The sequence below is a fragment of the Bos taurus genome, chromosome 9, assembly GCF_002263795.3.
Source record: "Bos taurus isolate L1 Dominette 01449 registration number 42190680 breed Hereford chromosome 9, ARS-UCD2.0, whole genome shotgun sequence".
Classification (NCBI taxonomy): domain Eukaryota; kingdom Metazoa; phylum Chordata; class Mammalia; order Artiodactyla; family Bovidae; genus Bos; species Bos taurus.
The window spans coordinates 69,878,740-69,950,828 of NC_037336.1; the positions used below are offsets into that span (position 1 = coordinate 69,878,740).

Genomic DNA, 72,089 nt, shown 5'->3' on the forward strand with positions numbered 1-72,089 from the left:
ATGCACTATACATTATCTTTCAGGAGCTCATTATCTGAAATATTAAAAGGAAGGCTTTTCCCCCTGCAATATAGTGATGACTGTTTTTTGTAGACAATTTGGAAAGTCTAAAATATTACGAAGATGGAAAAAATAACCCCCAGATAACCCCTTTTAATGTCTTGGTAGCATTCTTTTAAAAAAATTGCCTAAATCCATTTACTTATTTTTAAATTTTTCAATTGAGATATCATGTACATATAAAAAATGTATGTGAAGTTTTCTTATGCTTCCACCTCCAAAATGACCACTATTCTGAAATCCATCACTGTTGATTAGTTTTGCCTATTATTCAATGTCATTGTAAGTAGAAACATGCAGTGTATGTGATTTGTATGTATTGGCCTCTTTCATTTAGTATAATATCAGCAGTTCTTTTTTATTGATATATACTAGTCTATTGCATGAATATTCTATATTCTACCCATTCTCGTGTTTGGATCGTTTTCAGCTTTAGGGATGGATAAAACTGCTTTCAGAATTTTGCATGCATGTATTGCTCATTCTTTTGATCTATACCTAGGAGTAAAAGTTTTCTATGTAAAATGTTTAGGTTTAGCAGATTCTACCAGACAGTTTTTTAATGTCATTATGCTTATCTAAGTTACACTATTAACAGTGCTGACAAAGATTGTATTAGAATTTGTTAACCTAATGCAAGTGTTAATTTATTTTACCTTCTTGAGACATAAATTCTAATTGATAGATGATATTTCATATTTCTTACTAATTTTTATTTGTCTTTTAAATATCAAAGGAGATCAAACCACTCAATCCAAAGGAAATCAACCCAAATAGTCATTGGAAGGACTGATGCTGAAGCTGAAGCTCCAATACTTTGTCCCCCTGATGCAGAGCTGACTCACTGGAAAAGACCCTGATGCTGGGAAAGATTGAGGGCAGGAAGAGAAGGGGGTGACAGAGAATGAGATGGTTGGATGGCATCACCAACTCAATGGACATGAGTTTGAGTAAACTCTGGGAGCTAGTGAAGGACAGAGAAGTCTGGCATGCTGCAGTCCTTGGGGTCACAAAGAGTCGGACACAAAAAGTCTAGCAACTGAACAACAACAATGTAGAAGAGAGTCTCTATGTCTATTGCTTTGTATCCTGTATTTAGATTTGGAATCTGACAGTATTTTAAGAAAATATTTTATGTTTACCTTATTTTTAGTCTTAGCAACAGTCTATATATAATCAGTATGATTCATGAGATAAAATATAGCTATTGTAAATTTATAGAAGAAAAATCTTCCATGAATTTATTTATGGAATTGGAAAATGAGGTAAGAATATACATTGAATTTACATGAAAACATGAATTCTGTAGAGTCTCTATGTGTGTTGCACATGCTCCTAAGCACTTGGAAAATTAAGGAATAGTGACTTGAATGGCTTAGTTATCTGTTTTTTTTTTTTTTTTTTTAACAGAAGTATACTTGATTTACTATAATATATTAATTCCTGTTGTACAGCAAAGTGATTGAGTTATATATATACATACATTCTTTTTTATATTCTTTTCCATTATGGTTTATCATAGGATATTTAGTCATCCATTTATATATTGTGAGCTGTTTATCTAAATTTGAAATTATGAAAAACTTGAACACTTTGGCATATCCTTTGCTACTTTTTTTTTTTTATTGAGGAGTTAAAAGATTTGTTTTTAAACTCTTTTTCTGATTATAAAATATTGCATGTTCATTTCTGGAAATTTGGAAAATTACAGAAAATTATTTTAAAAGAATATGAAATTGTTTTAAATTGATTATCATATGATGAATACTATGAAGAGATTAATTTCTTTTAAAAGTCATCTATGGATTATGTCTCGGAGAAGGCAATGGATTATGTCTGGGGTTGGTACAGATTGGACCAATCTCTTCTGAGGCACTGTTGGTTATGGAGAACAAGGATATGACACAGAAGTCATCATGGAAACATTCAGTTCAGTTCAGTCACTCAGTAGTGTACAACTCTTTGCGACCCCATGAACTGCAGCACGCCAGGCCTCCCTGTCCATCACCAACTCCCAGAGTCCACCCAAATCCATGTCCAATGAATTGGTGATGCCATCCAACCATCTTATCCTCTGTCGTCCCCTTCTCCTCCTGCCCTCAATCTTTCCCAGCATCAGGGTCTTTTCAAATGAGTCAGCTCTTTGCATCAGGTGGCCAAAGTATTGGAGTTTCAGCTTCAACATCAGTCCTTCCAGTGAACACCCAGGACTGATCTCCGTTAGGATAGACTGGTTGGATCTCCTTGCAGTCCAAGGGACTCTCAAGAGTCTTCTCCAACACCATAGTTCAAAAGCATCAATTCTTAGGCACTCGGCTTTCTTTATACTCCAAATCTCACATCCATACATGACTACTGGAAAAATCATAGCCTTAACTAGACAGACCTTTGTTGACAAAGTAATGTCTCTGCTTTTTAATATGCTGTCTAGGTTGGTCATAACTTTCCTTCCAAGGAGTAAGCGTCTTTTAATTTCATGGCTGCAATACCCATCTGCAGTGATTTTGGAACCCAGAAAAATAAAGTCAGCCACTGTTTCCACTGTTTCCCCATCTATTTCCCATGAAGTGATGGGACCGGATGCCATGATCTTAGTTTTCTGAATGTTGAGCTTTAAGCCAAGCTTTTCAGTCTCCTCTTTCACTTTCATCAAGAGGCTCTTTAGATCTTCTTCACTTTCTGCCATAACAGTGCTGTCATCTGCGTATCTGAGGTTATTGATATTTCTCCTGGCAATCTTGATTCCAGCTTGTGTTTCCCCCAGCCCATCGTTTCTCATGATGTACTCTGCATAGAAGTTAAATAAGCAGGGTGACAATATACACCCTTGATGTACTCCTTTTCCTATTTGGAACCAGTCTGTTCCATGTCCAGTTCTAACTGTTGCTTCCTGACCTGCATACAGGTTTCTCAAGAGGCAGGTCAGGTGGTCTGGTATTCTCATCTCTTTCAGAATTTTCCACAGTTTATTGTGATCCACACAGTCAAAGGCTTTGGAAAATATTATGTTTAGTGTATAATGAATAGATTCCTTATGATCATCAGATGACCAATTGGGTTTTTTTTCTTTAATTGTCATAATGAGGTAATGAATTTAAGTATAGATGATAGGCTTAATACACAGTGATTTTTATTGTCCTAAGAAGCTCAAATTGCCTCATCTTTAGTAGGAGTCTCTTCAGTTTGTGTCTTGAATCCTTTCAATACGTTCTTAATCGTCCTTGTGAACTTCATTATTATCTAATATATAAAGGTATTCCCTGCATAATTGTTTTTAACTTACACATTTCTTGCTCCAGTCCTGGAATCAGCTGTTCTCCAAGAAGCTCTGGTTGTTTTAGTGGAAAGTAACATTACAAGGGTACAATTTGGGCCTAGGGATGCTCATTGTTTTTGAGTTCTCATTGTAGTTTATCCAGTGAGCAGATGTAGCAAAATGTATATGTATATATACATATATATATAATTGTGTGTGCTTTTTAAAAATGATTTTATGTATTCATTTATTTTTGGCTATGCCAGGTCTTCGCTGTTGCATGGGCTTTTCTCTAGTTGTGGTGAGGGGGGATCCTTTCTAGTTGCAGTGCACAGACTTCTTATTGCAGTGGTTTCTCTTGTGAAACATGGGCTCTAGGGTATATGTGCTTCAGTAGTTGTGGCATGTAGGCTCATAGTTGTGGCTCCTGGACTTCAGAGCACAGGCTCAATTACTGTGGTACACAGTGGGCTTAGCTGCTCTGCAGCATGTGGCATCTTCCTGGATCCGGGATCGAACCCATGTCTCCTGCATTGGCAGGCAGATTCTTTATCACTGAGCCACCAGGGAAGCCTTGTGTGTATGTTTTAAAAGATAAAATGCATCATAAGTTTATGCTGATATTTCTAATCCAAATTCAGGACTACAGAATCTAACTTAACCACTTAAAAAAAATTTAATTGAAGGATAATTGCTTTACATTATTGAATTGGTTTCTACCAAGCATCAACATGAAACAGCCATAGGAACTTAACCAGTTTTATATTAAATCTGTATTTTCTGACTTTCTCACTAAGAATCCCAGTATTCACCACTGCTAAGGATAGTATTAGAATGTCTATAGATAGCATATTCAAAAGCAGAGACAGTACTTTGCCAACAAAGGTTCATCTAGTCAAGGCTATGGTTTTTCCTGTGTTCATGTATGGATGTGAGAGTTGGACTGTGAAGAAGGCTGAGCACCGAAGAATTGATGCTTTTGAACTGTGGTGTTGGAGAAGACTCTTGAGAGTCCCTTGGACTGCAGGGAGATCCAACCAGTCCATTCTGAAGGAGATCAGCCCTGGGATTTCTTTGGAAGGAATGATGCTAAAGCTGAAACTCCAGTACTTTGGCCACCTCATGCGAAGAGTTGACTCATTGGAAAAGACTCTGATGCTGGGAGGGATTGGGGGCAGGAGGAGAAGGGGACGTCAGAGGATGAGATGGCTGAATGGCATCACTGACTCGATGGATGTGAGTCTGAGTGAACTCCGGGAGTTGATGATGGACAGGGAGGCTTGGCGTGCTGCGATTCATGGGGTCGCAAAGAGTCGGATACGACTCAGCGACTGAACTGAACTGATAGTGGTTAATTTTCTTTAACCTGCATTATACACTCCATAGTCTCAGAATAGCAATACCATCGCCACTTCAACCAATGAGAGCGTGCATGTGTGCATGCATGCGTGTGTGCTCAGTTGCTTCAGTTGTTTCGGACTCTGCGATGCTATGGACTGTAGCCTGCCAGTCTTCTCTGTCTAGGGGATTATCCAGACAAGAACACTAGAGTGGGTTACTGTGCCCTCCTCTAGAGAATCTTCCTGACTCAGGGATTGAACCTGAGTGTCTTATGTTTCCTACATTGGCAGGTGGGTTCTTTACCACTAGTGGGGAAGACCCTACCACCAAAAAAGTAGTTGTGTGTGTGTGTGTGTGTGTGTGTGTGTGTGTGTGTGTGTGTGTATGTGTTGGTGAGTGTGTGTCATATGCTACTTTTATTCTCTCCCCAAACCTTTATGGTTACACTCTACACTGTCAGAGTATATGGCTGCTGTATACTGTACTTCCTCCTCTTTCATCTTTATTTAGTCTTTCTTCTAAAGATAAGCTATATTTAATGGCCACCACCAGTCCTTAATGTTATCATTTCTCAGACATTTTTGCTTTTTGAGCTTCTTGTCTAGTAGGCTCTTTAGAAAAGGTTCATAAGAATAATATGTCCTGAGATATTATATGGTTTTAATGATTTGTCTGTGTCCTTTCTTCTTCAGAAGAAAGAAGAACTGTAGTGTTGGTGGCTCAGAGGTTAAAGCGTCTGCCCACAATGCGGGAGACCTGGGTTCAGATCCCTGGGTCAGGAAGATCCCCTGGAGAAGGAAATGGCAATCCACTCCAGTACTCTTGCCTGGAGAATCCCATGGATGAAGGAGCCTGGTGGGCTACAGTCCATGGGGTCGCAAAGAGTAGGACACGACTGAGGGACTTCACTTTCACTTTCTTCTTCAGTATCAGTTTTGAAGGATAAAAATTCTTTGGCTCACATTTTCTTTCCTTCAGTACCTTAAATAAGTTATTGTAATTTTTCTGATATGAAGTGTTGCAGTCATTATCAGAATGATGAATTACTTTTCTTTTACTTACAAGGTTCATGTTCTTTTTGCCTAGATGTTCTAACAATTTTTTCTTTTTCTTTATATTCCATCAATTTTACTAGAATATGTCTCAATGTTGGGTAATTTTATTAGTATCTTCCTGTATCACTTTCAAATCACTTTTTATTTCAGTTTTCTTTATTTATAGTTTTTGGGTTTTTTCTTCATCAGGAATTCCTACTATCCATATGTTGGACCTTCCTTGCCTATCTATAATATTTATCACTTCTGAAACTTTTAAATTTTTTATTTAAAAAAATTTTCCTCCTTCTCATCAACTTCTCTTCTTAAGGAATTATCTGTTGTGTTTGTTCACCCTTGTGTCCCATATAGTTTTCTAACATTTCTTTACTTTCTAATTTCTTCTTGAAATTATTTCCAAGTTTTACAAATCATTTATATTGCTATTTAATGTCATTAGTCATTTCCTTTTAATTATTTATGTCTAGTGTTATTTTCTTAATGTTCTGTTGAAACAGTAGATTATAGTTTTGGCATGTTTTCTGGACATGTATTTCTGGCAATCTCCTTTTATCTGTAGAAATGCTATTCTATCCCCTATTATTATTTTTTCATATAATATCTTCATACAGATTTGGCTGTGATGATTTTGGTTTTCTATTTTTTATGCAAAATTATTTTTCCTGAACTTTATTTAGGAAGACAGCTTGGTTTAAATAGCTTTTCTAACTACACAGAGTTCTCTCTTTTATTGTTTTCCTGTGTTAAAAATATGGCCATCTGCTTCTTGAGCTTTTGAACTTGTTTTCTTCTGCTTTTTATCCGGACCCTTCTTTCAGAATGTTTTTGTTGTTTCTGACTTAATTTTGATTTTACTCCTAAGAATGTGGAGTCCTCCCTTGGGAGCCAGGCTTGGTTTGTAACTTTTATTGGAGTGGGCAAAACAAAACTCTTACCAGTTTCACAAGGTATCCTCAGATTGATCTATATTTCACTGCTGGCTGTTTTGAAGCTCTCCTCTTCTCAGATGCATCAAACACCCTGTTGTACTCCTTTGCTTTTTCTCACATTTTATTCTGACATAATAAAAGTCATGTAGTTGATGATTTCCCCCAACACATATCTTAGGGTACAAAGGATGTTTTGCCAACTAATTTTGTTATATGTCTCATGGTGTTTTGATTTCGCAATCTAATTTCTGTTTTTATGTGGAAATTTGGAAAATCTTAAAATCTATGCTTCCATTATTACTTCTGTCTTCCCAGAATTCTCAAATTCCTTTTAAAACAGTCAGGTTCATTTACCATGGCCCTTCATCTTTGCAGCTAGGAGTCAACTGACAGAAAGGAAATGTAAACCAAACAATGCGCTCTGTGTTTGTGTTGCGTGTGTGTGTGTTTGCATGTGGATTTATTTGGGGAAGTGGGGCACAGCTACTGGCGGGGTTGCTATATACGTATGTGGGTGTATTCTAAAAGTCCAATGTTTTGGCCAGAAATACTTTTCACATTTTGAACACGGGAAGTTTTCCCTTTGGTTTGTGGCATGGGCTCTGTTTGTAGAACTAGCCTTTTTTTTTTTTGGATGTATTTTTGTCTCTTGGAATGACACAGGCACTACAGCATTGCTAATTACCTTGTGATGGCTTAGTCTGTCTGCAACTATTTTTTTCCCTAGAATCCACAGCTATTCTTATCTAGAAAAAATGGGCTTCCAGTTGTCCCTGGAGTATTCCTTTTGTTTGCCACTTATGTTAGTTGATTTTTCAGTGGAGACCTGGAGAGATCCAATGATCACTTCCATGTAGGTCTTCTTGAACAATTTCATTTTGTCAAACTACTATTGATCTTGAGATCTGATATAGTGAAAACTTGGGGAAATGGGAGTTGGTTTTAAGGCAAATTTCTATAATACAAATGAATGGAAGGTTGGCTTATCGTTCTTTTCGTACTTATGCCATCATCTATTTGTGATTGGTTATCATGGTAGCTGAAAGCAGAATTATGCAAAATAATAAAAACATAATTTTTACAGATTTAATAGTAAGATACTGAAGCTCAGAAATAGATCTACAGTAAAGCATACAAATTCAAAAAAATAGTTAAAAATCTTCTATGTCTAAGGCACATGTAGGCTAGTTTATGATGATGGGTTGGAAATTAAATGCCTACAACAGCAGAGATATATTAAATATAAACAGAACCGAGGATAATAAAACAGAGATTGGTAAAAACATATAATCTGAAGAGAACTGAAGTATTTATAAAGTACTGTGAAGATAATGGAGAAGGCAATGGCACTCCACTCCAGTACTCTTACCTGGAAAAATCCCATGGACGGAGGAGCCTGGTAGGCTGCAGTCCACAGGGTCGCTAAGAGCCGGACAGGACTGAGCAGCTTTACTTTCACTTTTCTCTTTCATGTATTGGAGAAGGAAATGGCAACCCACTCCGGTGTTCTTGCCTGGAGAATCCCAGGGACGGGGGAGCCTGGTGGGCTGCCGTCTATGGGGTCGCAGAGTCGGACACGACTGAAGCACCTTAGCAGCAGCAGCAGCAGTGAAAATAATGAAAAATGCCTGTGTGCTCAACAGTGTGTATGCCTGTAAATTTGTGACACCTGATTCATTGTGAAATATGTTTATGTAAAAATCCTATTGAAGGGATCAACCAATTGATAAGAATAGATGAGAAAAAGATATTTAGAAAATTATAAGTGCATAGTTTTAAGACAAAAACTTCCCATTTAATAAATGAAAAACCAAGCCCTTTATAGAAAAAATATATACTTTATTTTCAACTAGAAAGGTGCAAACATGTAACTTTTGGTCACACTCTCAACAAATAAACTGTCCAAAAAACAGTCATAGTCAAAGTAGAGACAAATGCTTCCAGGTGGAAAAACCAATCAGCTATACAGAGCTACTCATTTTTAATAAAGGTCATTTGTTCGTTAAAAGTGAGGCTACCACGTTTCCAACCTACAGATCAGACTTTGAAGGACATCACTGCCTCACCTTCAGCAAACAACCTGTTTGGATGGACTGTTGCTCCAACTGCACAGAAATTCTATTTGAATATCCATTTCATGCTTTGAATTATCAGACAAGCTTTCCGTCCTACCTATGGTGTTCAGAATTGAGGCTAACACTTGAAATATCAAAGCATTAAAAACATAAACAAAAAGGCACAAACAACTTTAAATTAACTTAGATAACTGTACAAATATATATATATACACACAATATTTACAGTATCAATAAAAAAAAATCTGGCTTGTTACAGGCAAATTAGCTTGCCACAAGCTGTCCAGTCTAATAGACAGAATTCTGATTCCTGAACAATGTCCTTGAATCAGAATGTCATAGCTGAATCTGCTGTTCTGACTTAGAGACGAACTTGACTCAGCCTCATGATGGCTGGAGAACGCACATCCGAGCTGTTGCTGGAGCTATAGGCAGATCAGTGAGCATGCTAAAGTTTTCCTTTTCAGTGACACTCCAAATAGCAGTCACATCACTACCCCTAAAGATGACAAGGCTTTCTACTGGCCTCCTCCCACTGCTCCTAGCATACATGCTGGTGCTGTGCACTAATACAGTCCTATGATCAAGTCTCAATTTCTTCAAACCAGTGTCTGGGGTTGACGGACTATTCGTTTGAATATCACATGGCACAGTATTTTGAATTTGGTGGGAATTTTTCTTTTCCCCAGTTAGAAGCACAGATTTAAATAACTTGTGCCACTGAAATCACGTGTACACAAAAATGAGATGTGAATCGATTCAAGTGACAGCCTAAAATGTTCACGTGTCTCACTGTCTCTGGCTTTAGGCCATGTCTCCATACATCTTCCTGTAGTACAGTGACTCGAAGATGTCATTGTCTCCGGGGCAGTTGTAATGGCAGGCACAGGTCTTGATGAACATCATGCTCTTCTTCATGACCTCCCCATCAGGACACTTGAACTCCACGGGAAGGGTGGTGGTTCTGTGGGGGGTGCAGCACCGCCCGTCTGTGCACACTCCGCAGAATTTAGCTCGGTATGTCTTCATGCTGGTGCAGCCAGAAAGCTCAAACTTGATAGGCTTGGAGATTTTGGGGGTCCGGATGCACTTTTTGCCTTTCTGAGGAAGACAAGAGAGGAGAGAAAAATCAATGACTCTGCAAGGGGTGTGGCTTTCTTCAACTTCTGTGTGTTCTAGTCTCTGGGGCATTTAACTTCTGTTTATATTTTGAGGAGGGAAAGTTTGAGTCTCATTTGTCAGTTTTCCAAAAATAGACATGGCCTCTTTGGGGGTGTCTTGAATGAAACAGGGCTGTGGAAGATTTTCTAGTGGAAAACTGGTGGTTTCTATTAGGGAAAGTCTCATCCCAGTAAAACAGCTCAATGATATTTTTGGAGATAACAGGCCTCTGTAACACGGGTGATAAGAGACCTAGCTGTAGGCCAGTCCACTCTTGTTCCATGACCAGGAGTCAATAGAAACAGAACACCATACCTTAATGTTCTCCTCCAGGTCAGCTTCGCAAGGCCTGACCATGCAGAGGCGGCTCTGCTTCTCCAGCCTGCAGAATGCGTTGTCATTGGTAACCCGGGTGGAGATGCCCATTCCGCAGGTCTTGGAACAGGCACTCCACTCTGTGGTCTGGACCAGGCAGTTGGCTCGGATCATGGTTGGGTCTGGGCCAAACGTGTCTTCCGGCCGGTAAGCTACGAGAGCAGAGCACACAAACACAAGGTAAGACGCCAGGCTAAGTCACTTCCCCCTGCCCTCGGCCAAGTCAGGACTCGGCCCCTGGGGGAGAATCACGAGGCTGACTTGGAGGCTCAGCTCACCTGCGAGCGCAGGGCCGACCACGGTGTGCTCCTTGGGCTCATCACACACCCATTCCTCGCAGCATTTCCCGGGCAGTTTGACCCTCCGAGGGAAGGGGCAGTCGGGGCTGGGCAGGCGGACGTCCACGCTGCATAGGGGCACGCAGCCCACCGACCCGTCCAGACACGTGCACTGGTATTTGCAGCTGCTCTGGAAAGACTCTCCGCTCTGGTACACAGTTCCTCCGAAAACGCAGGGGGCACCATCTTTAGCTGAAGGAGAGGAAGGGAAAAGGGGGGGTGGATGCAGGAGGGGTCAAGCATCATTCTGGAGCCTCCAACAGGAAGCGCATCGGGGATGGGAGCCAGGAGCTGGGCTCCAGGGGTAAGGCTGCAAACAGCCGAAGGGGAGGAAGGGACCCAATTCGAGCGGCGTTATTTTCCGGTAGCGGGAAGGTGGGTGTGAGGGACGAGGTCATCGACTGTCCTCCCCCCGCCCCCCCAACCCGGGACCCCAGTGTTGGCGGGGGGGGGCTCGGGGCTCGGGGCTCGGGGAGGTGGGGAGGGGGCGGGGGCTGCAGGTCTTACCGGTGCACACGCCGATCTTGCGGTTGGCCGGGGAGCCGAAGTCGCAGAAGAGGCCCTTGTGCGGATCGCAGGGGTCGCGCTCGGTACACAATTCGCTCAGCTGCTTGGCGCACACGCGGCAGCAGCCGCAGCCGTCCAGCACCAAGCTGACGCCGGCGGGGCAGCGCGGCGCCGGGCCGGCAGGGCACTGGCACGGGGCGCTGCAGTCCTGGCTGGAGGCGGGCTGCGGAGGGAGGCGGCGGTCAGCCGACGCACGCCCCTCGGCGCCGCCTGGCCGCCTTCCCGCCCTTCGCGTCCCTCCCCCCGGCGCCGGCCGCCGCGGGGTCTCCGGTGCTTACCCGGCTGCAGAGGGCGAGCAGGAGCACGAAGGCGCAGCGGACCGGGCCCAGGCCGGTGGCTGACATGGTCGGGGCGCTGTGTCCGGCGGGCGGCGGGCGGCGAGAGGCGGCTGGCCGGGCGGGCGGCGCAGGTTTGGGCCGGAGGCGTGGGCCGGGGCGCGCCGGGCTGCTGTCTCGGGAGCTGTCGGCCGGGGCGGCTGCCGTCGGACTGGAGGAGGTGGGTCGCCGGCGGTGGGAGTCGCACTGGCTGCCTCCTCTCAGCGGGGAAGAGTTGTTGTGTGAGGCCGGGGCGGGCGGCCCGAGGCTTTTATACGCTCCGGGCGGCCCCGGTTCGCCAATGAGCTGAATGGAGTCCTACACAAACAGGGACATTCCTCGCATTCCTCCCCACCTTCCTGCCTCATCAACTCACACCGGATTGATTCTGACCCCTTGACACTCAGCATTCCTCCCGTCTGAAAAAGCTGGCACACTCCAGCTCACCAAAAAAAAAAAAAAAAGGCTCAGTATTTCCAGCCACCAAATAGGATTTTTCCCTCCTTGCCTCTTCGCACCACTCCTGATTTATATCATTTAAAAACACATCGGCAGTGATTTTATTATTTTTATACCACTTTTTAAAAAAATACCACTCATTTCTGTTTAAATCCTTTGTAGGAGATAGCTGAGAAAAGGCTAATAGCAGGGATTTCTGAAAAATTCGAAAGGGTTTCCTTTTTATTTTTTGGTAATGATTTTTAGTTTTAGAGACTGTCTGCCTTTGAAAGTCTTCAGAGGGCACAAGAGGGGTTCATTGTATTTAACTGCTTGAAATCCACAAGAAGCAGACGCATACCTGCAAATCTCTGAATTCCATATGCTGGGGATGTAGGAAATTGGTCATTTGTCGCATGAAATAACGTGGGTGCCCATGGCCAGAGTAGAAAGAGAATAAAGCCAGGGGTCTGAGTAAGGATGCAGTTCTACGGAAGAGATTTCCACACTCTTTCTTCGTGTTCTCTTAATATGTAGCAGTTTTAGTGTTGGGTGCATAGAGAGGGAAAAGGGATGATTGGGCATCAACATTTCCAGGAAAAATCGGTCTGTTGTTATGTCAGGACAACTGATTCTGTGCTGGGTAGGTAGAAGCCCTGGGTGTTGGGATGTAAAAAGGGATGGGAAGACAGGAAAACCTTACAGGAGGAGACTAGCATGAAGCTTGGGGTTTACTTAGGGAGTTTTAAACACAGTCATGGGTTTTTGAAAAATGAGTGATTTTTCTTATACTAAAACCTATAATCTTTGAATGTGAATTGGACTTGGTTTGTCTGGCAGTATTAAAAAAAAATCCAATTATATAACAAGAACACTGTATACCATTGTATTTGGTTGTAAACTGAGTGTCAGTAAATAATATATTTTAGTGACTCTCCACACACCTATGAATAGTGATTGTTACTTCTTATTACCCTAGGAGCCTGAAGCCTAATAGAGTTAGATTAGATCAAGGCAGGAACAGGTTTTATTCCCTGCGCTCCTGTGCAGATGTCAAATATGGCCAACAAAATCTAAACATATGTCCCTTTCCTAATATTGCTATCTAGCTTCACTAAGGAGTCAGGTAATTAACTGTGCTTCCTTTTAGAATCTATAGTTTAGTTGCTTGTTTGTTAATAACTCCAGTTTCCATTTTATGGAAAGAGAATGATTCCAGGGCTATGCCATTTTTTCCTATTGTAATGTCACATTGTTTGATGCTGGTGTTACCCATGAGCAGATTCGTTTTAGCCATTGATTATTTTGTGTATAGGTTGAAGATTAACCTGTCTATTTAGGATGCAAAAGCAAGCTTTCAGGACATTATAGATTATAATTTGAAAATAGCCTGTTTAAACAGGCCACATTTTTTTCAAGTTTCATTTTATTCTGTTGAAAAAGAGCCAAGAAAAAAATAACTAACTTCAGCACAAACCGCATCATCTGTGCACAATTACCTTGTTAAGCAATCCACATGTTGTACAGTGTAGTTGCATGTCAACAATGTGAATGGCCAGCCAGCGATGGGGGCCTCTGAAGCTGAGGAAGAATTTTCATCATTGTTATTTAATGTTCTTTCCAAGCATTCCTCAAAGAGAAGAGGCCTTAAAATTTCCTATTTAAAGAAGGAACATTCCAAGTTATGTTAATAGCCACATGTGTATTAAAGGTAACTTGGTCCCCAATTTTTTCTTCCCCTGTGGATGATTTTAAAAGTCTAAAATATGTGGGAAGCCACAGTGAAATCTTTCAAGACCTAAACCTCCAATTATATCTACCACTAATGGCTGGAAAGGTGTGGTAGATGGGGAAGGGTAGGGATGAGAAGCTGGGACCTCACCCAAGGTGGCCTGCGGCCTAGGTCATGAGCTCTCGTGGCTTGCAGGGTGAGAGAGCTGGGAAAACCAGTTGGGGATTTTTGAATCCTCTAGAGGTCCTAAGAGCCACCACCACCACCAGCTTCATGTCCAGCAGAGTGGAGACTCATTCATGGAGGGGCTAAATTGCTAGACTGGGTTCCAGTTGGGTGACCTGGGTTGTATTCTTGGAACTGCCATTCATAAATTTTAGGGAAGTCACAAGTAGGAGTCATATTCTTAAGTTTTCACTTATAAAGTGGTGGTAATAATAAGAATATTTTATTTCATAGGGTTTAAGTATAATTAGATTATAGTTTTCAGAGAATTAGTGCTTTATTTATCTTCCTTGATTTCCTGTTTTGCCACAAGCACATAACAAGTATATTCCTGTTCTGCTGTGCTGTTAAAAAAATATCAGGTCATATTATAAAAAGAATTTGGTTTTACTGTAAAATTCACGTGGTCTTTTGAAGTCTCAAAAATCCATGCTATGCTATGCTAAGTCACTTCAGTTGTGTCCGACTCTGTGCGACCCCATAGACGGCAGCCCACCAGGCTCCCCCATCCCTGGGATTCTCCAGGCAAGAACACTGGAGTGGGCTGCCATTTCCTTCTCCAATGCATGAAAGTGAAAAGTCAAAGTGAAGTCATAGTTAGCTCCAATTGGATAGTTTTAATATTGGCTGAGAGAAGACAGCATATTGAAATATACAGAACATGGAATCTCAGAATAGAAAAACATGCTCTGCATGTAAGGTTAGATTGGGGCTTTATGATCAAAACTCTTTTGAAAGATTTAAAACAAAAGATTATGAAGAGAGTGACTTAAGAGGGAGAGAGAAAGAGTGAATACACCCAAGACATTCACAGACTCAAAAGTATGTTTATATTGTGATACAGATCATCTGGTGTCAGGAAATTCAAAGGGAAAGGCTGACACTCTGTCCTTCACTTATGCCGTGGAATCTGAATTCTTGTACTATTATAAATGACTCAGCAAATGTTTGTGTGTGCCTGGGCGGTAAAGTGGAAATAGTGGCTTCTTACAACTTCTTCCAGCTCTGACTTATCCCAGGGCTTTTGACTGACAGCAGGTCAGAAATGGAAGAAAAAAGTTCTTTGAATTTGTGTGCAGAATGGTTAAGATGCACTAATTTTGTCTTGTAAGCAAGTGTTTATCTGGCCAGTGCTTTTTAGAGAGCATTTTTTTTCCCCTGGTAAAATGAGGAATTCACTGAGATGGCCACTGAGTCCTATTTACAGAGCTATATAAGGTATGCGTGTGTCTACTCAGGCATCCTTTGTACAGGTCGTTTGGTTAAGGCTTGTAAGATGTTCAGCTGCGGATGTACTACATTCCTTCTTTTATGTTCTTTGTTGTTGTTTTTTTCCCCCCCTAAAAAAAAGATAAGTTACTTGATCAGGTATCAGACATAGAGAAAACCTGGCAGGAATACAGGAAAGTGGCCAGACTTGGAGTGTTTGTGTACTTAAAGAAGGAATCTTGCACACTTCAACTTTCAGTCATAGACATTTTCTTATAAGAGCAAGCGGGAGTCTGTGCCAGCCCTCAAAGCGGAAATCAAAGCTCCCAGGGAATGTGACTCAGAGCCAAGACCCGTACGCAATGCATACACTGAGCTGTCAGATTTATAGGTAGTCTGGCCGTATAAGGACATCTGGACAGGGAGCGATTTGTCGTGGGTTGGGAGGGGCTTATGATTTTTCTGACATGCCTCAAATCCAATCAAGTAAATGAATTCCAGCAAAAAAAAACAAAAAAGAAAAGAAAAGAAAAAAAGGTGTGCCAGAGGCTTTTGGAAAAATAGTAATAAATATTATCCTAAAATCTTCCGGGACCCTGGCGTGGCTTACATTTCCTTGTATTTGCTTAAGATGAAGGTTAAAGAGAGGGCGTACTCCCTGGGAGTTCAGAGGTGGAAAAGAAGCACGGATGTTTACTATTGAAATGACATTCATTTCCTTCATGCTTTCCTCTCCTTATAATTAGTTCTCTGATTTTCTGAGGCTATTTTCTGATGCAAAGGTATTTGTCAGAAGGTAGTCAAGACCGTTCCATGTGGTCTGTGCTTTATGTTTGCTTGTTCATTTACTTGCTGGTAAATGAAGTTGAGGGTTAGAGGAGTGAGGGAAGTAAAGAATTTTTTTTTTTAAATATGCTGTTTCCTTCAGTTTGCTATTTGTCTCACTTATTCTGTTCTTTGAATGAGAATCCTGTGTAGCTTCTAGTCTGCTTGCATTAGTCTGAGATGGTGCTGGAGATTACAGATGCTTCTACATGGAGATGTGTCTCTCTAACACTTTTCCTGATAGGTTAGCAACACAAGTGTATTGCCATAGCAACCTGGAGTATTTACAACCCTTAGGTAGAGTCTCCTAGATACTTAATGGTGATAAGTGAGTAGGAATGAAAAGAATGGGGGTAACCATTTTTTCAAATGTGTGATTGGGGAAAGGAAATCAATAGGTTTAAGAGGAAGATAGAATTTAGATGAGATCATTTATTTCAGAGAATGGGAGTAAGTGAAAGGATAAATATTTTGAGAAGACTAATGTAGAATATACTTGAACGTGTTCTTAGAGATTTTGCTGGGGAGCGGGAAGGTGGGGGCAGATGAAGCCAGAGCCATCAGCTCATGCTTTGAAATGTCCTCCCACCTCCTATCAATAAGCCTGAGGCCCCTTCTCAAAATTTCAGGGCTCCCTGGAATACTTTTTGAAAATCATTAGGTAGGACTTAGAGAACTGGCTAGGCTTCCCAGGTGGTTCAGTGGTAAAGAATCTGCCTTCTAAGCAGGAGACTCAAGTTGGATCTCTGCGTTAGGAAGATCCCCTGGAGCAGGAAATGGGAACTCACTTCAGTATTCTTGCCTAGGAAAGCCCAGAGACAGAGGAACCTGGCAGGCTGCAGTCCATGCATGGGGTCACAAAAAGACAGACACTACTGAGCGACTAAACAACAACAACAACAACAGAAGAACTGGCTGGGAGCCTGGAGATGTGACTTCCACATCTGCTATTTACCTTCCGTGGGGGCTCAGAGATGGCCCTGATCTCTGAGTACTCAGTTTCTCACCTGCTTGTAGTATTTTTAGCCTAAGGAGACCATGTTTATGAAAGTACTTTTATAAAATGTCTGGCAGCTTTAAATGTACCCATCTCTTCTATCTTTCAGTGGTTCTTGCTCTTCTTAGGACTAAGTCCAGCTGAGCCTTGATTTTTAAAAATTCCATCACAGTTTGACTTAACACCATTTATCTTTGCAGGGATTTCTGAGTATTAAAGCTGTGTGAAAGCTTAGAGAAAGTCAAATCTGGCTTCTTCATTTTTTAGCCTAGGTGCTCAGAATTGGTAGAGACATTTAACAAATGAAATTTCATGTAAGAATATCGAATGTAAATATTCAGGAGACAACTAAAATTTTATTATTTCCTGTATCCATGATGTTTTCTTTAGGTTATTTATTTCTCAGAAAGCCAAGATGATATTTTATGCTTAACATCATGCCACATACATTTTACACTCTACATATATTTGGGCTGACTTTCTTCTTTCATTTGGTTTATAATGCAAACTGTGCTACCATGAGAATGACAAGCAGATTTTCAAATTAAATGGGAACTGGTAGCCAGTACATTCTAGACTATTGAAAACTAAGTTGTTCAAATTTTCCAAAGAGTTTCTAAATATTCCCCTATGTGTGAGTTTTTTAAAAACTGTGCATATGGGAATTGTATATTAAAACCTAGACAGATGGATAAGACTTTTTGAAAAGGTATCAGAGCTGCTAGGTCAGAGCTTACACCATTAAGGAAGAAAAGCCACTCTATTAAAACTCTTGACACCATCAGATTTGAAGTAAATGTGAACTAATGCATTGTTTAATTTGACATTAGAATGCACAATGGCAATTTTGTCTGATCAATTTAACAGGAATGCTTCTTAGTGCTCTGTCCGTGTGCCTGAAATGGATACCCTCTATGGCTATATTGCCTTGTGTTTATGTAGAAATTTTAAATTTACAAAAGCCCTTTTACCTAAACAATCTCGCTTCAACTTCATAACAACCCTGTGAGGGATATTGTTCCCATTTTGTAGGTGAGGAAATCAAGGTCCAAGAAGATTGAGTAACTATATAAGCTTGGACAGAGGTGGAGCAGGACATGTGAATTTAAATTCAATTTTAAAGGGAATACCCTACCTCTTCTTGCAAACTCCACTGCTTCTTTTCTTCACTTTTTATATACACTGATCTCTGAACAGTGCATGTTCTTAAAATAGTTATTTCAGAGCTTCTTAAAACTCTTGAAGCACACACCCTAGAAGGCATATAAAACACTGTGGGATAATTAGCAGAGTTAGCATTATGTTGCTGAGATAAGCATGAAGTAGAAAGATAACGTTTACTGATCTGTGTTAGGAGAGACTCTTGGGCTTAGACAAAGATTTTTTTCCCGGACAATTAAGATTTTTGTGATTTTGCTGTGTAGGCAGATGTGTTGCTTCTTATCCACTAACAAACTAATGTAGCTAAAAAAGGAAACATGAATCAAGATGATGGGTATGCTTTGGGAGGCTTAATATCAGGGTGTGTACTACTGTGACATCAGCTTCAGCCCACACTGAAAATGTTCAGTCTCTAACTCAATGCTGTCTTGTTTAGGCTGGGACTAGGACCAACCACAGGCATCAAAAAAATATCTTCTTGAATAGTTGCATCATTCCCTGATAAGCTACCCATGTGAATAGATGCTATGACAGAGTCTCAGGCCATGAACACTAAAGTGGTGTCTACTATAGACCGATTTTTCACAATTATTACTTAATAGGTATGTCTCAGCATGTTATTAACATAATGCTTATTTTATGAACTTCATCTTCAGTGAAAGTGCACTTTCCTCATATTGAATCCAGTGTGCATTTCAGGCTTACAACTTTCCCCTTCTTTCTCTAAGGAATGATATGATTTGAATCCTTTTGAGTTTCATGTTGTCAATGGAATGAGATCCGTGTCATCACCACACATGGCAGAGATTAAGAGTGTTGTTGTCTGGGAGTGGCAGGTTTGTAATGCGGGGATTTTCTTATTGACCCATGTGTGTGTATGAAAGCTAACAACTGCAGGATAAAGTTTCATGTAACCATAGACTTAACTTGCTCATGTCTGGAAATATTTTACCATTAAGCCGTTTCTCACGTATAGATGATGAAAGCTGATTTTGTCCAAATGAATCTTTGGTGGTATCTTCGTCATTTCCCACTGCTCTCTGTTGATTCTTCTTGCTCATCTGTTTTACCCAGCTGTTTCCAAATGTGGTGGATTCCTGAGACTCCCACTGCTGCTTTCAACACTGTAGGTAGGAAGGCAAACTTCCAGCCTATCTTCACATAGATAGACTGTGAACCAATTTTACTTTGCAGTGAGGTGAGGCACTGCTGGGCACTGTGCTGGGTGCTGTGGCGGGTGCTGTTGTAGTAGAACTGAGCACAAAACCCTCCCTCTGCACAGGCCTCTCCTCGCCAGTCCAGCAGATTTTACCAGACCAGCTCATGGAGGAGCTGCCAGCCAGCGGCTGCCACGGCATGGTGGTACCTCTTATGCTTCTCTGGTGTTCTCTTCCTGCTCACGGAAGCCTGGTCTTAATCTAAAGGGGGCTCAGGAACTCCAAATTCCTGTATTGCTCATGCATCACATACAACTTTCCAGGAAGGAAAAATGACCTCTTATTGAGTAGAAGTGGAGAAGGCGATGGCACCCCACTCCAGTACTTTTGCCTGGAAAATCCCATGGATGGAGCAGCCTGGTAGGCTGCAGTCCATGGGGTCGCGAAGAGTTGGACACGACTGAGCAGCTTCACTTTCATGCATTGGAGAAGGAGATGGCCACCCACTCCAGTGTTCTTGCCTGGAAAATCCCAGGGACAGGGGAGCCTGGTGGGCTGCTGTCTATGGGGTCGCACAGAGTCAGACACGACTGAAGTGACTTAGCAGCAGCAGCACTGAGTAGAACTGGCAATCTGTAGACTTCTGCCTACAACAACTGCCAAGGACTAGGGGTTTCTCAGACTCTGTGAGGGCAGGTAACCAAGTCCGTTGAGAGTGCATCAGCTGGTGGCCTTTTAGAAAAGCACTGCTGAAGGTCACTTGCTTAGGCTCCTTCTTTTTAATGGCAAGGATGGAGGTAGGGAAATTTTACTGTTCTGTTATTTTAGGCAGCCCAGTATTCAGACAAGCTTAGGAAACCAAAGGGAAAAAACAAAGAAACCAGTAGCATGTTTTAAAAACACTTTGGTGCTTACATTTTAAGATCTCAAGAATAAAGCCTACAAAGTAAACTTGATTTGTATTTAATTAAAGATGATTTTCAACAGTTCTTTTTTTGAAAGTTAAAAATGTAGTTTACTGAAAGATACACATCTTTACAGCCTTCCCAGGTGGTGCTAGTGGTAAAGAAACGGCCTGTCAATGCAGGAGACTTAAAAGATGTGGTTTTGATCCTGGGTTGGGAAGATCCCCTGGAGGAGGGCATGGCAACCCACTCCAGTATTCTTGCCTGGAGAATCCCATGGATAGAGGAGCCTGGCGGGCCACAGTCCACAGGGTCACAGGGAAAGACTCAGACATGATTGAAGCGACTTAGCATGCATGCATGTGTCTTTACAAAGAGTAATGGCAAACAGTCCAATTTAGAAGTTTAAATAAATGTAGATGATTTTAATACTAACAATATATATATAAAGCTGAAGTCACTGCCTTTGAATAATTTTTGATATTCTAGTATGAAATTTTATTACTTTAAGTAGGTTAATTCTATAGTTTAAAACAGTTCCTAAAATTAGCCACCACTGTGGATTTAACTAGGCTGACTTTTTGTTATCTTGATTTCAAGTGTTCTGTTGATAGAAGTAATACAGAAGTGATGTGAATATAGAATTTGCTGGACTTAGTATTTCTTTTTTTGACTGCTTCAGGAGATATCTTTTTTTTCCTTTTTATTTATTATTTCATTAATCAGCTGTTTTATTAAGTGTGTGACATCATGCAAACTAACCTATCTGAGCCTCAGTTGGCACCTCTTGGAGATATACTGCTGCTAAGTTGCTTCAGTCGTGTCCGACTCTGTGCGACCCCATAGACGGCAGCCCACCAGGTTCCCCCTTCCCTGGGATTCTCCAGGCAAGGACACTGGAGTGGGTTGCCATCTCCTCCTCCAATGCATGAAAGTGAAAAGTGAAAGTGAAGTCGCTCAGTCATGTCTGACTCAGCAACCCCATGGACTGCAGCCTACCAGGCTCCTCTGTCCATGGGATTTTCCAGGCAGGAGTACTGAAGTGGGGTGCCATTGCCTTCTCCATGGAGATATACTAGTACCTACTTTATAAGATTGTTGGGACAGTTTGAGGGAATGAAATCTCCAAATCTTGTAAAGTGCCAAGGACAGTGCTTATCACAGTATAAGCACTCAATGAATGCTCGTTAAAGGAAAATAAAACTTTCCTTTTAGCTCATATCTAAATATTTTCAGATCTAAATTTCTACATTAGCACATTGACCAAGTATTAGCCCCTTAGCCCAGTAGGTTTCGGGGTCATACGATCTGCATATTGCATGGAAAGAAAAGAATGTGCTGTTTCTGCTGACAGCCCTCTTCCAGCAAAACACATACCATTGTTATGTCACTTGTGAATAATTTATGACTTGTGATTCTGTCCTTAGGATCCCATTTTTTTTTTTTCTTTTTTGCCATCAAAGTGTCACAGGGGTGGGTGGGGGAAGTATAAGTTCTTGAAAGAAGCAAAGAATACAATTAAGGAATTTGATACCAGTTATTATTGAATGTGCATATCGACAACATCTAAGCACATTATATTAATATCCATGAGAAAGTAAAAGTGTTTATGCTAAAATAATAAACTAGGCTGCTATTCCATCTTGGATTTAGTTGCAAAACTAATGCCTGGAAAATGTCTCTGTGGGACAGGAGATGTGTGTGTGTGTGTGTGTGTGTGTGTGTGTGTGTGTGTGTGTATATCCACATGGGTGATATTGACATTGTAGGAGAGGGAAGAAAATTTAAGTTTCTAGTTTTTGCTGTTGAAATCATGAAATGAAAGAGAGGAAAAGAGAGAAAGAAATACTAATATATATATAAGATGAGGATGAGAATGGCTTGGCAACAATAATATGACACAGCCTCACATCATGAATGATACTGAGTCCCCTCTGTACATATGGGAAAATTTAACTTTATGGAATTCAATTGCTAGAAAAGACAATTTCAAAATAGAACTGTGCAAGTGGAAAATGAAATATCCCTTCGGATGATGCAGTTGCACTTAATGGCCATAAAAGGGGTGACCTAATTTTATCATGCTAATAGTAAAAGTTGTGGTATTTCATCTGCCTCTTGGGAGAAAGTGAGGCACAATGAAAGTATTAGGGAAGCTGAATAGAGAAACCTAAAGATTGAGTAGATTGGTGATGATACCATGTGACTCTTCCCTGTTGGAAGGTAGTCATCTCGGCAGGTGGTTGGTCAGCCTTCTTTCTCTCTCTCTGCTTCCCCCCAGAGCCTGCCTTCAGGATCCTGATATTCACAGATAAGAACACCTTTCCCATACTGCCTCCCTTTCCCTCGTCTCCAAAATGGTGCAATGTTCTCAACAAACCCTGTCCTAAAGATGCTTATTCTTATGAAATATCTTCCTATGTGTCTTTACAAACAGCACACTCACAGATTTTCTGACTTGTTGGGGGCTTTGTACCTGGCTCCTGCTTCTTCCACCGAGCCCTAAGTCCTGTAAACATCATGGGTTTACTCCAATATCTGCTGGAAGACACTTGCAAGTTCTTGTTGCCTGTTTCTTTGAAGCCAGCGAAACAAAACAACCCACGCTTTGTCCTGCACATCCTTCTATAGAGTGTGTTTTTTTACTCTGAAGCCCCTAAAACACACGTATACGTATGGCACACAATGACAAACACACACACACACTGTTTTTACTGTCTCTAAATATTTACCATACAACCCATTGTAATAAGGTTTCTGATTTTAGCACAGGGATTTGCCACCTATTCTTTGCCAAATCTAGTGGATTCTTTTCAGTCCTTATATATAACTTGATTTCTCTTGGGTTTTGTAGTTGAGTCTCATCCTCTCTCCATCTCTTCGACCATTTCTTTTAGTCTCCCTCTGAAGTCTCATTTCGCCCTACCACAGATGCCCTGTAGTCTTTTGTCCGTGGTCCTCTTCTTACTTACATGTTCTTCCACTGCCTCATGTAGATGGTTCCCTGCTCTCTGGATCTTGACCAGAAACATTCTTGCTGTGCACAAGACATTAATCTGAATGTCCTACACAGACCTTAAAGTACTCAACTGCTGCTGCTGCTAAGTCGCTTCAGTCGTGTCCGACTCTGTGTAACCCCATAGACGGCAGCCCACCAGGCTCCCCTGTCCCTGGGATTCTCCAGGCAAGAATACTGGAGTGGGTTGCCAAAGCCATCCCCAAATCTACTCCCTTTAATTTTCCCAGTTTTAGTGATGGGAACCAACGTCACTCCATATTGAAGCCTGTACGCTGTTTGATATTCCTTTTTCTCTTTCACATCCTATGTCTAGTCAGCCCCAAAGCTCTATGGACTCTACCTTCTTATGATATTTTCCCAGTATACCATGCCATTAGCATCTTTTGTCTGAATCCGTATTAGTGTTTTTGTTATTAACTATTTTTGACCTACCTTATTTGCCCTTTCCAATTTGCCCCTTCCAATGCTGCCAGAAGTACTGCAGAGTATTCACTTTCCTGCTTAAAACTTTCACATGGTTTTCATTGCCTTTGAAATAAATTCCTTTGTCTGGTTCCTATCTTTGCCATTCTTATTTCTCAATACCCACCACCCCTGCCCTGTTTTTCATTTCATGTTTTGTTCCAGTAACTTAGTTTCATTATGCTAATCATGGCCGTATTACATACTCGTCTTGCTTATCCAGCACCTGGAGGAGCTGTAAAGTGTGTTTACACCAAACACAAACTTTCAACTATATTAGGAGCTTGTTATTCTTGATCTAGTACATATACATTCACACATACACATGCATTTAGTGAAACAAAAAACTTATAGAAACAATATTTATTGTTACCATATATGATACTTTTGATACTTTAAAATCAGTTTTCTATTTCGTTTTTTAAAAATGTTGATTTTGGCCTCAGTGATACTATGATTTATAAGAAATATATAATGGTCTTTCAGTTGGTCTTTGTGCCATTTCTGGCTCACAGCTTTCAGAACACTTGAAATTTCCTAAGTATTGGGAATGATAAAGGTGTCTTTTGTTATATGAATGAGGTAACCTTTGGAAACACTTAAGGATTGCCATTGGCACCAACCTTGAGATTAGAGGGTTGAGACCTCCTTTCCCCCTCTTCCCATCCCCACCATATGAGACCTCTGGGGAGCTGCAAGAGGTTCAATCAATCGCCAATGGCTGATGATTTAATCAGCCATGCCTATGTGATGAAGCCTCCATAAAAGTACAAAAGGACAGGGTTCAGGAAGTTTCTGGGTTGGTGACCACCTGGCAGTTTAGGAGCCTGGTGTGGCTGGAGGAGGCATGGATCTCAACACCCTTTCCACCTACCTTGCCATATGCATCTCTTCCATCTGGCTGTTAAGTAAAATGTTTTTTTGAGTTCTGTGAGCTGTTCAAGTAAAGTAATAGAAAGCAGGGAGGGGGTTGTGGAAACCTTTAATTTATAACCAGTGAGTCAGAAGCATTGGTAAGAGCCTGGGCTTGCAACTGACCTCTGAAGTGGAGGACAGTCTTATGAGACTGAGCCCTTTAATTGTGCAATCTGAATTGTTTGTTAATGTGGAGAAACCCACACACACACACACACGCACACACACACACTGAAACTGGATCTAAGAACCCTTTCAATCTCTAAGCTTATTTTACTGTCTAATGGAAACCACACATTAGAAATAAGATACGTGGATATAACTTTGCAATCCCAGGTTATCAGGATAGGCTATTTGAGTAAGCATTGGAAGAAAGGGGAAGATCATGAGGATGTGAAGTTTGGGGATGCCATAGACATTTTAGGATCATCAAAAGAGCACCTGTAGATGCAGGGAGATGAATGTGTGGAGTCCTAGCAAAATACAGACCAGAGATGCAAAGAAAACCTGAATTCTTGGTACTAAATCAATTTTGTCAGTTTCATGAGCCAGTATGTCTAGCTCTCCTTTTTTTAAATGGGTTCCATTTAAGTTCAGTTCAGTTCAGTCTATCATGTCCGACTCCTGCCACCTCATGGACTGCAGCACTACCAGGCTTCCCTATCCTTCCCTATCCCCATCTTCCAGAGTTTGCTCAAATTCATGTCCAGTGAGCCAGTGATACCATCCAACCATCTCATCCTCTGTCGTTCTCTTCTCCTCCCGCCTTCAATCTTTCCTAGCATCAGGGTCTTTTCCAATGAGTTGGCTCTTTGGCCAGAGTATTTGAGTTTCAACTTCATTAGGGCTTCCCTGGTGGCTCAGAGGTTTAAGTGTCTGCCTCCAATGCGGGAGACCCGGGTTCGATCCCTGGGTCAGGAAGATCCCCTGGAGAAGGAAATGGCAACCCACTCCAGTATTCTTGCCTGGAAAATCCCATGGACGGAGGAGCCTGGTAGGCTACAGTCTACGGGGTCGCAAAGAGTCGGACACGACTGAGCGACTTCACTTTCACTTTCAGTATCAGTCCTTGTAATGAATATTCAGGATTGACTGGTTTGATTTCCTTGCAGTCCAAGGGACTCTCAAGAGTCTTCTCCAACACCACACTTCAAAAGCATCAATTCTTCAGCACTCAGATTTCTTCATAGGCCAACTCTCATATCCATACATGACTACTGGAAAAACCATAGCCTTGTCTCGACGGACCTTTGTTGGCACAGTAATGTCTCTGCTTTTTAATATGCTGTGTAGGTTTGTCATAGCTTTTCTTCCAAGGAGCAAGTTGCTTTTAATTTCATGGGTGCAGTAGCCATCTGCAGTCATTTTGGAGCCCAAGAAAATGAAGTCTGTCATGGTTTCCATTGTTTCCCCATCTATTTGCCATGAAGTGATGGGACCAGATGCCATAATCTTAGTTTTTTGAATGTTGAGTTTTAAGCTGGCTTTTTCACTCTCCTCTTTCCCTTTCATTAAGAGGCTTGTTAGTTCCTCTGCTTTCTGCCATAAGGGTGGTGTCATCTGCGTATCTGAGGCTATTAATATTTCTCCTGTCAGTCTTGATTCCAGCTTGTGCTTCATCCAGCCTAGCATTTCACATTTATGTAGTCTGCATGTAAGTTGAATAAACAGGCTGACAATATATAACCTTAACGTACTCCTTCCCCAATTTGGAACCAGTCTGTTGTTCCATGTCCGGCTCTAACTGTTGCTTCTTGACCTGCATATAGATTTCTCAGGAGGCAGGTAAGATGGTCTGTATTTCCATCTCTTTAAGAGTTTTCCACAGTTTGTTGTGATCCACACAGTCAAAGGCTTTGGCTTAAGTGAAAATAACGCCCAGTTGTGGATGTGACTGGTGATGGAAGTAAAGTCTGATGCTATAAAGAGCAGTATTGCATAGGAACCTGGAATGTTAGGTCCATGAATCAAAGTAAATTGGAAGCAGTCAAACAGGAGATGGCAAGAATGAACATTGACATTTTGGGAATCAGTGAAGTAGAATGGACCGGAATGGGAAAATTTAATTCAGATGACCATTATATATGCTATTGTGGGCAAGAATCCCTTAGAAGAAATGCAGTACCCTCAGAGTCAACAAAAGAGCCTGAAATACAGTACTTGGGTACAGTCTCAAAAATGACAGAATTATCTCTGTTTGTTTCCAAGGTAAACCACTCAGTATCGCAGTAATCCAAGTCTATGCCCCAACCACTAATGCCGTAGAAGCTGAAGTTGAATGGTTGTATGAAGACCTACAAGACCTAGAACTAGCCCCTCCAAAAGATGTCTTTTTCATCATAGGGGACTGGAATGCAAAAGTCGGAAGTCAAGAGATACCTGGAGTGACATACAAGTTTGGCCTTGGAGTACAAAATTAACCAGGGCAAAGGCTAACAGAGTTTTGCCAAGAGAATGCACTGGGTTCCAGGTATCATACTCCAAAATGTCCTGGCTGAAACAAACTTTGCCAGTGTGAGAGAGATAATAGTTTTACTTTTGCATTTATATTTTCTAAAGTAATTACTGATAATCTTTTCCAATTTGATCATAGTATTAGGATATAACAATGCTTCCCAGGCAACCCCTTTTTAAAATAACATAATGGGATACATAGAAAATGATAGTATGAAATGGTGGTTTGGGGCAAAGGCTTTCTAAAAGTTCTAAAATTTTGGAACGGTAAAGGTATAGAAATTACTTTGGTTTAAAGATATCAAAGATCATAGGGAAGCTTACTGGAAACTTGCTACTTTTTTTTTAAAAAGTGTTGAGGTAATTTAAAGTATTTCTTGGAAGTTGATTTCTGAGTATTTGTGAATAACCTCTCACATAGCATCAAGTACAAACAAATCTACCATTCAATGAATTCCTTATATAAAGTTTGAGAACTGGTTTGAGCTTTAAAATATTCTATAAATATTCTGTGTTTAGCTAAAACTGCAAATTTACTAAGGTATTAGGAACTATGGTGACTTATATTTATACAGCTTATTTCTATCAATTCATTTATTGATCATATAAATGAAATATCTGAGGCTTATGTATTCATATCTGGTAAACTTATGGTTTTCAGAACACTAGGGAATACAGTGTTTATTTCACTCAAGCCATTGAAGTAAAAAGTTCTCTAGAAAATTGGATATGGGGAATATAAGAAAAGTTGCTGGTTGATGTATTGCTAACAATTAATGCAATTGTCAAAATTGCCTAACCTTAGGCATAAGAAGAACTTAGTGGAAAATTCTTCCAGGCTAGTAAATTTATTCAAATGCTCTAAATTAAACAAATAGACATTGTTTTCCTTGCAATGAAATAAGTAATCCACAAATATTTTGAGCATTTGATATATTTCTGACTGTTTCAAACACAGTGGGATATTAAAAGATGTCTAGTTTTTGCTTATGAGGAGGTTATGATCTATTTGCAGAAGCAGGTTATAAGTATTAAACCAATGATACTCAGATTTCTGACATGGGAACCACATGACACTGAAAATTCTGGAGGATTGTTGCTATGTAATATTTCATGACCCCAAAGTTTATTAGAACTTTTGAAGAACTTTAAGGTATAGATTATGATAGAACCACATGCTATGAGGCTTGAGAGCTTTTTCTCGTGTCAGTCAGTTGGTACTGAGTCATTAAGTGGTCATGAACGGATATAACATTAAGTGTTCTGTAAGTGAAGAGGAAGGAGAAGTAACCAATGTGACTTTTTAATGGCTACAAGCTGGGTTAAAAAATGAGGACATGAGAAACAGCAAGGGCTTTCCAGACCTTCAGTTCAGTTCAGTCGCTCAGTTGTGTCTGACTCTTTGCGACCCCATGAATTGCAGCATGCCAGGCCTCCCTGTCCATCACCAACTCCTGGAGTTGACTCAAACTCATGTCCATTGAGTCGGTGATGCTATGCAGCCATCTCATCCACTGTCGTCCCCTTCTCCTTCTGCCCCCAATCCCTCCCAGCATCAGAGTCTTTTCCAATGAGTCAACTCTTCTCATGAGGTGGCCAAAGTATTGGAGTTTCAGCTTTAGCATCAGTCCTTCCAATGAACAATGGTGAAATCAGTTGACTTTGCAAATGTTGTGACATATATGGAAGAGAATAGGTGGTCTGTTTGGACCTCAAGTCACAGGAATGAAATAGAAGTATTAAGGAAGGAACTACAGTGTAGGGACTGCAATCCTAATGTCTTTCTTTTACTCTAATGTTAAATACTTCAGTTTTAGTTTTAGTCCTTTAGTCCTCTAGTCTTTAGAACATGTATGGCACTGCCATGGACTGTAGCCCATCAGGCTCCTCTGTTCATGGAATTCTCCAGGCAAGAATACTGGAGTGCATTGCATTCCCTTCTTCAGAGGATCTTCCCAACCCAGAGATCAAACCCAGGTCTTCTGCATTGCAGTCAGACACTTTACTGTCTTGAGCCATGTGTATATATATAGCTTTATAATAATTTTCAGAGCTTAGAAAATGTTAAGAATACACTTGAAAATTTATAAGGAATGATTAAGAGAGTCTCAAAAGTCAGAGTTAGTAATGCTGAAATTATTGTTATGCTTCTGTTTCTCCTCTGGCCTTAGTAGTAGTGTTAGTCGCTCAGATGTATCTGACTCTTTGCGACCCCACAGACTGTAGCCCATCAGGCTCCTCTGTCCATGGGATTCTCCAGGCAAGAATACTGGGGTAGATTGCCATTCCCTTCTCCAGGGGATTTTTCCAGCCCAGGGATCAAACCCAGGTCTCCTGCATTGCAAGCAGCTCTGGCCTTAAGTAGTATCTATAATTTTTTCTGTCTACAGCCTGCAAAGCACCAGGAATATGAAAAAACAGAAAACACAACAAACATTTGTTGAATTAATGCATCTTTCCTGAGAGCAGAGATTATATTTCTTCTTTTTTTTGTCATTCTCCATGACTCCTGTATGGTGTTTTGCATGCAGTGGACTAACTATAAAGTATTGAAAATGTTTATATTATTGAGAAACAAGCATGACTGAAGCCAATATTACTTGGTCAAACTGTCTCACGCATTCTTTCATTCATTCAGCCATTCAGTCATGGGTACATTCACAGGAACTGTACTCTGGACTATTAGTCTGATGTGATTTTATGCCTTCCCTGGTGGATCAGTGGTAAGGAATCTGCCTGCCAATGCAGGAGATGTGGGTTTGATCCCTGGGTTGGGAAGATCACTTGGAGAAGTAAATGGCAACACACTCTAGTATTCTTGCCTGGAAAATTCCATGGGCAGAGGAGACTGGCAGGTTACAGTCTATGGGGTTGCAAAGAGTTGGACATGACTTAGCGACTAAACAGGCTGTCCAACTCTTACTGATCCTTCAACTCTTAACTCTCTTGTCACTTTGTTTAGCATTCCAGACTGAGTTAGGTGCTTATCCTTTCATAACCATTTTCTAATTGTATGGTAATTTGTGTGTATCTGTTACCAGATAGGGATGCATAAGAGAAGAATTGAGTCATTCACTTCTTGGTCCCTAGTGCTAAGCCTAATACCTTGTTTATAGGTGTCACTTGAGGGAAGTTTGTTGAGTAAATGTTTGTAAAACAAATATAATCTTTAATGATGATATTGTCAGATATATGACTTTGGTAATTTGACTTTTAAGTATTTTGTTAGGAAAATTGAAAAAACTGCCAGTTATAACGGTTTGGAGACAAAGTATGCATTAATAGGAAAGAATAATTATAAACACAGAAATTTGATATAAGCTATATGATGAAATATACATAACCATTAATAAACTATTCATATTATAATAGACTATTCACATTTTTATTGTGACAAACTTACTGTGTATCTAATAATTAAAACATAATTGTTAATGCAAGTGCTCAGTCACTCAGTTGTTTCAGATTCTTTTAGTATATTCATCAAAAATTATGTAAAACATGAAATGTACATTTGAGTACATCTTGAGCTGTTTGTTGTTTAATCACTAAGTTGTGTCTAATGGACTGTAGTCCCGTGGACAGTAGTCTGCCAAGCTTCTCTGCCCCTGGAATTTTCCAGCAAGAATACTGAAATGGGGTGCCATTTCCTGCTCCAGAGGATCATCCCAGTCCAGGGATCAAACCCACGTCTCTTGGGTCTCCTGCATTGGCAGGTGGATTCTTTACCACTAGTGCTACCTGGGAAGCCTAATTGTTAATGAAAAGTGAAAGTCTCCCAGTAGTGTGTGACTGCAGTCCCATTCCTGGCTCCTCTGTCTATGGAATTATCCAGGCAAGAACACTGGAGTGGGTTTCCAGTTCCTTCTCCAGGAGATCTTCCCAACCCAGGGATCGAATGCAGATCTCCTGCATTGCAGGCAGATTCTTTACCAACTGAGCCACTAGGGAAGCCCTTAACTGTTAATGATAGGGTGATATTTATTCAATGTTTAAATAAATAATGACTGTCTATTTAAATAACCAAATTAAATAGCACTTAAAATTTCTTTTTGACACTCTCAAATCAAATAAGTAACAATTATTATCTTTAGGTTGGAAGTATAGACTGATGAGATTTAAAATATTTTTCAAAAACTTAGCAATGTTGTTTGTAACAAATAAAATGGAATCCACTAGTATGTCCTTATTTATTTGATTGTGAGCTTTCAGTTTGAGAAAAAATAGAATCTATATGTAAGGTAAAGTTTACTTTATAATCAGACATGTGCCTTTACGTGTTTGGAGGTTAGAGACAACTCACAAGTCTTGGATTGGGTGAAGGCAATGATGTCATTTCATCCTCAGAACACTATTTGGAAGAGAAGTTGAAACAAATGCAAAATGAGGGGGAAGGCTTAGCCCAAGTGGATTTTTGTCTCATGAGATTTGCTGAAATGTATTATTTTTCCTAGAAATGCCTTAGGCCTAGCTTGTGCTTGTTTTAATTTTCTCCATATCCTTCGCAGGTTACTTTGTGTATTAGTAAGTATGAGTGGACTTGAACTGAATTTAGCTTGTTTGGACCCACTGCTCCTGAGTCAATTGGCATCCCAAAGGCATGAGGATAGAGCATTCCTTTTCAATAATTAATCTGTGGAACAATTTCCCACTCTATATAACTCCTGGAATTCTCACAAATAGTCACAAAGGATGGAAAACAGCTGGATGTTAAAGCAGATTACAGACCCAATAAGCCAACCTTATCAGCTTTCTTTTCCCGTCACTCCAAAGTATCAGGAGTGACAATTTCAGGAATTATGCATAAACTCAAAGCCACATCCTACTTTTAAATTCTTGGCATTATTTGGGCCAAGATTTTGTCTCTTTTTTAATTCCAATTGTCCTTTATTTCCTTTTGAATTATATTATTTCTAACAAATCTTTTGGTCTTCTTTTTTGGCTGTGCTGGGTCTTCACTGCTGCTCACAGGCTTCTCGAGCTGCAGCGAGAGGTGGCTACTGTTCATTGTGGTTCACAGGCCTCTCGTGGTGGTGCCTTCTCTTGTGGAGCCCTGGCTCTAGGCACTCTGGCTCCGTGGTTGCAGCTTGCGGACTCTGGAGCGCGGGCTCAGTAGTTGTGGCACACGGGCTTAGTTGCTCTGCAGCATGTGGAATCTTCCCAGACCAGGGATCAAAGCTGTGTCCCCTGAATTGGCAGGAGGACTTCTATCCACTACTCCACCAGGAAAGTCCAAGAATTTGTCTTTTATGTGGTGTGTTTACATATGGATGAAAGTAGTGAAGTCATTTTCATTGAGAGCATTACCAGTTAGAGTCTGAAAGCTCTGAAGGTGGTGATTGGTATTATCATTCAATCAAGAGAAACAACAATTGACTTAGAAGGTGAATGGTAAAACAATATAGAGTCAGTGTTCATGAATGTATTCACACACTGCTGTATTCAAAATGGATAGCCAACAAGGACCTATATAGTACAGAACATGGAACTCTGCTGAATGTTAACATGGCAGCCTGGTTGGAGAGGGGTTGTTGGGGAGAAGGGATACATGTATATGTATGGCTGAGTTCTTTTGCTGTTCACCTGAAACTATCACAACATTGTTAATTGATTATTTGTTGTTGTTCAGTCACTAAATCATGTCCGACTCCTTGCGACCTCACAGATTGCAGCATGTCAGGCCTCCCTGTCCCTCACTATCTCCTGGAGTTTGCCCAAGTTCATATCCATTGAGTCAGTGATGCTATCCAACCATCTCATCCTCTGATACCCCAAAACAAAATAAAATGTTCAAAAGGAAAAAATAAGTTTAAAAAAGACCTAGGACATTAAATCAAAAGTAAACCCAACTGAAAATTGGTAGTTTTTAAATTTTATACTCATATAATTTGTGGACAAATTCTTGATGCATATGATTAGCCGTAAATTGAAAAACAAGTGCAAAGATCAAATTTCCACCTCCACTCCCTAATCCCAAAGAAGGGAGTTGAAAAACTAATTTACACATGTTACTGGGTTGACTTATTTAAAGCACAGCTACCCTAAATGGTTATACATTTCTACATATATAGGTGTTAGCAGATATTTTTACATGGGCAAATCCTGAATAGGAGGAAAATGTAATTTCGACTTTGGGCATACAACTAGCAAATTTAAGAATAGAAGTTTTCTTTTTAGTTTGTCCTAAAAATAACACCATGACCTTTGATTTCAGGTAGCAGGATGAAGTGACTGCTAGAGCCTGACTTCCTACTATGAAAAAGGTAAGGTATGGAAGAAAGGAACAATCCTAGTGGAAAGCCTAGCATAAGGTCACATATCGACCAAATCTTATTGTTTAGTATTTCTACTTGTAGACTAGATTTTACTCAACATAAACAGATAAAAAATATGTGCTTTTAATTTCAGCTTCTTTTTTTTTTCTGAAAAAATAAAAGGCAAAGCATCTATCCTATAAGATGAATCAACTTAAATAGTGTTTGCTAAGTACTGTATCTTCTAACTCTGGCCTCTCTAGAATTTATTTAATGTGGTTCATCTTCAGGAAGTTGCAGAGTAATGAAGAGTCATGCAGGAAGTAGTGACAATTTTAGTGTTATCTTTAGGAAAAGTTCCATGAAACAAAGGCAGCCATTTTTAAACTGTCTTAGAATAGGTTTTTTTTTAAAGCTAGTTTAGGATCGTATAATAAAGCATGCCTATTATTTACAATTATTCCTTTAATAGTAATAATTTTCACATGTGTTTTGGTGATTAACAATACTATTGATATGATTCCCTAAAAGTCTCATGAGTTTTAGGTAAAGTTGTTAGATTTTTTTTTTTTTCTTAAAGTTTGGAATAGATATTTAGAGACTTGTGCAAAGCCACATAAACCAGTTGTGGCAGAAATGGTGTTAAGGGCAGGTTTACTGACTTTAGCTCCATCTCCATTGTTCTGTTTTTTTCTCATTACTTCATCCTCTCTTATTTAATTTACTGTGGGAAAATATATTCTGAGAAAAATAAACATAAATGGAAAAGAGTAGTGTGAGTTCTGACTTACGGATGTTGTTTTAGCATCTTCAGCATCTTGGTGTATTTTGTTCCCAGGCTGTTAATGTCCGCAGTGGATGCTGACATACAGCAATGTGGTTCGAGACGTGGGCTCAGGAGGCAGGTGGTTGGGTAGGGCTGGTGCTTCTCCTCACTAAATGCGAGAGTTTATGTCTCAGCTGCTCCTTTGGAAGATGGAGAGTGTAGCAAAACCTACCTTTGGGGTAGATTGTGAGAATTCAATGAAGTATTGTTTATTTAAAGTGTGTATAATAGTGTTGATGTATATAGTAAGTGACCCCAAATGTTAAATACTATTATATTTGATTATTAATATTATCAAGGAAAATGAAAGATTTATTTTCGCCAATCAAAATACTAAAAAATCAGGGACCAGGAGAAATTCAGTTTTGGAAAAAGTGCTTCTCAGTGCTCCAGTGATCTTGCTCATAAGCATTGTTAGCTCATGGTAAGGGCCAGTAAATGAGAAACAGAATAATAATGTTTCCAATTAGTAAAAACTTCATAAGTGAGGTTAATCAGCAGCTTAGTTACTAAATTAAATTATCATGCTTTGAAATTCAGGCTTTATTCTGAAAAAAAAATTTTTGTTATATAGACTAAGAAGTCCCTTTAGATGTGGCATTAGTTCTCAGGATAGAAGCTTTGTGATGAATTCTAGGTAAGTGAATTTAGGATGTGGATTAAATATTCACTAAGTATGTGAGTTTAAAAATTATGAAAGTCTTGAGAATTTGTCTTAGAAAATCTGCTAAAAGTAAGTACCATAAAAGTAATAGTTTAATTTTTGGCTCTGATTATAGAAATTGTTAGCTTCTTTTTTCTCCTCCAGTTTAATATATATAAATAGTAAAGTTGGAAAAATATTTTTGATCATGTGGTCTTAAGCTTACAAAATTCTAACCGTAGCACCTTATTGCACAAATGGAATCTGTAAAACCCAAAAGGAGCACCTGTGGTGTTGCAAGAATGGGAGGCTAGAGCTGGACTAACTGTTATTGCAAAACTCACCACTCCTGCAAAACTCATGAGTGTACCTCTTCTGTTAGTGTTGTTGAATGTCCCTGATCAGGCTTTGAACCTGCGTGCCCTGCACAAGAAGCATAGTCTTAGCCACTGGACCACTGCGAAAGTCCCACGTACCTCTCCTTTAACTGGTGAGGAAACTGACTCCATAGATAGTATGTGCCTTGCTCAAAGACACTCCCAGACAGACAGTGGCAGAGCCAGTCTTGAATAAATATCTTCTCCTCTTCTGCTTTTTTTTTATTGTACCATATATCCGTCCTAGTATAGAATCTATAAATTAGAGCCCTTTAACAATCCAGATTCTTTTCTCTTCTCTTATTATAGAGGTATACCTGACAGAAAGTCCATTTAGCTTGCTATCAGCATGATGGGCATGCCCTTGGATCAGTACAAATCCTCCCAATGTTTAACTGATTAACTCATTAATCATCTGTTGATCACCTGCTCTGTGGACCTACTAGGCACCATGTTACTCCCTGGGGATATCAAGCTGATGACAATGCCTTCATTTCCCTCATAGGTATAAGAGGAATATATACAGAGATACATAAATGAATACTATGTATCTTGAAGTGGCTTAACTAGAAAGTAAAAATTGTGTGAAAATACTAACTTTAAACATTAAATATTTGTCATAATATAATGCTCTGTTCATGGTAAATGAAATACTTATGTACTAGAATGGCAGGATATTAACTACTTTTTATTTAGACTTAAAATATTATTCATTTATTTGGCTGCGTTGGGGTTTTAATTGCGACACGTAGGATTTTTGTTGTGGTGCACAGATTCTTTAGTTGTGGTGTCTTGGCTCACTCATTGCTACTCTCCAGAAGCCTTCTAAATATGAATCCTTCAATGTCTTTGGGAAATGGGAAAAGACAATAGTTTTAGAAATTTATGCTGACCTTAAAAAAGAGAAGATGAATACCTGTAGGTGGTTTGACAATTGACAAGCTCAGGAAAATGTTCTTGGGAATGTGCAATAATGGTTTGTTCAGATTAGATGACATCCTGAATCAGAAAGGGCTTTTACAGATCCACAGTTATTTCAGCTGTCAACCCACAGGATGCCAAGCACTAAAGCATGTTCTGTGAGAGTCAGTGTCATGGGAGACAATTTTTGGAGTGAGTCTCACATTTCTCTGTCTTGTGAGCAGAAGAAATAACTAACTTTGTTCCATTCTATTATTTCCAGACTGTTTGTACAGTGAACAGCCTTAAAAAATGGAGATAATATCTCCCTTCAGAGCAAAGAGCAGGCATGCTTAATGCCCAGTATAAAAGATTCAGGTTCCCTAAGCTCAGGGTCCCTCTCCTATAAAGCTTATTATATATGTCCAGGTGTCACCTGACCTTCTATACTGATCTTCTGACTACCATTAGTGCTAAGAGGAATAAAGTCAGTTGTCTCTGATGCAGGCATGTCACATCTTCTTCCAGCATCTATAAAAGTATGTATGACAGTCTGAATGTTAGTTTGCAGATAGCCTTCACAGCACAGTTCTGGCAGCTGACAAGCCATCTCTTCCCTCTTCTAATCTCTGGTCTAGTGAAAAAAAAAAAAAAAAGGCACAAGACATTTTGGGTCCATGAGTATAGTTTCCTGAGTTGTGTATTTTTAGCAGGATGATTCTGGCATCTCAGAATGCACATTGTTTGTGGAAACCAGATATGTAGTTGGTGGAGACTAATCAGCCAATCATGACACTACAGAGAATTTGAAGACTTTTAGATAATTCACTTCTACTCCTCTGCTGCAGACTTCAGTCTCTTTAAGACCAGCCTTAAACAAACCTGGGATGTAGGTCTTTGGTCTGAAGAACTGCTTTTACTTTTTCCTTTCATTACTTAACACATTTAGAAATTATCCTCATTGTTCCTCACTGGGCTGGATTTTCATTCTTAACTGTGTATTAGACTTCCATTTCTGAATACACTTGAAATGAATTCCATTTCATTTTTGGATGATAATTCTTGATATTATCATGAATGATTGACATTAACACAACAAACCATTTCTGATGAAATTTAAGATCATTTAAGATGTGGATTTTTTTTTCTATAATATTGTAGATTAAGTAGGGGCTGGTCATGGATAGGAAAGTTCTCCAACCTTGGCGTCTCCTCTCCTGAAAGGTTAATACAGTTTTCTAGGATTTAATGATGCCCAAAGACTCTGAGGTTCACTTCTGTACATGACTCATTTTGTTTATATTCACTATCTTCAGAGTTTGTTTGGTTTTTTTTTGTGCCATGTCACGTACCATGTGGAATCTTATTAATAGTTTCCCAATCAGGGATTGAACCTGTGCTCCCTGCAGAGAAAGTATGGAGTCCCAACCAATGGACCACCAGGGAAATTCTTGTCTTCAGGGTCTGGACCTCAGTTTGGTCCCATTAACTTATGGTTCACTTATTCTTCCACAGTTCTACCCCCTCCCTTCCAACCTCTCAATAAGTCACCCATTTGATTCTGGGAGCTGGTTAACCCTGATGCCGTGCAGAAGCTCAGTAACCATTTGTAGAATGATTCGGTGAAGGTATTGGGTCTTTCTTACTTGAGCCTTTTAACCAGTACTCTTCAATATAACCAGTTCCTTGATTTCCAATAAACTAATACATGGAAAGAGTGGTAATAATGCCACAAATCATATGATAATAACAACATTGGCCGAGAGCTTACGATACTGTGCCAAGTACTTTAGATATTAATATATAGCCTTATTTAATCTCCACAAGGTTACTGTATTATTATCAATACATCAATTATTTATTTTACAGATTTAAAAAATGGGTACAACAGAGAAAGTTTGTAGTTTTACTAAAGTCACGCAGTGACAGAACTGAGATTCTTTTCTACCTTCTAAAAGAGCCAGGGGTATCTGGTGCACATATTCTATGGTTGAAGAGGAGAACTGAACTTTTACTTTTGGCCAAGGCTGAGATAAATCATCCATAAAATTGTCTTCTTTGTCACAGGATCAGGTAAAAGGTCAGAGCCAAACTAGAAAAGCTAGCCTTCGTTGAAAGCAAGCTGTGCGTATTCTCACCCAACTACTCATTTACACAGCTCTCTTGCATATTAGTTGGATGATTAAAAAGAATAAAAATTCTCCATGAAAATTTCTATGGTACACTCCTTGGTGGTGTACTTCTGGCTATAATGAAATGTATTTGAGTTTTTTCTTTGTCTTATCAGAATTCTTCCTAACTGAATGGCCTGTGGCACAAACTTACTTTCCCAGCTCTATTATGTGAGTGGGTGCTGAATAATTTATTTCATATTATTTGAGGTCTTGGGCGTATTATTAGAATGAGAGGAAACCATGAAAATTATGGGTTCTTGGTTCACTACTTTAACAAATATTTACTGAGGGCCAATAAAAACAATAATTACTGCATGAGCGGAAAACAAAAAGACCCAGTCCTCGCCTCCTCAGACTTGGTTGTTGAAGGTTTAGTTTGCATTGTTTATATCAAAGAGCCTTACAAATAAATATAAAAATAAAGCTGGGATAGGTACTTAGAAGGAGAGTCCATAATAGTATACCTGTAAGCATTAGGGGGAGTGGGTCAAGTTGGGGAGGTCAAGTAGTGTATTTCTGAAGAAATGAAGGCTGAGCCAAGGTCAGGTACAGTTGTTACCCAGATGAAAGGAGACCAGCGATAGGGATATGAAACAGCACAGTATAGTTCAGCTCACTGAGTATTTACAGAATGCCCACCATATACCAGACATTATGCTTAGATGTTGGGAAATACAAAATGAATGAGACATGGTTTTTGCCCCGGTAAATAACTCACTATCAGGGTTTCATCTTCAGGTAGTTGAGAAGTTAGGAGAGTCACATCATTTGTGATTTTTTGGCTTTTCTGTGTAGTTTGAGTTTTCCTTTGTTGTCAGAATTCCCTCAGCTAGGCAAGTCCTTCTCAGGAAAACGAACATGGCTTTTTGTCATGGAATCAGGGTTTAAAAATGAATATACACAGTCTTCTAGTTCAAGTCCAGCAATACTATTCTAGGTTTTACCATCAACTGAATGTGGCTTCACAATGGAGCACAGGCCAGTTTCAGAGCCTGCCGACAGCACAGTTCCAGGAAGGAAGCCTGACTGCCACCAAACAAGAAACCCATTATTTCTTTATATCTCTGTCTTTTTTAACCATTAACTCAATTACTCAGTTGAGTAAAATTGGTCAATAATTAATCCAGCCATAGAAACAATGGATAAACACACTGTATGTGCACTTGATTAATCTGTTTTCATGTTAAGTGTCACTCATATCTGGAGTACAAACTCCTCAGGACACACAAGTCACCCACATATGAAAGTCAAGGTGTAAACAAAGGGGAGAGGCAGCAACTGTGGAAAAAGAGAGATTGCCCAAAACCACAGAAACAGGATGAAATAGCATACTCCAGGGCTGGATCTCTGCCCCAGGCTCTGGGACATGTCCGCATTCATGATACCCACCAGGAGCATATTCTAGGCCTGCATCTTGCTCTCTGCAAAGGGCTAGGCCCCCTCATCATCTTTGAGCCTGTGATTCTGTCCTAGCTCCCTATTCCAGAATCTATGGGCTCTTTCCCTGCTTGGCTTCGTACCCTAGTCTTGGAGGAGAACTTTCTCCAGGGCCACTTCTGAGCAATGTGCCTCTGCTCTTCTGTTTGATTTTGACTGGGCCACTGCACCACCAAGTTCTAGGTACCTGGGATGCCATCCTGACCCACCCTGCTTGGCCTGCTCCTTTTTCTAGGATGGACAGACCCCCACACAGGACTGGATGAGAAAGATAGTAACACCCAGACCTGTGTCTCAGTTCTGCTATCTCATTTCATTTTTTCTTACTTTTCACTCTTCTTTGCAAGGACTCACAAACTTCATTTGTAGTTAGTGTCAATATATTATGCTACTGAGGCTTTCTCTTCCTGGATGCAAATCCTAAACACTTGTTTTCTTTTTCTGTGTTTCATTATTATTAATTTTTTTTGTTTTTTTTTTTCATCTTTGAGGATTGATCTGTTAGGCGACAAGTAATATTTCTAAGGGGACCCTTAGGTATTGCATCACTAAATGAATTGTCCAACTTTACAATGTGCCCTTGATTATGGAGCGATCAAGTAGAAAAGGAGAACAGCTCTCAAATTTTCTTTCTTAACTGAGTATGCATAAGCACTATTGTTCAGATCCAATATACATATTAACTAAGTGATTGAATGTTAGTAGTTTGAATTTACCAACTAAGGAGTTTTAGTTTTGAAGAGTGAAGGAAATTAAGTTACAGACAATGTCATTAAGTGGCCTTCTGGAAAATGCAAAATATACCTCTGTCTTCACAATCCATGAACATGTTGAGACTTTGCTTTTGAAAATGCAGTCTGTGTTCTGTCTAACAATTCCACACTCTTCCTGTGAAGAGTTATTATCAACCCTGTTGATGAGAGCTGTGATTTTTGCCTAAAATTTCTAAATGAATGTGAATGTCTACCAAGTTGTTTGTCTATCTGTCTAGCAAGTCGTTTGCATCATCTTGTTTCCAGATTATTCTGAAAATGAAATTTAATGTGCACCGTTTTACCCCTTGAACAGTTATTCAAACTGTTTCTGCTTACTTTTTTTTTCTGGAAATATTATTAACAATATACTCCAGTAATGATCTAGCCCAAGATGTTCTTGTGTTATTTTGGAGCTAGTTGCTAGTGACTCATAGCACGTTGGACGTCCAAGCTATGGTTAACTGGTGGTCAAGTTAGGAAATTCTGTTCCCATTAACTCTCCTTTTCTTAGCCCAGAATACCTCTCTACTCATTTCTTTTTTTTTTTTTTTTTGATTCGTCATGCTCATAGTCTCTGCTTGGTGTTTTCAAACCCAAAGTAGATGCAATGACATGCCATAATGAGTATTGTTCCTACTACACTTCCAGCTTAACTAAAAACAGGAAATACAGGCCATTTCATGGAAAAGCCCACTTTTGTGACATTTCCAACCCAAAAGCTTTGGAATAACTTTGAGTATCTGAACTTTTGGCTTCTTACTTACAGTAAACCTTCTAACTTCAGAATTTTAGCACCATTTCTACTTATAAGATGATGCCTTCCATATTTAGACTATGCTGACACATGAACTAGTTTGCTTTGAAACCATTTTTATTTAATGTTAGGATGTACTTGTAGCCAAAAAAATCGATGTGAGAAAGTTGTGTGAATCTCAAGATTTAGAGCATAATTGTAGAAAGAGATACACTTCCCATAGTTACAAGACTTTCCTTACTTATTGGACAGTTTACTTAAAATGGGTCTGTTTTTATGAGGTTTTACCCATTAAGTGAATATTTGATGTATAAGTTTGTTACGTAAATTAAACACAGAAGCAAAAATTCTAGTTTAGGTAAAAATAGTCTGACAACTCTTTTGGTAAGGATTGTCAGGCCCTACCAGGAAATAAATTTAAATTACTTTGCCCTTTAATAATCAACCAATTGACTTTTAGTAATCCTAGGAGTCAGAGGGAGTTTAAAGTTAGAACCTCGTGTGCACTGTATTTTTTCAAGATCCAGTGAGGTAAAAATCTCATTGAGTCAATTAAGAAAAGAAGTCACATAAGGTTACGTTTATTTGATTCCAAAAAAGTAGAGTGGCCTTGGACAATTCATTATGTTATTTTTCAGTGTCTGTGAGGGGCCTATTTTTTCTTGGTTTCTTCCATATTGTGTGGCTGTGTGGACTGACTGTAATGAATTGGATGGGTTGTGTTGTTTCATTCATTCTCTTCTGACTTAGCCATGTACTGTAATCTTACAAAACCATTCATCATGGTTTTCAAGTGTGATAAATGGTGGCATGAACTGTAATTCCAAGTTCAGTTGTTAAACAAGTTTATATATTTCCCTCTGTAAGATACAATTTACTACATTTCTATTTTGATCTTTGATTTAGTTTTAAAGGCAAGTCATCTCAAGGAAGGGAGATGAAAAAAATAGTAATGTCAAGGAACATGGAGGTTAGAGATAACAGAAGCATTTTCAGAAGGATCAGGGCTCTCTAGCCTTAACCTTTATTGAGGAAAGATTTTAACTCAATGTTTGTTGAAGTTCTGAAATGACCAAATAGTAGTTCCTTTTATTCTGTTTCTTGCTGTTATTTAGCTGGAATGTACTGGACAGGATTAGAAATGACTGTTCTTTCTTTCTTTTTTTATGACTCAGACAAAAAGAAAAGTGCCAGAGTTCTTAAAAATAATCTTTCTTTATGAGATTTCAAGCCTTTATGTAGACTCAGAAAGTGGAGACAGTATCTAGGTTTTTACAGAGTTTATCAAACTGTACATAACATACTAAACTTTAAAATTTTGCTCATGATTGAGTTGACAATATAATCTTCCATCCCGGGTCAACCATCCTCCCCTAAACCTTCCAAAGCAAGAAAAATAAAGTAAAAGATGGCTAATAACCTGTTAAAATGCTGCAGAAGCCAAACATTTTTCTATTGTGTCTGTATCACATGATATCCATTCTCTGCGTAATTCTTGGAATAATATCACTCACAAGTTAAGATCTTACATTTAAGATTTTTAAGCTCTAGCTGAATAATGCTGGATAAGTTAGAAAGTCCTAATGGTGAACTTATAAAGAAATGTTGACAGGGCTTGGATTCTCATAGTGCTGGTGGGTACCATGATTATAATAATGGTTTCCTTTAAAACTCTTCCATTTAATGTTCCAAACATTGGAATTTGTAGTTTTTCCTTTGGTCCAGAGATCAAAAACATGAACAATTTTATATTTCTTAGGCTGGATGGCCTCTGTGTTTCCACAATTTCTGTGGGAAAGCAATCCACTCTTTCTCAATTTTATTAAAACCACCATCTTGGCTCCACTATGTGTCATTACTAGCACTTTCATTATGTTTCATATCTCCGTTTAGGAAGTTGGACTCTGCTTATTGCTTTTCTTTGTTCTTATTGGTTTTTAAAAACTATGTACTGTAAGTGAAAAATGGTTTAGAAATCGAAGATAGGGTAACACATGAGGTTAAAAAAGTATTGTGAGAGACAGATTATTTGAGGTCAAACCCTTCTGGCCACTTAGTATCTTTGTGAGTTAGGCAAGCTGTATGACTCTAAGCCTTATTTCCCTAATCTGTAAATTGCATATATTAATAGTATCTGCCTTGTGAGGATTTTGTAATAATTAAATAAGGTAACAAATGTGAAGTGATTGGATCACAGTAAATTCTCAACAGTTGGTACCATTAATTACCAGGTTATTTAGTTATGTATTTAATTGAGGGGTATATTGGACTAGGAAGCTATTCCCTTCTCCAGGGAATCTTCCTGACCCAGGGTTCAAGCCCAGGTCTGCAATGCAGGAGACCCGGAGTCAATCCTTGGGTTAGGAAGATCTGCTGGAGAAGAGAATGGCAACCCACTCCAGTATTCTTGCCTGGAGAATTTCATGGACAGAGGAGCCTGGTGGGTTACAGTCCATGGGGTTGCAAAGAGTTGGACACGACTGAGTGAATAACACACACACACACAGTTGCTTTATGATATTGTGTTGTTTCCTGATGTACAGTAAAGTGAATCAGCTCTGTGTATACATATACCCCCTCCCTCTTAGGCCTCTCTCCCATCCCCCTCCATCCCACTCATTTAGGTCACCATAGAGCAATGTGCTATTACAGCAGATTCCCACTAGCTACCTATCTTACACATGATAGTGTATGTATGTTGTTCTATTTATTTGGAAATATTATCTAGCAGCAGTTACTGTATTACTAAGAAAGCTTTATTTTATAACAGGCATATTTTAGTGTTTTTGTTTTTAAATAAAATAAATTAAACTTTATTCATTCAATAGATCTTTATTGGGTACTTACTATTTGCCAGTTGACGAAACACACCTTCTTCTGTTATAAATTATGATGTTTGCCTTTGTCTTTTTCTGTTTTGTTGTGTTTTTGTGGTTATCAGATTATGGAAATTCCTCAGTATTCCTAATTTGCTAAAAAGTTTTTCTACCATGAATGAACATGAGTTTTATCAAATGATTATTTTTCCCTAGCTCTTTTGAGATGACCATATGAGTTTTCAGGTTTCCATGGTGGCTCAGTTGGTAAAAGAATCAACCTGCAATGCAGGAGACACGAGTTTGATCCCTGGGTCAGAAGATCCCCTGGAGAAGGAAATGGCAACTCACAAGAGTATTATTGCCTGAGAAGTCCCATGGACACAGGAGTCTGGCAGGCTACCATCCATGGGGTGGCAAAGAGTTGGACATGACTTATTGAGTAAATAACAACAACATATGAGTTTTCTCTTTTTCTTTCAGTTTGTTGAATTTTATTAAAATATTTTAAATATTAAATCACCTGGGCACATTTAGTGGAGACAAATCTTAGTTTTGGTATTTATCCTTTTAATTTACAACTGAATTTAATTTTGTGCTTATATTTTGTGTCATGAATTTTATATATGTGTTCAGGGGAGAGATTTGCTTGTTAATAGTTGTATTTCTTTCATACAGAATTCTTGTTCAATGTTGATATCACATACTGCCCTCACAAAATGAGGTTGGAAGTACTTCCTTATCCTCTTTTTTCTGGAAGCCTTGTTTTGCTGCTGCTGCTGCTAAGTCGCTTCAGTCGTGTCCGACTGTGCGATCCCATAGATGGCAGCCCACCAGGCTCCCCCGTCCCCGGGATTCTCCAGGCAAGAACACTGGAGTGGGTTGCCATTTCCTTCTCCAAGCCTTGTGTTGTATTGGTATTATTTCTTCCTTGAAGGTTTCAAGGCATCACTGATGTAACCCGGATCTAAAATTTTCTTCCTGAGAGAGAAATTAGAGATTTAATTTCTTTCACAGGTACAGTATTATTGAGATTTTTCATTTTTTGTGTGTGTCAATTTTTCTTCCTTTTTTTCCTTCCTTCTTTCCTTCTTTCTTTGGAAGACTAGTAGTTGCTGGTTTTGGTTCAGTGTCTCAAGGGTATCAGATCCAAGGTCTTTGTGATTCTCTTCATATTTTCCTTGTGGTTGAGTGGTGGCTGCTGTGGCTGAAGCCACCATGTTCAAGTCTCAGGTTGGAAATTAGTGAAAGAAACTCATAGCAACTAGTGGAGTCTTTGTGAAGAATGCAAAACTTTCTTTAAAGATTTAGGTTTCTGTCTCTCTAGCCAGAACTGTGTTTCATGGCCCTCACCTTACTGCAAGGAAAGCTGAGAAATGCTATCGGGACACATTTCTGTTCCCACAGCAATGCAGGTTCCGTTAGGAAGGAAGAAAGGAAAACAGATTGTGTAGACAACTATCTGTGTGTCTATCATAGTTGTGACATTAGATGTGATTCTTAAGAAAATATCTGTGGGCACTATCAAAGGTGATTTGGAGCTAGATAACTTGGTTGACATATTCTCCTAAGATTAGTGGCCATGATATTTAGAGATTATTATACTGATGAAAGATTTGAAGGTGATATTAATGTGACTTATAGTACAATGATACCTGTGGGACGTTTAAGTTTTTTTCTATTTGAAAGAAGTTACTAAGAAATAATTAACAATGATAATAACCATCTAAGAAGCATGTTTTGATAATGTTAATTCATTTCATTTCATTCATTGCTTCATCATCACATGTTTATTGGGCACTTCTGTGTGCTAGGGACAGAGCAGTGAAAAAGATAGACCAGTCCTATTTTCACAGACCACAAAGTCCAGTTGGGGAGACAGGCAATTAACAGGGGACCCAATCAAAAAGACTATTATGTTTTGTACTATGGGAGTTTCCTGGTAGCTCAGTTGGCAAAGAATCTGCCTGTAATGCAAGAGATCCAGGTTCAATTCCTGGGTTGGAAAGATCCCCTGGAGAAGGAAATGGCTACCTACACCACTATTCTTGCCTAGAGAATTCCATGGACAGAGGAGCCTGGTGGGCTATAGTCGTTGGGGTCGCAAAGAGTTGGACATGACTGAGTGACGAACACTTTCACACATGGGATACTAGGAAAGATAGAGTGATGAGATAAAGTCACTGGGGTGTGGGGGGTCAGGTGCTATTTCAAATAATGTGGCCAGGCCAGAAAAGCCTGTCTGCAAAGGTAACCTTTGAGTTGAAGGATGAGAATGAGCTGAGTGTGAAAAAAGCCAGAGTATATGTGTTAGGGTGAAGTGAGAAGAACAGATGCAAAGACCCAGAGGCAGAAAAGAGCCAGAAATAAGGACTTGAGGCTGGTGTGGGTGCATCTGGGAAGAACAGGAGGGTAACCTGTGGTGAAGGAGGCAAGGGTCCTTCCCCAGAGGGCCTATTGGGCATTGTGTAGGAACCAGTGGAATACTTTAAGTCATAAAGTTGGCAGTCTGGTTTCTGTTTACAAAGGTCCTTCTGATTGCCATCTGGGAAGGACTGGAGAGAGGCAGGGAGGCATGTAGGGAGACCAGTTAGGAGGACCAGTTAGGGGGTTAATGCTCTGGCCCAGGAGAGAGATGGTGCTCTGGATGAGAAGGGCTTCAGAGGAAATGCAGAACACCTGGAAATGTATGGTGGGGCAGAAGCTGATGGTACCTGCCTATGGATTACACAGGGGAATTAGGAAAAGCCTTGTTTCTAAATATTTTTAAAACTTTTTAGTTTTTGTGTTATCTGTAAACACTAATGGCAGCATCCTACTGGGTTCTTCCAGTTCTTCTTAACTCAAACTTCATACATTAAAATGTTAATATCTACTGGGATAACTGTTTTCTTTTATCCTTTAATTAAAAACAGCAACAAAAGCAGAAAAGGATTTTTAACAGAACAATAATTCCAGCTTGGTATTTGCCCTTGAAGATCTTGCCTGTGTCCTTTATCCTAAGGGACATTCCTCCTTTCCTGTTTTTTTCTAGTTTACAGAAACAAATATCCAGAAAAAGATATACAATATAGTTTTTTTTTTAGTAGAAAAGAGATTAAAAGAGCAATAGCAACATCTTTCTCATATTATTTATATACATTACTATAGAATTTAATGACCTGAAGAAAAGTAAATGGTTTTTTATGTAACTTTATTTGAAATAAACTTAATCTACACTAGTGAGTCCCTCAATTTAATGTGCACATAACTCACATGGGGGTCTTGTGGAGATGAAGATTCTGACTCAGTAAGTCTGGGTGGGCCAAGGTTTGCATTTCTACCAAACTCCCATCTGGCCCACAGACCACACTCGAATAGGAAAGATGTTAACTTCACTCCAAATGGGCATTGTCCCTGCTCTTAATCACTTATAATTTTATTTTTCAGTGTTCCAAGATCATCAGATTGGAGAAACTGACCCATTGGAACTTAAAACATACTTGGTAAGTAGGAGAAACAAATAAGGAATTTTTTTCCTCTCTGGTTTATTTCTGTTTGGCCTAAGAAAGCCTGGCATATTGATTGTTGTCTGGTATGTTCTTTACCCTAATGACTAAGAATTTAATTACATTCCAAATTGTGACTATTTCCCTAAATATTCCCAGCTGCTTTCAAGATGAACTCTATAACATTACTAGAAATAGGCTCTGTGGCCTTTTTGGGAAGTCTGCAATATGATCATATGATCCCAAATAGCTTTATTCAACATGTGATGTTAAGAAGACCACAGAATTTCAGAGTATCTTTTCAAGTTAGCATTAATCATATGCGGTTTTCTTCTGAAAGCGTTTCTTTCAAAATGACCCACATTTTGAAAAGGAAAAAACCCATATCAGTTTAGATGAGATATTGCTGGAGAGGATTTGACTCAGAAACTTTATCTAGAAATAATAGATAAATTTTTTTCATTATTTTTGTTATTATAAAAAAGCACAAACTACTGAAACATTAAACTTTTTATAGAACTATATTACTTAAAAATTTAAGTTAGGTCTAATCCCAGTCCTAGAGATGAGTGTATGTGTGTTAAGTCGTTTCAATCGTGTCTGACTATTTGCAATACTTCAGACTGTAGCCCTCCAGGCTCCTCTGGCCATGGGATTTTCTAGGCAAGGATACTGGAATAGGTTGCCATTTCCTCTTCCAGGAGCCCTAGAGGTAATAAATGTTAATACTCTGGTGTCTATTCTTTTTCTACATTTTTTCTATGCATTACTAATATTAAATGAGTATATATACATATAAATGCACCTATATTTTATACAGGAATTAGACTAGGTCATAATATTGTTCCATAATTTCCAAACAGCAGTACTAAATGCCTAAAATCACAATAGATGAAATCTTTGGTATGTTTTCTTTTCACATGGAAATAATAAATTTTAATATTTTCTATGTCAATAGTTTTTAGGTATATACTATCAAACTACTTGTAAACCAAAGGGGAGGGCTTATTTAACTAATAAGCTTTACTACTAAGTTACAAGTGCCAGTACTATGTACAAGAGTACATAAAATTGAAGTCAAAATTATTTTATCAAAATACGTTTTTTACAAATTGCTAGTTTTTAAATACCCAGAATATAATTTTTAACAGAAATATGACCTTGAAAATCTTGCAACTCCAAAAAGTAGGCTAATTTTAAAGATATTTGATGACTTAATTATTTAAATGCCATTCAAATTGAGATTTACAAATATATATATTTAGCCAAGAAGTATTTACTTAGCTGAAAACAGGAGCAAGATTCTCCCTGCTATTATATTATTCAATTTTTTCTAAGCCCTCTCCATTTTCTGCCTCTTCTACATTTTATTTTATACATACAAAATTTTCTGTAAATGTAAATACTTACATAGCACATTTTAAAAATTATGCCTATGAACCCATCATCTCTATAAGAATTAGAAAAATGCCAAATATCTTTTTATTCTTTCCTTATCCATTTCCTGTTTCTTTCCAAGAGGTAACCTCTATGCTGAATTTTTCATTATTCATTCTCTTAAAAATTATCACATATCTACATGAACTGAAATAAGATATAACATAATTTTTTAAGCTTTTTAAGCTTTATAAAAATGGTTTCATACTTATCTTTCTAGTCTTTTTCTACTCGTTATTATTTCTAAGATACTACACATTAGTGTCTGTAGTGGTAGATCATTTCTTTTCATTGCTGTGTAATATTAACTGTGATTGTATCAAAATTTGTCATTTTAACAATGGAGATTTGGTTTTCCAGTTTTTACTGTTATTATGAAACATACTTCTCTAAACATTCTAATACACTTCTCCTGATGCACAAATAAGGAGATTTTTTTAGGTTGTTTATATTTTGGAATGGAATTGCTGAATCATAGTAAGTGATCAGCTTCTCAAGATAATATGAAGTTCTTTTCCAAGGTACAATTTTTTGTTTCTACAAGCAGATCAATTCCCATTGATCCATCTCTTGGTTTTGTTGTCTTAATTTTTAAAAAATAGGTATAATTTTATTATCTTAATGTGAAGTTACTCAACTATTGCTAGAGTTGATAATTTTTTATACATTTATTGGCAATTTGTGTTTTCCCCTCTATTAAATGGTGGTTTATTCATTCTTTTGCTCATTTTTGTATTGAGTTATTTGGTTTTTTTTATGTTTTATTTTTCATTTAAGGACTTTATTATTTACTTTTTTTCCCCTAATTTTTGAACAGGGAACGCATCTAATGCTGTGTTAGGTATGGATTCTCCTTCTAGTAACGGCAGAGTAACTCAGATCAGATCAGCCATTCCAATGAGAACGTTATACACATAAAAAATATATACATAAATCTGCAACATATGCTAGTTTTATATCCACACATGTAGTTGCATACACACATATTGTGTGTGTGTGATTATATGTACGTGTGTGTGTGTATATATAGCACAACTATCTGAAGCTATTTGAAGACAAAAAAAGGTGGGCAGAAATAAAGATGTATTGATACTTCAAAGAAGAGAATAGCATTAGGTGAGCTTCCCATATTCCCACTCAGCAATATTTTCAGGGATACCATAGACACTGGGCTTCCTAGTGGTGAAGAAGCTGCCTGCCAATGCAGGAGACAATAAGAGATGCTGGTTAGATCTCTGGGTTGGGAGGATCCCCTGGAGTAGTATATGGCAGTCCACTCCAGTATTCTTGCCTGGAAAATCCCATGGACAGAGGAGCCTGGTGGTCTACATAGGGTCCCAAAGAGTTGGACATGACTGAAGTGACTTAGTACTTCAGTTCAGTTCAGTTTAGTCGCTCAGTTGTGTCCGACTCTTTGCGACCCCATGAATTGCAGCACACCAGGCCTCCCTATCTATCACCAACTCCTGAAGTTCACTCAGACTCACGTCCATCGAGTCAGTGATGCCATCCAGCCATCTCATCCTCTGTCATCCCCTTCTCCTCCTGCCCCCAATCACCCCCAGCATCAGAGTCTTTTCCAATGAGTCAACTCTTTGCATGAGGTGGCCAAAGTACTGGAGTTTCAGCTTTAGCATCATTCCTTCCAAAGTACACCCAGGACTGATCTCCTTCAGAATGGACTGGTTGGATCTCCTTGCAGTCCAAGAGACTCTCAAGAGTCTTCTCCAACACCACATTTCAAAAGCATCAATCTTCAGTGCTCAGCTTTCTTCACAGTCCAACTCTCACATCCATACATAACTACTGGAAAAACCGTAGCCTTGACTAGACAGACCTTTGTTGGCAAAGTAATGTCTCTGCTTTTGAATATGCCATCTAGGTTGGTCATAACTTTCCTTCCAAGGAGTAAGCATCTTTTAATTTCATGGCTGCAGTCACCATCTGCACTGATTTTGGAGCCCCAAAAAATAAAGTCTGACACTGTTTCCACTGTTTCCCCATCTATTTCCCATGAAGTGATGGGACCGGATGCCATGATCTTTGTTTTCTGAATGTTGAGCTTTAAGCCAATTTCTTCACTCTCCTCTTTCACTTTCATCAAGAGGCTTTTTAGTTCCTCTTCACTTTTTGCCATAAGGGTGGTATCATCTGCATATCTGAGGTTATTGATATTTCTCCCGGCAATCTTGATTCCAGCTTGTGTTTCTTCCAGTCCAGCATTTCTCATGATGTACTCTACATATAAGTTAAAAAAGCAGGGTGACAATATACAGCCTTGACATACTCCTTTTCCTATTTGGAACCAGTCTGTTGTTCCATGTCCAGTTCTAACTGTTGTTTCCTGACCTGCATACAGGTTCCTCAAGAGGCAGGTCAGGTGGTCTGGTATTCTCATCTCTTTCAGAATTTTCCACAGTTTATTGTGATCCACACAGTCAAAGGCTTTGGCATAGTCAATAAAGCAGAAATAGATGTTTTTCTGGAACTCTCTTGCTTTTTTTATGATCCATCGGATATTGGCAATTTGATCTCTAGTTCCTCTGCCTTTTCTAAAACCAGCTTGAACGTCTGGAAGTTCACGGTTCACGTATTGCTGAAGCCTGGCTTGGAGAATTTTGAGCATTACTTTATTAGCGTGTGAGATGAGTGCAACTGTGCAGTAGTTTTAGCATTCTTTGGCATTGCCTTTCTTTGGGATTGGAATGAAAACGGACATTTTCAGTCCTGTGGCCACTGCTGAGTTTTCCCAAATTTGCTGGCATATTGAATGCAGCACTTTCACAGCATCATCTTTCAGGATTTGAAAGAGCTCAACTGGAATTCCACCTCCACTAGCTTTGTTCGTAGTGATGCTTTCTAAGGCCCACTTGACTTCACATTCCAGGATGTCTGGCTCTAGGTGAGTGATCACACCATCGTGATTATCTGGGTCATGAAGATCTTTCTTGTACAGTTCTTCTGTGTATTCTTGCCACCTCTTCTTAATATCTTATGCTTCTGTTAGGTCCATACCATTTCTGTCCTTTATGGAGCCCATCTTTGCATGAAATGTTCCCTTGGTATCTCTAATTTTCTTGAAGAGATCTCTAGTCTTTCCCATTCTGTTGTTTTCCTCTATTTCTTTGCATTGATGGCTGAGGAAGGCTTTCTTATCTCTTCTTGCTATTCTTTGGAACTCTGCATTCTGATGCTTATATCTTTCCCTTCTCCTTTGCTTTTCGCTTCTCTTCTTTTCATAGCTATGGGTAAGACCTCCTCAGACAGCCATTTTGCTTTTTTGCATTTCTCTTCCATGGGGATGGTCTTGATCCCCATCTCCTGTACAATGTCACGAACCTCCGTCCATAGCTCATCAGGCACTCTATCAGACCTAGTCCCTTAAATCTATTTCTCACTTCCAGTGTATAATCATAAGGGATTTGATTTAGGTCATACCTGAATGGCCTAGTGGTTTTCCCTATTTTCTTCAATTTAAGTCTGAATTTGGTAATAAAGGGTTCCTGATCTGAGAGACTTACTCCAAGAAATTGTAATCTGCAGACAAGATTTTAAAGCAACTGTTATAACCATATACAAATGTAAACAAAAATATGATCACAGTAAGTGAGTAGAGGAAATTTCAACAGATAAATACAAACCCTATTTGTATAAACAAAAAAGAACCAAGTGGAAAGTAGAGAACTGAAAAAACAGTCTGAAAGGGAAAATAAATTGCCGTATGGGCTTAAGAGAACATTGAAGACGACAGAAGAAAAAGCCAATAAACATGAAGGCAGCTAATAGTAATAATTCAATTTGAATCTAAATAAAGAGAAAAAAAAGATTTGAACTAAAAATGAACTAAGACTCTGTCACTTGTAGGATAATATCAGTAGGTCTAATGTGAATAAAAGGGGGTCTGAAAAGGAGATGGAAAACAATGCAGGAAAAAGATTTGAGGAAATAATGAACTAAAAAGTTCCCAAATTTGATGGAAGATACTTTTGGCTTTATTACCAAATCCTGCCAGTTTTGTTGTCAGAAATCTCTATGAATCCAGCCTCTCTTTACCATTCTTCTACCTTAGTTAGCATATTAGATCTCTAGATCAAAGAGAATGATGGGAGACACAGCAGTTTGTCTTTGGTGATCAACAAGCCAACTGTTATGGGTTGAACTGTGTTCCCCCCAAAAGGTATGTTGAAGTCCCAATTCTTGGAACTTATGAATATGGCTTTATTTGGAAATCAGTCTTTACAGATGTAATCGAGTTAAGATGAGTTCACACTGTGTTAGTGTGGGCACTAATCTAATGACTGGCATCCTTGTAAGAAGAGGGAAATTAGTACACAGACACAAACAGGGAAGAAGGCTGTGTGAAGACAGAGGGAGAGGTTAGAGTGATGCATCTGCAGACAAGCCAAGGAATACCAAGAACTGCCAACAATCTCCAGAAACTAGGAGAGACTAGAAAGGACTCCTCCCTTAGAGTCTTCAAAGAGAGCATGGCCTTGAAAACACCTTGATGGACTTCCAGCTTCCAGAACTTGAAGGGAATACATTTCTGTTGTTTTAACCCACTCAGTTTGTTATTTCAGTCCTAGGAAACTAACACTTCAAGCAGTAGAAAAATAATCATCCAAGTTTTAAGATGCAGACAAGCAACCTTTCTGCTCCCAGATCCTTCCAGATCTAAATAGGAGCTGTCTTTCTCCCAGCCTCTAGGACAGGTAGCATTTCAGTCTTCTAGTACAATCCTTCCTGTGCAAGTGCTACAGAACAAATAAGGCTTCTTTCATGAGACGTGGGCTGTCAGCTTCCAGCCTTCCCCAAGGGTATCCACAGGTCTCCTGAGGCAAAGTCTCCTCAGGCCCTGCAGAGTCCAGGTTGTCACCCAACCTCCCCACCTGAGGCCTGTGTGCCTGCCTGCCAAGACTAGGACACAGTGCCTGACCTCATATGCACCCAGCTCTTCGAGCCTGCCCTCTGCAGCCAGCTCATCATGTCCCCAGAATGGAAAAGTAAATTATTGACTAGGAAGGAAGAAAGTATTTTGGAATAAGATAGGGCTGTACTTTGAAATATATATGCACACAGACATATATGCTTGCATATGTGTGAACATGAATTTGTATATTTTACTTCCTTCTTCAAATACTTTTACAGGCTTCCTATTTTTTTGGTGAATAAAATCTAAAATAAACTCTAAGCTTGGCATTTGAGATCAGCTGCTCTGTTACCTGACAACTCCTTTTATGTATTCTGTAATCTAGCTGAACTCTTTGATTAAGTGCTTCCCATCTTTCAAAACCTAGATTGAATACTAACCTCTGCAAGAAAGCAGTCTTTCCTCATTTTTACACCCTTTTTGGAGGGACCACCTTTTTGGCTTTACCTCTCTAATTGCATTATACATTGTATTATATGTTTTTGTTCATTTGTCTGACCCTTCTTTCCTGGCAGGAAGAAAGCTTTTTGTTATTAAAAATTAAATTAATGGCACAGCATATTTGTGAAAACTGAAAGCACAGAAATTCTGGAATGTTTTCCTATGGGTCATTATTGTCACTGCCACCATTGCAGTAGCTAAAACCTTCTGAGGGTGTATTCTGTTATAGGCAATGAACTTAGCAATTAATAACATAAATTATTTAACCTCTTTCCACTAATGCATGCTGATTACTCATTTGTCTTTGTCTCCAATATAACCTATGGCACAATTGCAGATACTTTATAAGTGTTTGCTGAAAGATGAATCTAGTGGGCAAATATATGTAGAACAATGAGATTCTGAGCTTCCTCTCTTGATCTCAATAGATGTATCATTTTAATTAAAATTTTGGCTGAGTTGATCCATTAGATCCAAAATGTCTATCTTGGAGTATACACTATAAACTAAGGAGGATATTTATGAATGATGATGTGATACTAAAGAAAAATTCTGAATCATAATCCTAAATTGTTTTCTTTTATATTTAATTATATGTCATACAAATATAAGATAAACTCTTTATTTTAAACCATGGCCCTTATGATAATGCAGAAAAACATACTGAAAGCAGTATTTAAAATGCATAGTTGGACTGTCTTTTATGTTTAATTCCATCATTTAATATGTGAACTTATTGAGAACTAATACAGCTATTAAGTTCCTCTGTAATAACTGAATTTGTTATGTTTAAATGCTAGTATAGGAACTAAGCACATATGTTTTTAATAACCTATGTTTTTTGTCACTTACCAGCATTGTGAGCTTGGTCACTGGTGAGTGTGATTATTTTAAACCATAGTCCTTATGATACATGCAGAAAAACATACTGAAACTAGTATTCAAAATGCAGAGTAAATTGTCGTGCATGATTAGTCTTACCATTTTATGTGTGAGCTTATGGAGAATAGCAGTAGTGTTAGTCACTCAGTCGTGTTTGACTCTTTGTGACCCCGTGGTCTGCAGCCCACCAAGCTCCTCTGTCCATGGAATTCTCCAGGCAAGAATACTGGAGAGGGTAGCCATTCCCTTCTCCAGGGGATCTTCCCAACCCAGGGATCAAACCCAGGTCTCCTGCATTATAAGCAGATTCTTTACCGTCTGAGCCACCAGGGAAGCCCTACCCTATAAAACTCTAAACCACAGCTATGAAGATTTTCTGTAATAACTGAAATTGTATGTTCAAATATTAACAAAAAGAGCCAAGCATGTATGCTTTTTAATAGCATTTTTTTCCCTACCACCTCCCAGCACTATGAATTTGGTCACTGTTGACTGTTTAGACCTCAACACAGTTCACAAGAAGCCCCCAAAAACCAAGCCTCCTTGTGGACTTGACATTATATTCAGACAACTTTGTGAAGCAGTTCAGATCTTCTGGTTTTTTCTTTCTTACTTTGTATTTCTTTCCGTAAGAAAGCAAAGTCTGACCTATTTTTAGGATTTGGCCCATGAAATTGAACTTGGTGGTTTTAGTTACACTGTTGTTGTTTTTCTTCTTTTAGGTAAAAAATTAAAGCATAGAAGTCCTGGCTGCCATGATTAGAAGGGCATTAAAGCTTTCTTCTTTTAATTATACACTTAAAGCCATATGAGGGTAGACGTGTGCTTTCTATTTCCTGGAAATTGTGGGACTTTAGTTCCCCTAAACCCTTTTAACCTCTCCTTTTAAATAACTCACTGACTTCTAATGGCCCTTGAAAGAATGACATCATTAAAACACCTAAAATAATCTACCTGGATAGTAGTTTCCATTTTGTTTTTGGGGATTTTTCACCATCAAGAATTCTGTTTTTCTTTTTTTCCTGCTGTTATTCTCCATCTTACTCTTTGCCTGTCTGATAGAGTCCTTCTCTCCTTAGCTGAAGAAGATTGACATAAATTCCTTTACCACACTAGGATCTTAGCATGAACTTAAAGGAGATCATTGAATGTTGAGATTTTTCTATCCTAACAGGATGGCTCTTATTCCCTTTCCACACTCTCCTGAGTCTCCTGTGATTTCTTATTTAAGGGTGAGAGGAAACACGATTTATTATCAAGTGCTTCTATTACTGAAGTTAATGAATATTAAATATGTAGGCTTGAACTCGTTTTCAAATTTGGCAGGGTTTGAATGCACCTATATGTTCCATTGCCTTTGGCAGTTATAGGATTTCAGTTCTGGGAATAAGGATTATAAATATAAGGAAAAGAGGATAGACAATTAAAATGTTTAATCACCAAAACTCTAGAAATTAGGGCAAATTGACTATCAGTAGATTGAAGAACTGCAAACTGAGTACCAAAATGTTAACTGTCATCACTTTTGTTCCAAAGTTTGTTTTAGAGGTTCAGTAGCATCCACTGAACTTTTCCCCTGACTATCTTAACACATCTTTTTCGTTTTTGAGAATCTGGCCAAGATTGGAAACAGAGGTGTGAAAGAATTACGACAGTGGCTGTTTTTGCAGTACTTTTGGTTAGAAGTAAAATAAGCATGAAAATCTCTAAAATGTCTTAAAATTTGTCCCCAAGGAAATTCTAGCTTGAATTTTTTTTTTTTAAATACAGGGTTCAGACATTTAGGTTCATAGTCGAATAAGCATTGTGCTTATATGGATACCAACAGTAATTGCAACTGAAGGAAATGGCAACCCACTCCAGTGTTCTTGCCTGGAGAATCCCAGGAACGGGGAGCCTGGTGAGCTGCTGTCTATGGGGTCGCACAGAGTCGGACACGACTGAAGTGACTTGGCGGCAGCAGCAGCAGCAAACATCTTACTGTCTGTAGGGTTCCTTTCTAGGATTTCCATTGTTCTTTCACATGCTTTTCCCTCCTCTGATGGCTGCTCAGTACCAGGCAGAAGAGTTTGGTGGTGTTCCTTCTGTTTTACAACTGAGAAACTTAAACACAATATTCATGGCAAAGTTAATTTGTTGCTTTGCGTATAGTACCTTTTAATGCATGTTGCTGCCGCCAAGTCGCTTCAGTCCTGTCCGACTCTGTGCGACCCCATAGACGGCAGCCCACCAGGCTCCGCAGTCCCTGGGATTCTCCAGGCAAGAACACTGGAGTGGGTTGCCATTTCCATCTCCAATGCATGAAAGTGAAAAGTGAAAAGTGAAAGTAAAGTAGACATCCATAAATGCTTTTAAGTTTCTTGATCTAGCTGTAGATCAAGATTATTCTGAAACACAGAAGTGCTGAGGTCTGTTTCCAGTATCATTTGTGAATACTCCTCACTTTATAAATAATCTAAAAAAAGATGTATTCAGCGCTTATCTATGCAAGTTGTTTTGCTTGGTCTGTACTTTCCTAGAATTAAGATATTCAGTAAGTTGTTCTGCTGTTTTTGACTTTATACAGAATTATAATTTAATTTTGATTTGAAAGTAGAGAAGCAGTCAGATAAATCCAAATTCATGGAAAAATAATTTGTTTATGATTAAAATTAAGTAGGGTTTGTATCCCAACATTTATAGGAGTGATGTAGATACCTTTAACCATGGCAAATGAAAGTAAACCAACTGAATACATTGCTATTCATAGCATTTGACTGAATAGAACTCATTAGTTTAAAACCTGGTTTGTAAGCACTCTCTCACATGTTTTTAGTATGATGAAGTTTCAGAGACATTATTACTATGTATGGTAATATTGGGGGCTTCCCTGGTGGCTCAGATGATAAATAATCTGCCTGAAATGCAGGAGATGGGAGTTCAATCCCTGCATCACGAAAATCCCCCAAAGAAGGGAATGGCAACCCACCCCAGTATTCTTGCCTGGAGAATCCCATGGACGGAGGGGCCTGGCAGGCTGCAGTCCATGAGATCACACTATGTTTGACTCAATCTAACAGTACATTATAAATATTTGAATATCATTCTTCATGAATATGTGTGAATACCATATACCTTTTACTTACGGAGTTACTTACTGAGTCACTTATTCTTAAAGTAGCTATACAAAATCCACATGAAAATGAAGATACTTATGAGAATATTTAATCTATATTGTATGTTTCATAAAGTCTAGGTTATTGTTGTTGTGCTTCTTGGTTTGAAGCCCAGTGTGGAAAGTAGAACATATAGAAGATGTAGTTTGAAACCACGTAACTTAAGAAATGGTGTCCTTATAGTAATCAGGGGGAAAGGGGTGGGGGAAGGATAGCTAGAGAGTTGGGGATGCATATGTACACACTGCTATATTTAAAATAGATGACCAATAAGGACCTACTGTATAGCATACGGAACTCTGCTCAGTATTATGCAACAACCTAAATGGGAAAAGAATATGAAAAAAATAGTGAATGCTCAGTTGGGTGTGACTCTTTGCTACCCTATGGAATGTAGTCCACCAGGCTCTTCTGTCCATGGGATTTTCCAGGCAAGAATACTGAAGTGGGTTGCCATTTCCTTCTGCTGGCCATCTTTCCAACATAGGGATCGAACCTGCATCTCCTGCATTGGCAGGCAAATTCTTTACCACTGCACCACCTGGAAAACCCTGAAAAAAAATCGATCATTTTACTGTACACCTAAAACTAACACAACATTGTTAATCAACTATGGTGGTGGTAGAGGTTTAGTTGCTCAGTCATGTCCAACTCTTGTGACCCTATGGACAGTAGCCTGCCAGGCTCCTCCGTCCATGGGATTTCCCAGGCAAGAATACTGGAGTGGATTTCCATTTCTTTCTCCAGGGGATCTTCCCCACCCAGAGATCGATTCTTTACCACTGAGCCACCAAGAAACTTACATACAATTTTACTTTAAGTTGTTGATTAAAATGTTGTTAAATTCAATATAGTAAACCTGCTATGTGAAAGAGAAGGTTGCCATTTCCTTCTCCAGGAGATCTTCCCACCCCAGGGATCGAACCAGGGTCTCCCGCATTGCAGGCAGCCGCTTTACCGTCTGAGCCACCAGGGAAGCCCAAACCTACTATAGAGAGATGTAATTATGTAAAGATATTCAGTTTCCATGATCTATAGTCAACAGTTTCAAAAATATTGATTTTAACTTAGGAGAAAGAAGAACCTTCTGGTGAAAATAACTGTTGGATGTTTCATTTGACTGCCTCAGAAGTAGTAAATTTCCTATAAATGGATATGGTCAAACAGATGTTGTAGTGGGGATTCCAGCATTGGATTAAGTTTGACTGTTATTTTGGAAGTCCCCATGATTCATAGCTAATGGAGGATATTGGCTTCGAGAGAGAATCTCAGAATATTACTTCTGGAAAGAACTTCAGAAACTGTCTAGTACCACGCCTTCACTTTTCAGTAGAGGAAGCACCCCAAGGGAATGCAAATCTCTCATCCAAGGTCAAATAGCTAATATGTTTTAGGCAGTTTATTTGCAGGGAGTTTATCCTTTTGATTTAGTTTCAGTTCAGTTCAGTTCAGTCGCTCAGTCGTGTCCGACTCTTTGCGACCCCATGAATTGCAGCACGCCAGGCCTCCCTGTCCATCACCAACTCCTGGAGTTCACTCAAACTCACGTCCATTGAGTCCGTGATGCCATCCAGCCATCTCATCCTCTGTCATCCCCTTTTCCTCCTGCCCCCAATCCCTCCCAGCATCAGAATCTTTTCCAATGAGTCAACTCTGATTTAGTTTAGAGCCTAGTAAATGTAACTGTATTCTCAGTGAAGTATTTGCTTGTATAATGTAGGGAAAACTGGACTCCTGCTAAATGGAGAAAGTCTTTTATTTCAGGTTAGTAATCTGACAGGTATAACTCACAAAGAATCTGTATGTTACCTGAAAAACTGAAAATAATCATTTTAAGCTTATATTCATTTAAAATAATTCATGTAATACTTCTGTAGCAATGTAAATGGGTCTCTTAGGCTTTATAATGTAAGGATCTTCCAGAAAGAGCAAAGGGGAGGGTCACGATTAAGTTACAAAGGAAAGGTAAATACTTAAAAGAGTTCTAAATTCACTTCCCTTTGTTATTAGCCATTCTGTATGGGATATGAGGCAGGCAGATACCAGTTGGTATGTATTCAGTACTAGAAAAACCATTGGGTTGGTTAAGACTAAGTATTCTCAAGCTGACTGGTCATTTGCCATTTCTTTGAGCTGTCTGAATGTCCCACCCTCTACCAACCCTTCAACTACCCTGGCTGCTTCACTTCTACTTAACACATGTATCTCCTGATGTTGTAGCAGATGAAAGGTTAATATCTTAGTTGATTGGATACTGAAAATTAATTTCTAGTGGAAATGATATGACTCTTGTTCAACAAACTTATTTTAGTCTACCAAAGGCAATCTCTAGAATCTATTCTTTCAGTGAGTCAGTTATTCGGTAACGACCATAGAAGAGAAAACAATTTCTTATGAAACTCTGCCATATAGTCTGAGGATATGTTTATGAAGGCCTTTTGTTAAGTCTTTAAATAATTTCATTGTATTCAAAAATAATTCCGAGCATTTTTGAGGTGAGTTCATTACCAGGTAAATCAGATAATAGAGTCATTGTTGTTCAGTTGTTAAGTCATATCCAACTCTTTGCAGCCCCATGAACTGCAGCTTGCCAGGCTTCTTCACTGCAGCTCCCCTGTTCTTCACTATCTCCCTGAGTTTGCTTGAACTCATGTCCACTGTGTCAATAATGCCATCCAACCATCTCATCCTCTGTCGTCCCTTTCTCCTCTTGCCCTCAATCTTTCCCACCATCAGGGTCTTTTCCAGTGATTCAGCTCTTCACATCAAGTGTCCAAAGCATTGGAACTTCAACTTCAGCATCAGTCCTTCCAATGAATATTCAGGGTTGATTTCCTTTAGGATTGGCTGGTTTGATCTCCTTGCAATCCAAGGGACTCTCAAGAATCTTCTCCAATACTATAATTCGAAAGCATCAATTCTTTGGCACTCATCCTTCTTTATGGTCCATTTCTCACTTCCATACATGACTACTGGAAAAACCATAGCTTTAACTATGCAGATCTTTGTGGGCTTTTTAATACGTTGTCTAGGTTTGCCTGTCAACTCTATCAGCTTATAGGGATAGAAGAGGATGCAAAGCTCCATCTATTTAATGCCAGTGGGAGTTGTAAGGAATAAGAAGCTAGGCTTCATCTCTGTCTTTCAAGAACATCTGGGCCTGGGTTCCTTCACAGGCCATAGCTTAATCCAATCCCTGTCCAGACCCTGGTTCAGGACTTGGGCATGTTTCCAGGATCTTTAGCCCTGTAAACTTAGCCTTGGTCCAAGAGACTCCAAAGTTAGAGTGTAATTTATCAATCATGGAGCTCGGTAAAACCCTGTCTAGAAACTTCAAGGCTGGACTATTTAGGAACCCATAGAGCTGAATAATACCTGCATGATGCAGGGAAACCAGTGTAGCTTAGGATGTCCTGTTAATAGCCCAGTATCTTGTTAATAGTACAATATCTTGTTAATTTCATCATTGGTTAATAGTTGGTCCTACTGCACCTTCCTAATTAAAGTTAGGTTCAGGAGTGGGAGTGAGTACCATATATTCTTCTTTTCTTCCTCCACAGATTTATTTCAGTACTTTAATAGACATTCAAAAATATGTGTGAATGGATTTATTTTATAGTTTTAAAAGGAAGTGCATTATGGTGTGGTAGTGATATTCAGAGAACTCGGGAAGATTTTTCTGATAAGTAAAGAATTCATAAATACTTTTTAGATTCATTATTCTTGGGAGTAAAGGAAGGCAATTAAGCTTACATTTGATTTAAGGAAGGAAGAAAGGTTCTTATTCACTAAACAACTGCATGCTGATGCTTTTGAACTGTAGTGTTGGAGAAGACTACTGAGAGTCCTTTGGACTTTAAGGAGATCCAACCAGTCCATTCTAAAGGAGATCAGTTCTGGGTGTTCTTTGGAAGGAATGATGCTAAAGCTGAAACTCCAGTACTTTGGCCACCTTATGCGAAGAGTTGACTCATTGGACAAGACTCTGATGCTGGGAGGGATTGGGGGCAGGAGGAGAAGGGCACGACAGAGGATGAGATGGTGGATGGCATCACCGACTCGATGGATGTGAGTTTGAGTGAACTCCGGAAGTTGGTGATGGACAGGGAGGCCTGGCGTGCTACAATTCATGGGGTCGCAAAGAGTCGGACACAACTGAGCGACTGAACTGAACTGAGTCATTTCAAATTATATTTAAGAACTCATTCCTGCATTCTAGAATGCCTTGATTTACTTCTGTCATGCTGTAGTAGTCATTGAGTAAAACCAATGAAAACAGCTTTTCTTGATGCTGTCCAGTGTGTTTGTTTTTCTTCCAGATATCTGGATGATATGCCTTTGATAGGACTATGTGCCAGTCAACTCTGAGGAGCACAATTTCTAGTAGTATTTTACTTGAGATAAGTAACAATGAATACTGCCATAAACTCCCAAATTCCAACAGCTTCACACAATAATAAATGTACTTCTGGCTCACACCTGATCCAGAGTGGATCAGTGAGCAGTCTCTTGTGGTCCTTCAGGGATCTCATCTTCCTCCACCAATTTTTAGGACTTCAGAGTCTCCTAATGTCTCCTCTATAGCCAGCCAGAAACTAGGGTAACAGAGAAAATCTCAAGGGAAGTTTCTTAATGCTTCATCTTGAATTATTGGGTAGAATCATGCAAGGGATTCGGTCAGGTAGCCATGCCTGCAAACTCAAGGGGAATGGTGGTGTCATCTAGCTGTGGGCTGAAGAGGGAGAAGAAAAGAATTTTGGTGAATACAGAAGTATCACAGCCACCAGCCAAAGCCTGTTGTTTCAACTACATTTAGCTTTAACTGTGCCGTGCTTAAGAATTGAGACTTCAGAATCATAAAGTAGCTCATTAAATAATTCTTTGCTTTGGCTTCTCTTTAGTTTCTTTCACTTTTGTTATAAATGAGTTTTCCTTCAAATTTTAAAAAGTGAATTTCAGAAGTCTAAAGACTCTCCCTAGAGAAACATACCGTGTAGTTTTTGCTAATAAGTTCGCAGAATGTAGGAATCTTGGTGCCAAAGATAAAATAAAAAACCAAGTTATATGCATTGAAAAAATTGAGGAAAAAATGGCTTTCTTACTGAATTTGTTCATATAGTACTTCTTCGACAATATCAAAGAAGGTAGAGGGTTTGTTGTTGTTGCTTTCTTCTATATGATTCTCTTAGGAAGTATGCTTTTAAGAAAAGATGTGGGAACCTACCAAATGGGAGAAGTATTAGCAAATCAGACATCTTTAAGGGGTTAAAATCCAAAATCTAAAAAGACCTCCTATAACTCAATAGCAAAAAAGTCCAAACAGTCCAGTTAAAAAATAGGTAGAGGATCTGAATAGACATTTTCCCAAAGAAGACATACAGATAGTCAACAGGAACATGGAAAGATGCTCAGCATCACTAATCATCAGGGAGAATCAGAATCACATTGAGATATCCCTTCACACTTGTCAGAATACCTGTTTTCAAAAAGGTAACAAGTAGCAGGTGTTGGTGAGGATGTGACACAAAGGGAACTCTTGTTCACTGTTGAGATGTAAATTGCTACAACCGCTATGAGAAACAATATGGAGGTTCCTTAAAAAATTAAAAATAGAACTAACTTGTTATCCAGCAATTTTGCTTCTGGATATTATTGAAAAGAAATGAAAACACTAATCTGAAGAGGTATGTACACCGCATGTTAATTGTGGCATTATTTATAATAGCCGAGAAGGATATGGTAGCAACCTAGGTGTTCATTTATGGGTGAATGGATTAAAAACTGTGGTATATATATTTTACAGTGGAATATTATTGAGCCTATAAAAAGGATAAAATCTTGCCATTTGTAACAACATGAGTGGACTGATAAGGTATCATGCTAACTGAAATTTCAAATGCTGTTGTTGCTGTTTATCAGTAAGTCAAGTCAGACTCTTTGTGACCCCATGGACTATAGACTGCCAGACTCCACTGTCCATGGAATTCTCCAGGCAAGAATATAGAAGTGGGTTGCCATTTCCTTCTCCAAGGGATCTTCCCAACCCAGGGATCAAACCCTCATCTCCTGCATTGGCCAGTGGATTCTTTACTGCTGAGCCACTTATCATGCTAAGTGAAATGTCAGATGGAGAAATACAAATACCATATGATCTCATTTATATGTAATCTAAAACAAAGAAAACCTATCCAAACTCATAGATATAGAGAACAGATTGGTGCGGGGTAGGGGGGCAGGTGAAATGGTAAAGGTGGTCAAAAGATACAAATTTCCAGTTATAAAATAAGTATCATGGGGATGAATTTATTGCATGGTGGTTGTAGTTAACTATACAATCTTGTATATTTGAAAGTTGCTATGAGAGTAAAAGAATAAATCTTAAAAGTTTTCATCACAAGAAAAAAAAGTAGGTATCAATGGTAATGGATGTTAACTAGACTTATTATGGTGATCATCTTGCAATAAATACAGATATCGAGTCATTATGTTGTACAACTAATATAACGCTATATGTCAATTTTATGTCAATTTTACATCAATTTTTTTTTTAATGTAAGACATTTTATTTTATTTTTTTATTTTATTTTATTTTTTTTAAATTTTATTTTATTTTTAAACTTTACATAATTGTATTAGTTTTGCCAAATATCAAAATGAATCCACCACAGGTATACATGTGTTCCCCATCCTGAACCCTCCTCCCTCCTCCCTCCCCATACCATCCCTCTGGGTCGTCCCAGTGCACTAGCCCCAAGCATCCAGTATCGTGCATCGAACCTGGACTGGCAACTCGTTTCTTACATGATATTTTACATGTTACAATGTCATTCTCCCAAATCTTCCCACCCTCTCCCTCTCCCACAGAGTCCATAAGACTGTTCTATACATCAGTGTCTCTTTTGCTGTCTCGTACACAGGGTTATTGTTACCATCTTTCTAAATTCCATATATATGCGTTAGAATACTGTATTTATGTTTTTCCTTCTGGCTTACTTCACTCTGTATAATAGGCTCCAGTTTCATCCACCTCATTAGAACTGATTCAAATGTATTCTTTTTAATGGCTGAGTAATACTCCATTGTGTATATGTACCACTGCTTTCTTATCCATTCATCTGCTGATGGACGTCTAGGTTGCTTCCATGTCTTGGCTATTATAAACAGTGCTGCGATGAACATTGGGGTACACGTGTCTCTTTCCCTTCTGGTTTCCTCAGTGTGTATGCCCAGCAGTGGGGTTGCTGGATCATAAGGCAGTTCTATTTCCAGTTTTTTAAGGAATCTCCACACTGTTCTCCATAGTGGCTGTACTAGTTTGCATTCCCACCAACAGTGTAAGAGGGTTCCCTTTTCTCCACACCCTCTCCAGCATTTATTATTTGTAGACTTTTGGATCGCAGCCATTCTGACTGGTGTGAAATGGTACCTCATAGTGGTTTTGATTTGCATTTCTCTGATAATGAGTGATGTTGAGCATCTTTTCATGTGTTTGTTAGCCATCTGTATGTCTTTTTTGGAGAAATGTCTATTTAGTTCTTTGGCCCATTTTTTGATTGGGTCGTTTATTTTTCTGGAGTTGAGCTGTAGGAGTTGCTTGTATATTTTTGAGATTAGTTGTTTGTCGGTTGCTTCATTTGCTATTATTTTCTCCCATTCTGAAGGCTGTCTTTTCACCTTGCTAATAGTTTCCTTTGATGTGCAGAAGCTTTTAAGGTTAATTAGGTCCCATTTGTTTATTTTTGCTTTTATTTCCAAATTTTAACAAGAGAAAAAACGCTTTGCTTTACACTGATAGGCAGATCTATGAGAATTTCTGTAGCAAGGGTCCTTATTCCTGGCAGGTGTCTGAAACTCTGGTAATTAAAAGACTTCACTTTGTATATTTTCTGGAATGAAAATTATTTCAGAGATATCCAAACAGGAAATCTTGACTAGATAGAAACCATGATTCAGTTAGAGAAGTAAAACAGTACCATACCTAGCAAGCACATAAGCTGTTAGTAAGCTGACCACATTTATTCATTCAATTCATTTATTGAACACTGTGTCCTAAGCACTATTTCAGGTGCTGAGAATACAGCAGTGAGCAAAATAAATATCCTGCCTTCATGGGGCTTAACATGGAATACAAACTATAAAAATTGTTATATGATGGTAAATGTTGTAGAAAAACCTGAGAAAAGTTGCTGGGAGAGTGTGGAGGGTTGAACTTTTATAACTAAGGATTCAGGAAAGGTCTTACTGAGTGAAGATTTGAAAGAAGTGAGATAGTGGACCATGTTTCTTAGATAAAAGGGTATTCTTGACAATAGGTAATAGCAAGTGCAAAGATTCTGAGATAAGCATGAACCTGAATGGTTCCAGAAACATGAAATCGAACACTGTGGCCAGAACACAGAAGAGCCATATTAGGAGAGAGGAAACTTGGATGTGGTAGGGGATGTGAAGAGACACTCCTTAAGATCATAGTAAAGATTTTGCCATTCACTTAAAGTGAGAGGAGCCAATTCAAGGTTTTGAGCAGAGAAGTGAAGTGATCTGACATGTTTTATGAGATCAGTCTGTCACTTGTGTTGAGAATATAGTGAATGAAGGGACAAGGGTATGAAGAGGAAGGCCAGTTAGGTGTCTGTTGCAATAAGCCAAGTAAAAGCAATAGTGGTGTGGACCAGGGTAATAGCAGCAGAGGTGGTAAACACTGGTCAGATTCTGTATGTATGTTGGAACTAGAGCCAATAGGGCTTTGTGATGAATTCACCATGGGTAGGGAAAGGAAACCAAGGAAGACTCTGGGGTTTATTACCCTGAGCCAATGGATAGATGGAGTTGCCATTTACTGAGATAGAAAAGACTATGGGCAGGTTTTGGCAGAGTTGGGAGGAACTAAGTTTATGCCAGTTACATTTGTCATCCCTGATAGCCCAGGGAATGTGTCAAGTATGCAGCAGGTTCTTAAGTCTGGAAGTCAAAGGAGAGGTTAGGAAATATATATTTGGGAGAACTGAGAAAATGGATGACATTGAAGACATGGGTCTGGATGAGATGACCTAGAGAGTGAGTAAACACAAAAAGGAAGACCATGGACTGAGGTCTGGTGAGCTGCCTATTTGGAGAGATGATGGAGCCAGAAAAGAAGACTGAGAAATGGATAATTAGTGAGGAGGAAAACCCAAAGTGTGGTCCTATCTTGGATGTCAAGTGAGAAAAGTGTTTCCAGGGACAGGATTGTCAGATGTTGAAAACAGATCAATTAAATGAGGATTGAGGAATGACTATCAGACTGGGCGATATGGAGGTTCTTGGTGATCTTAACCCAAGCTGCTTTGTGGAGTGCTGGTGGTATGAGAGAATCTTTGAAGTGAGACAGTGAAAGTAGGAGGAGTTAATTGAAGGCATAAATACAGACAGCGCTGGGGAGGGTTTTTGTGACAGAGGGAAGAGAAATAAGGTAGTACTTGGAGTTGTTGTTTAGTTGCTAAGTCATGTCTGACTCTTGCAACCTCATGAACTGCAGCCCACCAGGCTCCTCTGTCCATAGGATTCTCCAGTCAAGAATACCAGAGTGGGTTGCCATTCCTTCTCCAGGGGATCTTCCTGACCCAGGGATTGAATCCAAGTCTCCTGGATTGGCAGGCAGATTCTTTGCCACTGAGCCACCATGGAAGACCAGTACCTAGAGGGTAAGAGCTATTAAGAGAGTGTTTTGAAAGAAGAGAGGACTAAGATGTTTGTTTTTTAATAATAATGAGTAGAATGGGGAACATCGGTGCTGAAGGAGAGAGAAAGGAAATTTGGACAAGAGGAGATGGGAGCTGGGCACAAGTGGAAGGGTTGGCATCATAGATAGGCAGCTCATAGACTGATGAGAATAATGGGGGAATGGAAATTTAAGAAGAAAAATGGAGAAGATTCGAAGCAATTTTTAATGCAAGAGAATAGGAGAATCTACATATTAAGGACATATGATGGATTGATTCCATTGTGATCCAAGGACTGTTGCAGTCAGACGTCTTGAAGCAGTAAGGTGAAAATGTAGGATGGTGAATAACTGTCTTATAAATTGAATGGTGGTTAGTCTGTTTCCAGCTGAAACTAAGGCAAATGAGTATTGAACATTTCCCTGAGATGTAGAAGTATCATGAGACATTTTTGGGAACTGTAGGTTTGTGCATGTAGTAGAGCCATGTATACTTATCCGGGAAGGCCAGATTAACATTGACATAGACTTCCGCACAGTATGTGGCAAGACTAAATGAATGGTCTTGGCCAGTAGATTTTGCAGTTAAAATATGTGCCAGTGAAGGGAGTGGGGCTAGTTGGATAAAATACAGCCCCTAGGGAGGGTTGGAGCAAGAGACCTGCACATTATGCCTTCCAAGCCTGAAACGGGAAGTCAGGTTTTAATAGTTTTGACTTATAAAATTAATACCCTCCAAAGAAAATTCACCTGTTGCCAAATCTAATGCCAGGGTTTGGATGCTCCCAGTTCCTTCAAGTCCCTTGTTTGTTTTCATTTCTTTCTTTTTTTCTTTTTCTTTTTATTCTCCTTTTTGCCAGAGTTCCCTGAACTTTTAGGGATGATTACTAAAGGGCCTGTAATCTTTCTTCTTGCTGAATTATTTAATTAGAAAGCCAAAATTAAAGAGAGAACACAAGCAAAATTTTAAACATTTTGTGAAAAAAAAACAAACAAATGCTTTTCTCCTGGCTACAGATTTCCTGTGTACATATAAATATACTGTTTATGTCTTGTAATTTGACCCACTTGTTTTGAAATCCAGCTCTCCAAAACATGCCATTTTAGTTAGGTAAGGCTGAAAAAAAAGCAGTTCGTCAAAAGAAATTCTATCAACCTAGGTGCCAAAGACTTCTTATTTTTGTTTCATATACCTTCATTTTTTGAATTAGATACCCCAAAGCTACTCAACTTGATCTATCACACCATCAGATGTCAGTATTTAGCAAAGGCTGTTGCCACTAATGGTTTTTACACTTGAGTTGTTCCACAGAGTCTACTTTTAAATCTTGTGAATTAAAGTTTCCATTTAATATCACCAACAAAGAGGCAAGAAATATAGACATAATTTTCGCATCAAGGGGATATAAAAATATTCCTTACCCATACACATTTTTGTTGTTGGCTGGTGTTAAGAGGAAAAAGATTTAAAGATCACTCTTAAAATTTGGCTGAAAAAAATGTGAGGGGACTTTGATGCAGGAGAGTTGAAATGTATTCTACATATTCCTCATTGCATATCTTTTAAGATGAGTTATCTTCTTGAATTTGTTTATATTGCTCTGAGTTTTGTCTGAGCTCAAGAATAGGGAAATAGAATATGTGCTTATGTAAAACATCCTCTCAACAGAGAGATGCATAATATAAACTACAAAGAATAAGTCCACCCCACAATCCCACCTCCCAACATAACCAAATTTAGCAGTTCAGTTTGTATCCTTTCAAGTTTATTTCTACATGTGTATGTCCTTAGTTTTTAAAATAAAATGAGCTCTAATGTTACTGTTTTAGCCTCTGTTTATTTTGTCAGTAAATTACGAAGCTATTTCCATATATGATTTTTACCTCATTCATTTTATTGTATGACTGAGCTAATACTTTTTCCATCATTGAAGGAATTACTCACATTTCTAGTTTTTACTATTACAAGTAATGCTGCTATTCATACTTCTATGCAATAGGATAACATCACCTATCATAAATTTGTCCAAATTAGTAAATAGATACACTATTAAATTTAAAGTGTCAAAAGAGTACGTGACAGGTAAGACTTTCAAAAAGTAATTTATTTTTCTATTTGTTCTTCATTACTAGTGAATATGTTTGTGTGACAGACTCCTAGAAATGAAATTATTCAGCTGATAAATATTATGAATTAGCCCTTGAAAAAGGTTCTGCCAAGTCATATTCCCTTTCATCGGTGAATAAAGAATTCCAGTTTCCCCACACTATTTAAATGTTTCAATAGTAGCATAGCATACATATAGAAAAATAAGGTACTTGATGAGTATTGACTCAACAAAGTGAATTTATATATGCAAGCAGGATCCAGCTCAATTCAGAGTACATTTCCATCCGAGAAGCTTCCCTTGAGTTGCAACCCGTTCATTTGCCATCCCCCGCCCAAAGTTAAGCACTCTCCTCTCTCTGTCACTGTAGATTAGATTGCACTTTTATATATATCTTCTTTCACTCAGTGTTATCTTCTTATTAGATGGTGGTTGTTTAGCCACTAAGTCTTGTCCAGCTCTTTTGCGACCCTATGGACTCTAGCCCACCAAGCTCCTCTGTTCATGGAACTTTCCAGGCAAGAATACTGGAGTGGCTTGCCATTTCCTTCTCTAATTAGATGATTGGGACCATTCATATTATTGCCAATATCAATGGTTCAATCATCTCCATGGTACCATATTTTAGACTATATTGTAAATTATTCATTGTATTGTTGGTAGACATTTTGTGTTTGACTGTTTTATGTTTGTTACAGATAACACTATTTGGATTCTTCTACATGCCTTTTGGTGTATGTGTGCCTGTATATATGTATGTGTATGTATATTTACACACACACACATATATAACATATACATGATATATTACACACACATAAGCACACACGCATACATGTTTCTGTTGGGAATGTACCTCAGGGTAGAATTGCTAGTTCCCAAGGAAAGTGTGCATTTGGCTTTAAAAGTTTTCAAAGTTGCGCCAGTTTATCACAATAGTGGCAATGTATGCGAATACCAGTTGTACGTCCTGGCCCATTCTTGATATTATTAGCTTTAAAACTTTTGTTATTCTGATGGGTGTTTAGTGGTATATCATTGTGGTTTTAATAGTATTTCCCTGATAATTAATGAAGTTTAACATCTGTTTGTATGGTTATCAGTCATTTGGATATTCTGTTTTATGAAGTCCGTTTTCAAATCTTTTGACCATTTTTAAAATTGGCTTGTCTTTTTCTCACTTATTTTAGTGGGAGTTTTTCTTTTTCTGGATATGTGTCTCATATATTATATATATAATATACATATATATTATATATATCCTCTTAATATATGTAATTAGTTTGTGAATGTTGAGTTTTAAGCCAGCTTTTTTACTCTCCTTTTTCACCTTCATCAAGAGGCTCTTTAGTTCCTCTTCACTTTCTGCCATAAGGGTGGTATCATCTGCATATCTGAGGTTATTGATATTTCTTCTGGCAATCTTGATTCCAGCCTGTGCTTCATCCAGCCTGACATTTTGCATGATGTACTCTGCATATCAGTTAAATAAGCAGAGTGACAATATGCAGCCTTGACATACTCCATTCCCTATTTGGAACCAGTCCATGCCATGTCTGGTTCTAACTTTTGGTTCTTGACCTGCATATAGGTTTCTCAGGAGGCAGATAAGGTGATCTGGTATTCTCATCTCTTTAAGAATTTTCCACAGTTTGTTGTGATCCACACAGTCAAAGGCTTTAGCATAGTCAATGAAGCAGAAGTAGATGTTTTTCTGGAATTCTTTTGCTTTTTCTATGATCCAATAGATGTTGGCAATTTGATCTCTGGCAAATAAATGGAGAAACAATGGAAACCGTGACAGACTTTATTTTCTTGGGCTCCAAAATCACTGCAGATGGTGACTGCAGCCATGAAATTAAAAGACGCTTGCTCCTTGGAAGAAAAGCTATGACAAACCTAGACAGCATATTAGAAAGTAGAGACATTACATTGTTGACAAAGTCCGTCTAGTTAAAGCTATGTTTTTTTCCAGTAGTCATGTATGGATGTGAGAGCTGGACTATAAAGAAGCTGAGTGCTGAAGAATTGATGCTTTTGAACTG

At 38.9% G+C, this 72,089-nt stretch overlaps 1 protein-coding gene across 1 annotated transcript; it reads right to left on the reverse strand.

Annotated features, from left to right (window-relative positions):
• Nucleotides 1-8,459: 8,459 nt before the first annotated feature.
• Nucleotides 8,460-11,695, reverse strand: CCN2 (cellular communication network factor 2; the record flags this gene model as incomplete). Its single annotated transcript, NM_174030.2, is given in 5 exon segments — nt 8,460-9,817; nt 10,193-10,404; nt 10,531-10,782; nt 11,098-11,320; nt 11,436-11,695. Coding segments are annotated over 5 exon segments (1,050 nt in total). The 3' UTR covers nt 8,460-9,520.
• Between the last annotated feature and the right edge of the window lie 60,394 nt (nt 11,696-72,089).